At 35.8% G+C, this 60,948-nt stretch overlaps 11 protein-coding genes across 24 annotated transcripts; 8 read left to right on the forward strand and 3 right to left on the reverse strand.

Annotated features, from left to right (window-relative positions):
* On the forward strand, positions 480-5,184 carry LOC18606207 (nudix hydrolase 8). The gene is made up of 9 exons (XM_007039680.2): positions 480-1,040; positions 1,607-1,881; positions 2,266-2,331; positions 2,566-2,703; positions 3,727-3,804; positions 3,930-3,980; positions 4,125-4,159; positions 4,290-4,398; positions 4,629-5,184. The coding sequence occupies exons 1-9, from the start codon at positions 902-904 to the stop codon at positions 4,833-4,835; spliced, it is 1,098 nt and encodes a 365-aa protein (XP_007039742.2). The 5' UTR covers positions 480-901; the 3' UTR covers positions 4,836-5,184.
* On the forward strand, positions 8,872-11,947 carry LOC18606208 (deSI-like protein At4g17486). Its single transcript, XM_018118154.1, has 5 exons — positions 8,872-9,177; positions 9,636-9,845; positions 10,328-10,615; positions 10,948-11,028; positions 11,409-11,947. The coding sequence occupies exons 2-5, from the start codon at positions 9,692-9,694 to the stop codon at positions 11,552-11,554; spliced, it is 669 nt and encodes a 222-aa protein (XP_017973643.1). The 5' UTR covers positions 8,872-9,177; positions 9,636-9,691; the 3' UTR covers positions 11,555-11,947.
* Positions 12,023-14,713, forward strand: LOC18606209 (RING-H2 finger protein ATL22). 4 transcript variants are annotated; one of them, XM_018118153.1, is made up of 2 exons: positions 12,023-13,698; positions 13,926-14,127. In XM_018118153.1, exons 1-2 carry the CDS (start codon positions 13,074-13,076, stop codon positions 14,027-14,029), a joined length of 729 nt encoding a protein of 242 aa, XP_017973642.1. In that variant the 5' UTR covers positions 12,023-13,073; the 3' UTR covers positions 14,030-14,127. The 4 variants fall into 4 exon arrangements, with proteins under 4 accessions (XP_017973642.1, XP_007039745.2, XP_017973641.1 ...); XM_007039683.2 differs by lacking the exon at positions 13,926-14,127 and adding an exon at positions 14,134-14,422 and having other exon boundaries at positions 12,579-13,698; XM_018118152.1 differs by lacking the exon at positions 13,926-14,127 and adding an exon at positions 14,447-14,713 and having other exon boundaries at positions 12,582-13,698.
* LOC18606210 lies at positions 18,538-19,733 on the forward strand. Its single transcript, XM_018116725.1, has one exon. The coding sequence runs from the start codon at positions 18,576-18,578 to the stop codon at positions 19,434-19,436; it is 861 nt and encodes a 286-aa protein (XP_017972214.1). The 5' UTR covers positions 18,538-18,575; the 3' UTR covers positions 19,437-19,733.
* On the forward strand, positions 19,842-24,396 carry LOC18606211. Of its 2 annotated transcripts, none has more exons than XM_018116723.1 (4): positions 19,842-19,958; positions 20,164-21,254; positions 21,592-23,016; positions 23,231-24,396. In XM_018116723.1, exons 3-4 carry the CDS (start codon positions 21,610-21,612, stop codon positions 23,558-23,560), a joined length of 1,737 nt encoding a protein of 578 aa, XP_017972212.1. In that variant the 5' UTR covers positions 19,842-19,958; positions 20,164-21,254; positions 21,592-21,609; the 3' UTR covers positions 23,561-24,396. The 2 variants fall into 2 exon arrangements, with proteins under 2 accessions (XP_017972212.1, XP_017972213.1); XM_018116724.1 differs by having other exon boundaries at positions 19,843-19,958; positions 20,164-21,185.
* Positions 25,449-30,666, forward strand: LOC18606212 (palmitoyl-protein thioesterase 1). 2 transcript variants are annotated; one of them, XM_007039688.2, is made up of 12 exons: positions 25,449-25,813; positions 25,891-25,975; positions 26,053-26,104; positions 26,211-26,231; positions 26,326-26,379; positions 27,005-27,055; positions 27,469-27,531; positions 28,212-28,277; positions 28,415-28,453; positions 28,722-28,844; positions 28,985-29,077; positions 29,985-30,666. In XM_007039688.2, the coding sequence occupies exons 1-12, from the start codon at positions 25,720-25,722 to the stop codon at positions 30,336-30,338; spliced, it is 1,095 nt and encodes a 364-aa protein (XP_007039750.2). In that variant the 5' UTR covers positions 25,449-25,719; the 3' UTR covers positions 30,339-30,666. The 2 variants fall into 2 exon arrangements, with proteins under 2 accessions (XP_007039750.2, XP_017973255.1); XM_018117766.1 differs by lacking the exon at positions 26,326-26,379.
* LOC18606213 lies at positions 30,754-33,941 on the forward strand. The gene is made up of 3 exons (XM_007039690.2): positions 30,754-30,980; positions 31,390-32,751; positions 32,871-33,941. The coding sequence occupies exons 1-3, from the start codon at positions 30,846-30,848 to the stop codon at positions 33,210-33,212; spliced, it is 1,839 nt and encodes a 612-aa protein (XP_007039752.2). The 5' UTR covers positions 30,754-30,845; the 3' UTR covers positions 33,213-33,941.
* LOC18606214 (putative dual specificity protein phosphatase DSP8) lies at positions 33,822-36,863 on the reverse strand. 2 transcript variants are annotated; one of them, XM_007039691.2, is made up of 7 exons: positions 36,498-36,862; positions 36,115-36,344; positions 35,278-35,400; positions 34,958-35,051; positions 34,713-34,795; positions 34,544-34,633; positions 33,822-34,409 (listed from the first exon to the last, which is right to left on the reverse strand). In XM_007039691.2, the coding sequence occupies exons 2-7, from the start codon at positions 36,325-36,327 to the stop codon at positions 34,050-34,052; spliced, it is 963 nt and encodes a 320-aa protein (XP_007039753.1). In that variant the 5' UTR covers positions 36,328-36,344; positions 36,498-36,862; the 3' UTR covers positions 33,822-34,049. The 2 variants fall into 2 exon arrangements, with proteins under 2 accessions (XP_007039753.1, XP_007039756.1); XM_007039694.2 differs by having other exon boundaries at positions 36,115-36,863.
* On the reverse strand, positions 37,804-41,196 carry LOC18606215 (pentatricopeptide repeat-containing protein At5g47360). 8 transcript variants are annotated; one of them, XR_001927300.1, is made up of 4 exons: positions 39,380-40,878; positions 38,626-39,151; positions 38,419-38,483; positions 37,804-38,205 (listed from the first exon to the last, which is right to left on the reverse strand). XR_001927300.1 is itself a non-coding variant. In XM_018118556.1 (2 exons), the coding sequence occupies exons 1-2, from the start codon at positions 40,801-40,803 to the stop codon at positions 39,124-39,126; spliced, it is 1,452 nt and encodes a 483-aa protein (XP_017974045.1). In that variant the 5' UTR covers positions 40,804-40,878; the 3' UTR covers positions 38,512-39,123. The 8 variants fall into 8 exon arrangements, 1 of the variants encoding a protein (XP_017974045.1); XR_001927303.1 differs by lacking the exon at positions 38,419-38,483 and having other exon boundaries at positions 39,074-39,151; XR_001927299.1 differs by lacking the exon at positions 38,419-38,483.
* On the forward strand, positions 43,947-46,100 carry LOC18606216 (uncharacterized protein DDB_G0284459). The gene has a single exon (XM_007039699.2). The coding sequence runs from the start codon at positions 44,127-44,129 to the stop codon at positions 45,759-45,761; it is 1,635 nt and encodes a 544-aa protein (XP_007039761.2). The 5' UTR covers positions 43,947-44,126; the 3' UTR covers positions 45,762-46,100.
* Positions 50,322-52,566, reverse strand: LOC18606217 (homeobox-leucine zipper protein HAT4). Its single transcript, XM_007039700.2, has 4 exons — positions 52,194-52,566; positions 51,472-51,782; positions 51,142-51,221; positions 50,322-51,024 (listed from the first exon to the last, which is right to left on the reverse strand). The coding sequence occupies exons 1-4, from the start codon at positions 52,369-52,371 to the stop codon at positions 50,691-50,693; spliced, it is 903 nt and encodes a 300-aa protein (XP_007039762.2). The 5' UTR covers positions 52,372-52,566; the 3' UTR covers positions 50,322-50,690.

Consider the following 60,948-nt stretch of genomic DNA (forward strand, 5'->3'; position numbering starts at 1 on the left):
AATTTCCTTAGTCTTGATAAAGTAGAATTAGGACATGCTACTATTAAGTGCATAATTTCTTGTTAACTCTTTTTAGATAATTAAGCTGGAGAAATTAGAGATAAGCAAATTCGAATTCTATAATTTTTTTTCTTATTTTGCTTCAATTGATCATATTATGCTCCGGCCAATTCAATGGATCCCATCCTTTGGAATGTTGACATGGAAGAAGACATAAATCTAAACTTGACCTTATATGTGGTTTCCTAGTAAGAATATGCTTTGCTCGCCTCCAAGAAATTCAGCTCGTTGACTTTTAAGCGGCAGCCTTCCACGCTCCCCTAAGGCGTGTATGAACCAAAAAAAAAATCCCATTTTTTTTTTATTTCATTCCCACATAACAATTTTCAAGATTTAGTTATTTCCCTCGTTTTCTTCATTTTAGCTGTGAATGAATTGGAGATCTTTTTAAAGCAGCGTCTCTCCTTGCGTGTCATCATCACTCAACACCCATTTCACACCACAAATTCAGCAACACATCACTCTAATTAATTTCTTAATCTTTTCCTTAATTGGATAAAGGTTTATAGGCTTAGTCATTGCTTATATGGGTTGTCTCCACCGTTAAAACTTGTTCAAGGATTCTAATCCTCATGCTTCGTGTGTTTGGTTTCTCCCCTCATTGCATTTCCATAGTGTTTTAGTTTCTCATGCAATCTCTTTGGTCAATCCGTTCCCCCGGCCCAGCGTTAAATTCTATAACTCTTTCTTGTTTTCCGGAATCAAAACTATTCTGATAGGTACAATTATTTTGTTTTACATCTGGGGATATTTATATATTAAGCAGTTGATATTGTTAACCAGTGGGGTTGTGGTCAGTCGTCTAAACTGGAGTAGTTGGGAGTTTTAGATACTGTTGTAAATGGAGTGCAGCTTTTTTAGTTCCAAGTGTATGCCAATGTCCGAGATAGCATACATGGAAAGGACATATTCAAGCCAGTTTTTGAGTTTCAGGCCATTGGTTGATGTTAAGTCGACCCCGCAGTTCTGTTTTAGCAGAGGTAATTCTACGGCTTGAATCAGCTGGCAGTTTGTCAGTCAAGTGAATATTGTTGCTCCCTTGTTTCAGATTTCTGAGTTTTCTTTTTCTTTTCTTTTCTTTTCCTTTCTGCTTTCTGCAATAGTAGAACAGAGTTGTTTTGGTTCTGTCCATAAACATAAACTTCTGGATTAGTTGTCCTGTTTTAAGATTCTGATTCTGTTAGAAGTAGTTTTTTCATAGTCAAATGACGAAAGAAACCAAAAAATATGTGAAAACTAAGAAAGGCCCCAATGAATATGTTTAATCATCAAACAAGAGGCCATTCCTGGTGTTCTTGGTTCTTCATTAGTAGTTTCTGCATTTTCAGCCTTAAGCTTTTGCTGTCTAAATTTGTTTAAGCTAGTACGTATTACCAGATGAAATTTGAGCATCAACGATCTAACTAACCTACCAAATCAACTTTCTTTCCCAGGTCTAAAGAAAACCATCATCTTATCTCACTCTTTAATGTAAGATGCCATTGATTGGAAAGTTCTGGTTTTAACGATTTGTTTCCCTTTTTCTCCCCATCACACTTGTTTCCAGGTATATCTCCGAAGGCTTCTTATTCAAGTACCCCGAATAACACCTATTTGCCAAAGAAAGCTCTCAGTTCAGTTGAGCAAGAAAAACTTGGAGCAGGGAATTTACTATATCAGATTAATGGATCAAATTCAAGTTTGTTCACCAGGAATATGAGAATACTCGATGCCTTTGATGATGAGTATGGTGGAGTCATTGTTGATACAGAAAGATTACCGCCTAATCCAAATGTCTTTGCATCCATGCTTCGTTTCTCACTTTCTCACTGGAAGGCGAAGGTAATTAATTATCCCTGTCTATGATTTTTCAAATTCAGGTATGCATTTTGTTGATCATCTTAAAGAAAATTTGTTCGGTTTTAACTCATCTTAGTTAATTACAAATTTCTCGTCCATGAAACTGGTTTTTGCCTTTAACCATGGTCCCCTGTATATTCACATAGCAACTCTTCGATGGCATAACATAAGAGGAAATTTCTTGTTTATAACTAAAGTTACCATCGGCTTTGAAATTGATTTAGGATTTCACCTCGCTAACCACAAAAATTTGTTGTGCCCATAGCTCCACCAGAAAGGAAAAAAAAGGCTCATCGGGACAAATTTCAATTCTTCTATAGTTCATGACATTTGTGATTACTCTGATCTTATGTCATCAAACTGCAGGAAAAGAAGGGAATTTGGCTTAAGTTGCCAGCGGAAAAATCAGATCTTGTTCCAGTTGCTGTCAAGGTAATTCCAGATGCTAAAACCTGCACATGCTTTTCACTGGCTTCACTAAATTACTCCTTACTTTTCTTTCAAATTGAAAGTAGAATTGAAATCAATTTTCCAGGGTTTGGCAATTAGCAACTAGGTTGCATGAGTTCACAAAATGTTCAGGGAAGAAGGAAAAGTTCTTCCCTTCCATTCTTTTACATTCAGTTCACTCTTCAATGATCTCTGATATTAGCAACCCCGATGCAGGAAGGATTTGAATATCATCACGCAGAGAGAGGATATGTAATGTTAACTTATTGGCTACCTGAAGGACCCAGCATGCTTCCCGCTAATGCTTCACATCAAGTAGGGGTTGGAGGATTTGTCATCAATGACAAAAATGAGGTATGTGGGTTAGTTGAGGTTGAGTTGATATGAATGAGAAGAGAGAACCATGGTTGAGCTATCTATTTTAAAGTGGCAAGAATATGTATTTTATCCGATTCCGAGGTATTCCATATAATTCACATCTAGGACAATTTTCATGAGCTGCTTTAGTGCTGCTTCTTTAGTTTATTATAAAGATAATACTATCACAATAATAATAAGGTAAAATACCCTAATATCTCTAAATTGTAATCGAAATTCCAAACGAGTTTATTAATTTTTAAAATAGATACTCTATTCAAAAAATGAAAATACTGTTGACAGAAATTAAAAAAAATAAATTTTTTTTATTAATTTAAAAATTAAAAAAAAAGAAAGGAGCATCGATCGGTGCTCCTAATGGAGAGCAGCACCAGTGCTCCCCTTGGGGATCCCGAGCACTGGTGCTCCCTTAGGGAGTCCGATTGGGGCTCCCCAAGGGACCTCCGATGCTCCCCATCTTGAGAGGTTTTTTTTTTTTACTTAATAAAAAAATAAAATTATATATTAGTATTTTTAAAAATTAATTAAGAGTAAAATTATCTTTTTACCTTTATCACAGTAAGTTGATGAAAATACTAACATTTGATTAATGGCTAAACTTACGTATCTAACAAAAAATATTTTTTTAAGATAGGATGTTCATTTTGAAAACTAATGAACTTTCGTATAATTTTGATTAAAATTTAAAAAGTAAAACATTTTACCCTAATAATAATATTTCTCTTGTAGAAACTGATAATTGGACGTGGCAACTCATGGACTTAGCGATTTTGAGGCTGGAAGTTAGACCGATACTATGCTGATGTATTTAATGGCTTTGCACATCCTTTCCTTATAAAGAAAAAGCAGACCATATACAAAACCAATTTGGTTGAGTTTTTTATATTACTTTAATAACATGGACCTTCCATTTTCTTAAGTTACTTGTATAAAGTTTTACAAGCATTAAAAACCAATAACTTAAATTCTAATGCAAGTATTTGCAACGATCTATTACAGGTTCTTGTAGTACAAGAGAAATACTGTGCTCCAGCATTTGTTGAGCTTTGGAAAATACCAACCGGTTTCATTGCTGAGGTATATTATTGGGTTTGAATTGACCTAATGAAAGTTTTAGATCAAAGAAGAAAATACCAACCCCTTTTTTTTTTGTTATAAACGGCTGAATCTTTCAATTAATTAAGTTTTGTTTGGTATGATAGTCAGAGGAGATTTTTACTGGAGCTGTAAGAGAAGTCAAGGAAGAAACTGGGGTAAGTATATTTTGCTTGGTACATTGCCTCTAAGATGCTATTTCAATCGTGTTGTTATCAGTAACTTAATCTCAGTTCAGAGAGTTCAAATTTGTCTAATTGGGCTAACGTATTAATACTAGCTGCACTTGTTCCACATTGCAGATTGACACTGAGTTTGTGGAAGTAGTAGCATTCAGGTAACACAATGGAACTGACTTTGCAAATGTCACCACCTCTGTCCAAAGAATTTTTGTATAGCAAGTCCTACTTCATGCAGTAAATTTGTGATATTTTGATTACTGATACTTGCTTGTAACTCCATCCCAGGCATGTGCACAATGTGGCCTTTGAAAAGTCAGATTTGTTTTTCATCTGCATGCTAAAACCACTATCAACACAGATTATGGTTGATGATCATGAAATTCAAGCAGCCAAGGTAAGTACCAACTCAGATTATGATTTTCATCTTGCCTCTCTCTCCAGTTACTATTTTGGGGTGTAATATACTGATTCAAAAGACATCTTTCTTCTCTTTGAACCACTAAAGTCTTTCAACAGATGATGAAACAGATCAGTTTCTGTTTAATCTTCTTCCTCCTATATATTATTATCAAGAATAGTTGTTGGCTTACTAAATATTAATTTTGTCAATTGGCAATCGTGCAGTGGATGCCTTTAGTTCAGTTTGTGGAGCAACCACTGATTCAAGAAGATTGCATGTTCAAGAAAGTCATTGATATCTGCATTGCCCGCCTGGGAAAGCGCTATTGTGGATTGTCTGTACATCAATTGGCTTCTAGATTTGATGATAAAATATCTTCTCTGTACTATAATGTCGTTGACTCACAAGAGATCAACTGTATAGGCAACTGAACAATTCAAGATCACTGCACACTGCTCCTTTCTGCCCTTGTCATTGCCTTGTGGAAATGCGTTTCTTCTTTGCATTCAAAACAAGGGTAACAGTCCATGGAGCCTGTCTCTATATTGAGAAGTACTACCATTTTTGCGAAGAAGGCAGCTAATACGTAACCTGTAATTGCAAATATATTTTTAATGGAAATATGCCTTTGAATGTAAAAATATGGTTAGTTTAATTTTAGATGTGTGATAATCGCTCTTTTTCATTTTTTTTTTCATTGCTTAGATGTTCGTGTCTCTTTTGCTTGATAAAGCACAAACTTTTGGCAATTTTTAGAAGTTTGAAGATTCAGAATTGATCAAGCTGCTTTCCCCACCTTCATTTTCTTGTGATTTCTATGCCAAACTAACAGTAACTCAATGAGGTGATCCATTGCTATCAAGCCAGAAGTGAAGACTGTATCTTATCAGAGGACTGATTCTCTTCCTGTATTAGGCGAACTGATTAGTCTAAATCCATCTGTCAGAACTCTATTAAACGCTTTAACAAGTTTGTTAAAAAGGGATTCTCAGGAAATGAGTTGTCAAATATTCAGTTAGCTTACTCTGAATCCGATATAAATTAAACATGTTTAACATGTCTGGTCAATCAGTTTTTGCAATAACTCAACCCTTTTTTTTTTCCCTAAGAAATGAGAGATCATGATTAGGTATTGCATTGATCATCGAAGATTCCATCGAAATGTTTACATTTGTTATACCTTTCTCAGCCTTTTGGCTAAGATCTGGCATTGAACCAACCCCACGAACAGCTTGGCGATCAGTCAAAAAACCAGAAAAACTAAGGCCGGCTTAGCCTAGAATGCCCATCAGAGCCTGATTCAAGTGAAGAGGCAGAAGCAAGACAATGCCATGTGTGGTATGCTCATCCAATGTCTTTGAGTGTATAAGAAGGTCAGACATTGCAATCTGGTGGGTCATGGTTCATTACAGACAAAAGTGGGTGGTCCTGTCAAGTAAAACCGTAATGCTTTTCACATCAGATTTTGCATACTTCTTTGCTGGAAGCTGGACACTGTTCCAAACTAGATTTTGCATATTCAATCAAGTCAATGATATTTTCTTCCATGATTGTGGCTGTCGTGAGTTTCCTTCTTGCCCTGATGGACAAACCTTTACTATAATCCCTGTTGCTTTTCAGGATAAAATGCATGAGATTTTCATTCTTGTGTTCAAACCAAGGTGGCAATGGTTTTCACCTTAGCTCAACTGTCTCCTTTAGCCATCTTCTCTAAATTATTAAAGCTTGACAACCATACGCCCCTTTATAAAATTCCGTCAGCAGAAAGAGAAGGTTATTTGATTTTTGGAAAAGGACAAGGCTAAACAGAGAACGTTCGGACAAAATTAGTATACCTCATAGAATTTATTAGCAGATGTACGCCTTAAATAAATATGCTAGGTTAAATAACAAACTTATACAGGCATATATGATAAATGACAGAAATATTTTCTGTGATTTTAGGTACAATAAATTTGCCACCGGAAATTTTAAATTAATATTGTATTGAATTTTTTTTATTTAATATTGTCTGATTTTATTATATTATTAATATTGAAAACAATATCAAATTTTAAATTTTGAAAAACAAATTCATTCCGTCTTAAATCATAGAATATTTGTTTAATTATATATAATTATTTTCTATTTATAGAATTAGATATAGTTGGACGTAACTTGCTTAGACAATTAATATCTCTGCAAAATTCTTATATGTCTCAAATTTTCTAAGTTTATTGACGTGTGGATAGAGTGAGTAAATTGATGGATTAGGCGGTTTAGTCTACCATATTTAAAAACCAAATGGATCAATCATTTTTAAAACATAAACAAAAACTGATCAAATATAAAAGAAGATCAAACCAACCAAACATATGATTAGATTGGTTTGGTTGGTCCGGTTTTGGATCAATATATCAAAATTTTATCACTTTTTTTTATAAATTATAATATTAAAACTTATAAACTTCATCCATAATTATATATATATATGAAATTAATGATATGTCTTATGTGTTATAATGTTTTATATCAAATTTTATATAAATAATAACTAATTATAAATAATATGTTATAAAATCTAGGGTAATAGCTAATAAACTTATTCAATGTAATCATATAAATAAAGTTTATTATAAGTTATTGTAATACTTATATATAAATTAAATGTATGTATATATAATATATTATTTTATTATATATATAATTAATTATACAAATTATATGTTAAAATATTTTATATCAAAGTTTGTATAAATAATAACTAATTATAAACAATATGTTATAAAATCTAAGGTGATAACTAATAAAGTTATTAAGTGTAATCATATAACTAAAGTCTATTATGTATATATAATATATGACTTTATTATATATATATATATATATATATGAAATTAATGACATAATTTATATGTTATAATATTTTATATTAAAGTTTGTATAAATAATAACTAATTATAAATAATATATTATAAAATCTAATGCAATAACTAATAAAGTTATTAAATATAATCATATAAATAAAATTTATTATAAATTATAGTAATATTTATGCATAAATTAAATATATGTATATATAATATATTTATACAATTATACATATAACATTTTATATTACGAAACATTAGTAAAGTGTAATAATTATAACATATTAACATGTAGGATATTTACTATCATATATTATAATATTAACATATAAATTATCATTTAAAATATATAACTTATAATTTCATATTAATACAGATTTATAAATAAATAAATATAATTAATAGTAAATTGCTATCATTATGACTTGTATATGTACACATAATATTCTAATATATTTTAAGTATATTATTAATTAAGTTTACTATCAATTCTTCTTAATATATAAATAATATTTTATATATTAATAATATAAATATGTAAAAAACTAGTTTAGTTTTTAAAGTGGATTGGTCCAAAAATTTTAAAATCAAAAACCGATAAAAAAATTAATTGAACCAAACATTTTGAGCCAATTAATCCAATATATTAATTAAATCGAACTAATTTACTCAAATCATATTTAATTTGAGACGATAATTAATTTGAATTGATTTTACTCACCTTTAAATGTGGGTAACCATCACAAACGAAATTATGGAATGTTGGCCATTGGCCAAGTCTGGCCTAAATGGTCCTAAGAAAGGAATGGCACTAGGATGTGATTATAATGACCATTATTTATTATAGCCATTTTAAATTAGGAGAGCTGAAACAAGGGACCATTACTTTTGGTTGAAAAGTGGAAAATCATAATGATTTTCAAAAACAAAAAAAAAAATGATTTGAATAGTATGTATTTTTTTTTTATTTTTGAGTTTAGCATAATTCTTGAATTTGTTATAAAAAGTTTTCAATAATAATTAGTAGAAAATAAGGAAAAACTTAAATGAACATTTTTTTTGTATATAACATAGATGAATTTAAAATCTTTATAAACTCAAAAATATAAAATTTATTTTATTTTCCTTCTTTTCTTGGCCTACATGACTGCATTTGGGCAGTCATTCCATGTTCAGTCATTTGAGCAATCTATACAAATGCATGCACATTGACACCATACTCTAATATTATTTTTTTTAAAATAAATATCATGATTAAGAATCACAATAAATAAAATATTCTTATTGAAACTTTATTATTTATCTAAATACTCAAACTCTATGAAAACTCAATTAATATTTTAAAATTATTATCTAAATTTTATTGAAATTAAACAGATATTACTTACTAAATATCGGAATTATCATCTCCTATTACAACTTTTTCTCAAAGCAACTAATCTAAAATTTAGTCACTCCACAATCTTTTCAAAAGAAAAGAAAAATTAAATAAAGCTTCCTTTACACATTGACCCAATAAATAAATTGAATAAATAATTAAAATTTTGACTATAAGTTCTTATAACCTAAAAGAAAACAAAAAAGAGATCTAAAGGAAAATAAATGATTAATAGATTAGATTAAAGACAGGCAACGATTCTAAATTCTTAATCCCAACCGTTTATCCAATTTAGTATTGTAAGAGAGATTAATTGAATAAACTATGAAGTCCTGAATTCTGTACTACTTTTTATACCCAAACAAATTAAACTTGAACTTCACTTTTTTTTTGTGAAAAAGAGCTCCATGATTCATGTATCTTCTTTTTTCTCTTTCTGAAAAGAACAAAGAGAGTTGCTTGAATTACCTGAAATCTCCCTTTCTTTCTCTGATCTCTGCCCCAAAGCTGTTGCATTTAAGCTCTCTCTGAGTCTCCTCTTCATTGGTAAGCTACAAAGCTTTCAATTTTCTTTTTCCCTAAGATTTTTGTTGTTTATGCTTTCATTTCTTGTTCACCATTTGATTTTCTTGGATTTATTACCGTCTCTCACAATGTTTACTCGGAAAAGTTAGTTAATTTTTATATATGCTCTGTTGGGGTTTCCTGGGAAACCTAGAAAAGGGAAAGTTAATGCCTCTGGCTCTTAATTTTACACAATTTGGAAAGAAAAAAAGGAACCCAATACTTAAAAGCTTTTCGTTTCTTTTGCTTTATTTTCTTGGTAACCAAATTGTTGGGGACTTTTGCTTTCTGGGTTTATATGTTCCAGTTTCAACTGTTATGACATTATGGTAAGCAGTAGCTGTTCTGAAACTTTTGAATTATTTGTGTTATTTTGTATTAATTGAATTTTGACGTCTTGTTGATACAACCCATATATTTGTTTTCTTGGTCTGGTGCAGAGGATGAGGAGCTTCTAATATACATTGGAGATTGAAGGTTAGATTTTAAGGGTACAATGCGGTTGTTTCCTTCAAATTCGAGTGTGACAAAGGGGCAGAGTAATGGAGGAAGCAATCGCGCTTTGTTGTATCTCAATGTATATGATCTCACACCTATAAATGACTACCTTTACTGGTTTGGGCTTGGGATATTCCACTCTGGTATTGAAGGTATCATTTCTCCTTTATGTTGATTTGGGTGTTAGTTCTTGTTCTCATGCGTGAACTTTCTGGTCAGATGTGGATAATTTTGTCTTGAGTATCTAGTTGATTTAGTTGATTGGCATTGCTAGCTTTTTACCTTAAGCTTAGTTATTTGATGAATAGCCTTGGACATACAGACATGGCAGGATATGATGCAGTTCTTTTTAACAAAACTTTTAAAAGAAGATATTAAAAAAAAAAGGAAAATGAAAAAGAAAGGGATCTATTGGTTCATTAATGTCTCCAAGCAAGTTATGCAATTTAATTACTATTTACACTGATGGCATTATTTGATCTCAGTTTGCTAACTGTTTTATGAAGTTTGTCCATAGTCCCCGTCTTTTGATGATTTCTTATTTATTAAAAAATGTTAATCTTTGATTTCTCCCGCCTTACTATTTTCAAAATTTCTGTGAATTTTAACCTATTGTTCCATTTTTGATAATCAGTACATGATTTGGAGTATGGCTTTGGAGCACATGAGTATCCTACAAGTGGGGTTTTTGAAGTGGAACCAAGAAGTTGTCCTGGTTTTGTCTTCAGACGATCAGTATTATTGGGCAGCACTAACATGTCTCGTTCAGAATTTCGGGCATTTATGGAACAGCTTTCACAAAAATACCATGGAGACACGTATCATTTGATTGCTAAGAATTGCAACCATTTCACTGATGAAGTGTGCCTGCAGCTAACGGGAAAGCCTATTCCTGGATGGGTAAATAGGCTGGCTCGATTAGGTCAGAAAACTGTCTGCTTTCATGTTCATGTTATCCAAGAAGCTGTATTGTATTAATGGTTTCTAGTGGTGGTAGATTGCATATTCATATGGCATGCTTATAAAAGAATCTCTCATTGTTAGATATTGCATTAATGCTAGCTCCTGATTATTCTGGCCCAGAGGTTGGATGGTTCCAACCATTATATGAATGTCTATCATTTCTTCTTCATTTTATGTAGGGTTTTGAAGGATGGGATGAAATAGCTTCTAACACTTATAGGATATGTAACAGTGGATTGTGTAGTCCTTGCAATTCCCTTTATCTGATCAACCAGGTTTTTGATGTTTCAGGTTCATTTTGCAACTGTCTACTTCCAGAAAGCATTCAAGTTACTGCAGTTCGACATCTTCCTGATCATCCAACATATTCTGGTAAGCTTCTTCTGGCAACCATGTCTCAAAGGTTTGTCATGTTCTCTACAAGTTTCACCAAATGTGCTTATCAGTTTTACTGCTGCACTGAATGGATTTATAATTGTCTTGCAAATGGTTTAGAAGCTTGGTTGCTTCGATTGTGAATTCTGACACTGCATTTGCACATAGTTTTCTGGACCGTGAGAACAGTGGAGCTGTTCTGCTAACTTGGGCTGTGAATAACCATGTGTAAATTGCATTACATATGAGATAAATTGTCTGTCGAAAATCTAAAAGCAATTATTCTGTGTTGCTATGCTTGTTTATTGTTTAAGTTTTGTTAACTTTCTGATTACTATTGCCGTCAAGTTTTTTATCAAGATATTCTTCCAATGCAGATGATGAGATATTAGATTCTGCCGCAACATCATTAACAGCAGAGAGTGAGGAAGAGGATTCAGATCATCATCTGCTGACAACACCAAATAGTGATGTTGCATTTCTGAAAGAAAAGCCAGTGAGGCTTGCCAAAGAACTCCTATGATCTTTTCTCCAACTGTAATTGTTTCTTTTTGGGTTCGTTCTATTATTTGTTCTTCTAGCATATGGTCCCAAATGCATCAGAGAACATGTCAGAGCTCTTCAAGGTACAGTGATGATGCTGTTGACTTCATTTTTATTTTAAAATGTGTGCTCATGCCTCAACTTATTCCTTTACTACGGTGCTAAGATTTAGATCTGTTAAGAGTATAACCCTTGAAGTCGTGGGTTGTTACTAGATGCTATTAGATTTGAAAGAATTTCCATGTTTTTGTAATGTATCACTCTCCGAATGTTGTGCATCCTGGCCAAATATTCAGATTCTGTATTATTAGCTGTATTTCCTTTATCTCATTGTGAGAAAATAAATATATTCTGACTTATTTTGTTCATCGAACATAAAATTTCTATTTGGTTCTAGGTTTTATTGGAGGTGAAAGCTTGAATTTTGTGTTATTACTTGGATGGCTAGAAGGGTAATGAGTTCTCCAGTTGTGAACGCACGTAATCTGCATTGATTTGGATGAAATGGGTTATGCCCATATTTTAAAATTGACAGCAATGTATCAAGCTCAAGTTAGCTATCATCTCAGTTTAAGTGAAATTTTCTATAAACCAACACAGTGAATTTGAAAGTATACTTGCCGAGAAGCAAAGGTGACTTTGTTTTATATGAGGATCTGTTTTCTGCTTTGCATCTGCCTTCAGTGAGAACGTTAAAGAAGCCAGCCAGTTCCTCTTGTTGCTTTCTCCAGACTAGGTGTCAAAGTCTCCATCTGGGTAGGACTGTATAATGCTGGAACCGTAGGGAAAAAAAAGTGCCGTGCCGTATTGGTAAGGATGATTCCTCAAGTGTTGGAGAAGTCGTCACAAACATTCAGTGACGCAACTAACACGAAACAAAATGAACTTTATATGGGGAAAAGAGTTGTTAAGGGCGTTGACTTGAGCAGCTTTGGAAAGCGAGGCTGCTTCTGGACTCTTGATAGGGAGAATAAAAGCAAGTCCTAGCAGAAAAAGACCTGCACAGAGGTCCACAAAATTAAAAAGTAATGCTGCAATTTCCACAATCTAGAGGGATTTATAGACTTGATCATTGATCAGTTGGCCCCAAAATAAAAGTCTTTATTTTAATTCGTAACTTCTCCAAGGAAGTTTCCTGCCCGCTTAACAATCTTGACGGAAAAAGATGGCTAAAACTTGGAAGCAACCATTCAAGTCATGTCGAATGTCTTGCTTAATGTTTCCTAGCAAAGGGGGTAAGCGTAAAGAGAGAAGAGTGAAGAATCTTATTTAATTACTTAAGGGCCCGCTCAATCCTCATTGACTCGGTGGTCTTTCACGCTTCCGGTCCTTGTGCGTGCGTGCTGGACTCCTCCTTTACTTTGCCCTTTTTTAAACCATTTTAAGTTCTCATCTTTTCATATATATAACATAAAGAACTCAGAAGAAAACTAAGCCTAAGCTAAGCATTTACTAGCCTGGTCCTTCCGTCCACGTTTTTGGCATTATAGTGTAGTGCAATGGATACTTCCGTCTTCTTCATTCTCCTTTTTTCTTTAGTTCTTTCAAGTACAGCGGCTTTTGAGTCCAGCTGCCCACCTGCAAAATTTGGTCATGGTGCTTTCGATATCAGGTTCCCTTTCAGACTAAAAACCCATCAGCCCCAAAACTGTGGTGACCGAGGTTTTGATCTTTTTTGCAGAAACAACTCCACCATGATCCACTTCCCATCTTACGGTGACTTGGTTGTCAAATCCATTTCTTATGATACAAGGAAACTAAATCTCCTTGACCCCAAAAATTGTGTCCATGAAGTTTTTCTAAACCTCAATCTTTCCCTCACTCCATTTGATTACTACCATGTCTTGAGGAACTATACGTACTTCAATTGTTCAGCTTCGCTTGGGCCCTCTGTCACCCAAGTCCCATGTTTAAGTGGTCCTCAAAACCATGTTTATACTGTAGAATCTCCTGTTCCCATGCCAGATTCTTGCAGGACAATAAAAACTGTCGCAATTCCATTTGCATACAGTTCTTATCTTTCCGACAGCAGCTTCGGTCTCGGGCTAACTTGGGACTTGCCAGAACGTCAGTACTCCGGCTCCCAGTCTAAAACAGGATGGTTCCATTTAGCACCAAAAGAAGGTAACTTCTCATCAATTCTCTTTCTTAATGTGATACATAGATTGGCTATTTTAGCTTGTGTCTTCTTTGCTCGAATTCGGTGATCCTGATGCAACAAATTAAATGAAACAAGTACTAGATGAACAATCTGTTAGCCAGTCAGGAACTCCAGAAAAAAATTTCATGCATTGGAGTTCATGTATATATATATGTTTGTAGTAGCTTATAGGTTCATTGGTAATAAACAGATTTGTGCACCAGCAAACATGAACTTGATCAACTTCATGTTTCCACCCTTAATTCATCACTTCATCGTATCTTAGTGACTCCTCCTTTCAAGCGTTTACTTTAGCATTGATAGTTGCCTTTTCTTCTCAGTTCATAGGGCAGTAAGTTTTTGTTTATTTATTATTAATTTTTATTTCTCCATTGACGTTAGTACTATTGTTGAGGCAGATAGATCAGCAGCCGACACATGGCCAAATTGTGGAGACCTCTGCTGGCTCTTTCATTTTCCTTCTTTATTTTTTTGGCACAGTTGGTGATTGATATACTTTTATGAACTGTCTGTGCTGCTGGGTGCTTGACCACATGAATCTATCAACGCTACTTAACACCATGCAATTCTAAAATTTTATAATATCTGTGAACAGGTGCCACAAAAATAGCACCAGAAACTCTTATTGCTGATTGTTGACAACTGATGTTTACTGAATTTAATGGTTAATTCATATTATGGTTCAAATTTTTGCAGTCCCAATGATAGCAGGCATGGTTCTTTTAGCTGCTGCAATGCTGATAGGCATGAAGATCCTTTATAACCAGATACTGGTTTCACATGTAGACAAGGAAAATCAATTTGTAAAGAAGTTACTAGCATAAAATCTGCTAAAAATGATTAAAATGACCATGTAAATTGAGTATTCGGTGTTAATTATAGTTGCCAACAATGCTTTTTTTTTTTCTTTTTTCAGTGTAAAGGCTTTCTATCTTTCTTTTTCCCCAACTAGAGATACAAGTTGAGATATTTAGATAATTTTGTTCTGCCTCTATGGGTTGTGCTTTACATTTTTCTCAGGTTGGCTTTCCAGTGTATGTACCAAAAGAATATTGACCCAATAGCCAACAGACTCATATGCTGCTTTTCTTCCTTGTTTAAATGGGCTTAGATGGGTTTCAATCCTTGTCAACCCAATAACTTAATAAAAAATCCAAAGCCCAAAACGTTAGTCAAAGAAATTAAGAAACTCTTGCATTGCTATGCTCTTGGTTGACCTTTACACTTATAGCATGTTTGGTTGAGAGAATGGTTAAGTCATTCTCTTTTTATTCTCAAAAAATTTTGGTTTCTTTGTTTGGTTGAAAAATGGTCTAAGGAATAGCCATTCTTATGAAATGACTATTCTTCAAAATCCTTAAAAACCAAGGAATAGCTAATATCATCCTCTCCCATGGTATTAACTATTCCATAGTTAAGGAATAAATTAAAAAATTGATAAAGATAAAAATACCCTTTACAAGTTTAAAAAATTACAACTTCATTTGTATAAAATATTATTTTTCTCTCTCTCTTCTCTTTCTCTCACTTAATTCCAACTTTTAATAAAATATTAATATTAAATTATAAATAAAATATTAATATTTAAATTATCAATTATTAATAAATAAATTATAAATTATTCCTATTTAAAAAAAACAAACTAAAAATAAATAAAAATAATANTTTATTTAATTATTATTGCTCTAATATTTAATTCAAAGTCTCATTTCTTATATAATTATTATTCTTGCTGTATACGCACTTACGAAAGGTCTTAGTATTGTTTCCATCTCCTTTAAACGTAGGTGAGGTGACCTTCCATGCTTTATTATTATTAATTTTGTGAGCTTCCATGCTTTTATTCATCACGTGTGTTCCACTTATAACCTATGACTCCATTGCCAATTGTCACCTTTAGTAATCTCTCAAATGCCAAGCACCTAACCTTCAAGGACAAGCGGAAAGCCAATCTCCGGATTAGATTCCAAAGTCCCATAGCACAAGCAACTTACGCTACGGAAGAACCAAACCTCTTTTCTCTTTTACCCAATTAAAGACTGCAACTACCCTTTCATTTAACATAACACTGTAAAATATATTTGTTAAATTAAAAATAATATAATATTTAAATATTAATTATTAATATTTTAATTAATTTTTAGATTATTAATATTTAAAAAATCTAATAAAAATAAAATGTCATATAAATAATAAAGGGTGTTTTTGTCTTTTTATTTTCTATTCCTTTCTTATTCCAAAATTATTATTACCAACCAAATACTACAATAAGTTATAATAATTATTCATGTCCTATTCTCTTTGTCATACCAAACTAAGTAATAACTATTCTATTCTATTTCCACCTCATTTTATTCCCACATAATAACTACTCTATTCCATTCTTATCTATTCTGCCAACCAAACATACCATTAAGCTCTCCTCTGTCTCTCTCTCGCTCTCAGCAATCAGCATGCTTTGTTATTTCCTCTTTCGTAGCGGCATACGTGTCCAATTTGGATCGTAGAAACAAAGGGAAATGGAGATTGTTGATCATTTTCTCCATGGGCATCCTTGACGCTCACTGAGCAGGAGAAGGTCAATGATGAAGTTGTCTGTTCGGGATGTGGAAACTGCTTATCGGGTCCTGTCTATGGATGTAAAGACTGCAAGTTTTACATTCATAAATCCTGCTCTCAACATCCAGAAGAGATCCAAAATTTCTTGCGCTCGTGCCCTCTTGTACTCAAGATTTTACTCTATGTAAGTAATGCTTGTTTCAAAAGATGTTGCTCACCGGTATCCGTTAGCAGTTGTGGATCAGAAAGATTTGGAAGTTTGGTGCGGTATATGTGAGAAGCTGTGCTCTGACTATGCCTACGGTTGAGAGGAATGCAACTTTTTTTCTGATTTGTGCATGATGAACATTCCACGACAGATCAACGATCCTTCCACCCTTGCCCTCTCATTCTGCTCACAACTCCACATTACGTTTGTGTGGATTGTGATGAAGATGGCTCAGGCTTGGCGTCTCGGTACTGTTAGAATTTTGAGAAACTTGATATCATTAGTCATGGTGGTCTACTCTGATATCATTTGTCACGGTCCACGTTTCCAAAAGAAAAGGCTTATGTTTATATATCAAAAACTCATCTCATCGATCTGAGATCATAGACACGAAGCCCGAATCTTTAAATTTAGAAATTGAGAAATTAAAAGCAAGGTTGTAGAAACTTGAAGCAAAACTTAAGCGAATCTATCTGCACTAGATGAACTTGAGGCAGAAAATTTCCTGTGTACATATCAGTCAAAGCACAACACAAAGGAAAATAAGTATTCAACTAAAAAGCTTCAACTTCAGGAGGGCTGGCTTCCGATCAGTCTTGAGTCTATTATGACATATGCATCGAGTATATATCATGGTAAAGGCAGCCAAGGGTGTTTGGCATGTCTATATTATTATTTTGTAAAGATGCAGAAAAAATTCATGTTCAACCTTCTTAATTTCTAAGATTGTGAAATGAACTTCTTGAAGCACTTGGCAACCGCGTGGCCTTTAAACAAGAAAGAACAAATTGATCCTTCTTTACCCTCTGCGAATAATTATGATTTAGTAGATGATTTTCCAATAGCATTTTCAACTATTGCAGGGGGCCAAAGTCGTGCCATGATCATGCCTTATAAGATCATGACATAAGAGAAAATGAGTGACTTGATCATGCCAAAGGAGGTAATTCTTGGAATCTAATTTAATAGAGACAAGATTGATGATGTTTAGGAAAGAGAAAGAAGAAAAGGTGTTACTTGATGCCATGATAATTGGAAATGAGGAATCTGATTTAATCTATGGAATAAAGAAACAATGAAAAAAAGAAAGGTAGACGTGTTTAAAAAACTCTTAGAGAGGTTGAAAAGAATAAAAAGAAGTCGTAGCCTCACCTTCTGATAAAGTAAAAAGAAAGAACGTGTAGGTTACGTAACCACTAAGGTTCGGCTAGCATATATACTTATAACACCTATCCAAGATAGGAATGTCTATCCATATGTGAAAGAACATTTAACTAATTACTAAATTAACATATTACTCTATTAAAAAAATGATGCTTTGAAAATTATAATGGCAAATAAGGGTGAAAAATGGTGATTTAAGAAAAAAATAAAAAAAAAATTGATTTAAGCAAAGAGTACTAACATAGCAAACTAACGATTCTAATCTTGCAGGAAATATTGTGTTCTGCACACTGGGATTTTATTAATGGGGTATTGTAATGGAATTCTGGGGTTAACTTTGTGGCTGTTATGCCAGTTTTTGTTTTGATCTTTTAGAATATTCGTAGCACAAATCATGCTGGGGTTATGTCCCATATGATTTGACTGCAACTCTACCAAAAGGAGGATGTTTTTGTACACCTTTTATCAAGTAATGAGATCAATTCAAGGCCTTGAGAAAAAAAAACAAAACCTAACAACTCTAATCTTATTTCGTATTACAAATTCATTATGAATTTAAGATGCCGTTTTGCACCTTATCCAATTGGAGACGGCATCCCTTTCTTCCCCGACACCCCACACCCACTGTTTGATTTCCTCTTTAAAGAGGGCTTTGATTCTCTTTCTTTTAACTTGTAGAACTCAGTTTCTTCGTCTAGCATTCTGTCATTGACTTTTGTTTTTCTTCCATCTATACCAAAATTTTCAGAGCTTTGGAGGCTCGAATTTATTCTTTGTCTACTACTCTGTCTTGTTTTACTTTTACTTTGTTTGGGCATTTGCGGCCAAAAGGACAGCGCTTGGAGCCATCCTGTCCGCAAACGTAAGGATTTGGATTCATTGTTGTTGCAAAAACGCAATAAAAGAGAGATGGAAATTTTTAAAAAACACCTCCATAAACATCCCCTGTGGTTCATCGAGAAGGGAAACCAAAAGTTGTTCTGCACGTTATGTGGGGAACGCTTATCTGGCTCGGCATACGGTTGCAGCATGTGTAAGATTTTCATCCATGATCACTGTTCTAAGCTTCCACCCAGTATTGAAAATTTCTTGCACCCATGCCCTCTTGTCCTCAATATTGTATCGCATGATTACTTGCCCTGTGACTGTACTTTCTGTATGCAACCTATCGGCGCATATAGCTATCACTGCGAGGAATGTTATTTTGATATGCATGTTCAATGCGCCCTACAGCCCACCATGAAATCAGAAGGTGAGAAGCTTATTCAGCACTTCACTCACTGGCATCCTTTAAAGCTTATTCAGAACAAGGAAGAGGATCAAGTTTGTTGTTTCAAATGTCAAAAGGTGTGCTCTGGTTCTGCAACTGCTTATGGCTGCGAGAAATGCAAATTTTTCCTCCATGACTCTTGCATGATCAGCATTCCACGAAAGATCAATCATTTCCTCCACCCATGCCCTCTCATTTTGTGCACGAGTGGAATCTTTTACACGTGTGGGGGTTGTGAAGATAGCGGCTCATTCTTGACCTTCAGCTGCAGAAGGTGTCGCTTCGAACTAGATGTCAAATGCGCCGTACTTCCCACTGTCAAATCTGGAGGTGCCAAGCAGATTCAACATCCTAGTCACCAACATCCACTAGCACTCCTTGGAAAACATAAAGGGCCGTGGTGTTCGATGCAAAGCATGTGGGAAAATTTGTTCAGGTCTTACAAATACTTTTGGTTGTCGCAGATGCAAGGTTTTTTTCCACAAATCATGCGCTGTTGAATTATCAAAAGAGCTTGATCATCCCTTTCATCCCCACCCTCTCACTCCCTCATCCTATCCACAGAATGATTCTTGTGCGGCATGCGGATTGATTGTCAGGTCTCTGCCATTCTATCGCTGTAACGAGTGCAAATTTAGCCTTCATAAGGATTGTGCTAAGCTCAAACCCTCTTATAAGTACGGACCTCACCCGCACCTTCTCACTCTTATTGATAAAACGGATGGAATTTACTGCGACATATGTTATGAGAAAGCCAACAACTTCTGCCTTCGCTGTGTGGTATGTAGGTTTAGCATCCATCTCTACTGCCATCGCTCAGTACCAAAACAATAGAACATAAATGCCATATACATCCTTTAACCCTTACAGAATCTCCTTTTGAATTTGAATTGAATTCACCAGAAGACGAAGATGACGAATTCTATTGTGATGCTTGCGAGAAAAAAAGAGACAAAGAAAATCCAGTTTATTACTGTGTAAGCTGTAAATTTATTGTTGAAACTGGCTGTGTCATCTCCGCGGTAAGTTTACAATTTGATTTGCCACAATTTGTTCCTTTCATTGTTTTGAACTTTCATATAAATTCTTTGAACTTTCACACAAATTCTTTGAAGGAGGATTAGATGAATTACAAGTTCTAGTTGGCTTTGAAACTTTTGTTAACTATGCTATTTTCTTATAATTTTTAAGAAATCTTAATTACAATTTATATTTGGTTTTTTTCAGCTGTTACCATGCTTAAGCCGGAGCACCACCATTTCCATAGATAAAGATATTTCTAGAGGCGAGGCTGGGCTTGCAGAGCTAGACGAAATAATCGCAAAACTTAAAGAAAAGGCAGAGCCTCTAAAATTAGAATTAGAGAAATTGCGATCAAGTTTACAGGAAGTTGAAGACCAACTAGAGCTAATAACATGGGAACTAAATAAACTTGAGGAACATCGTTTCCTGTACAGTTACGAGCTTCAGCGAAAGAAAATACGGGCGGTACATGTCTCGGATGTACAAGTCCTCTCTCGACTATGGCCATTTTGCTCCAATCGCTCCGCCAGATAATTCAGTTATGTGATTCCTGAAACAACATTTATTACGGTCACTCAAGAACCATCTTTATTGTAATTATTATTTTTTTTATTTTTTTATTACTTGGGCCTTATCAGATATCAATTAGTTCTTTGGAACCTTCTTTTGTAGAGGCCCAATAGCCAGGAACCAGTCCAGCTAAGTAATTAAAACTTAGAATGATCAAAACATTAGGTTAAGCAATCTAAAAAAAGAGAAAGGAAAACAAAAAAAACAAAAACATTAAACAAAATAAAAAAATAAAAAGAAAAGAGAGCCAGCTGGGCATGGCTCAGTAGGGTCGAGTCTGAGGTGAGATCAGATATAAAAAGCTGACCTCATTCCAGATTAGGGTAATTTCAGAAAATTTGAAACAAAAAAAAATTTTAGGAAGAATTCAAAACCTTTAATAAAAAGTGAAAAAAGATAAAAGAATTGAAGATATGAGTGAAAAAAAGGGCAATCTACCAGCTAAAAATATACCCAACAAAAAACAAACACGAGGAAAAAAACAGAAAAACAAATAAAAATGAAAGCCAATGGTTTAGCTTTTTGGTTTTTGTTCTGTTAGTAGGGTTTTGAATATTTAGGAGTTTAGAAGGTGAGAAATCGAAGATAGGCACCGTTGAACAGAAAAGAAGGGCGGCGGGTTAAGGAGACGCTCCATCCATCCATCCAGGAAAAAGGTTGGATTGCTCCTTCCATCCCATTTCAGTTTTTCCAAGGAACAATAACTCTTGTTTTCGTTAATTTAGGTATGACTTTGATTCGAATTTCACCTTATCCATTTGTAAACGGCATCCCTTCCTTCCTGAACCCCAAAGATCCCCCAACCCACGCTTTCATTGCCTCTTTACAGAGGGCTTTGGTTCTCTTTCTTTTTAGCTTTTTATATTCTTCCATGTCTACCAAAATTTCCATTACATCTAAACGGTTGTGAATAGATTTTGATACCACAGATATCATTTTCAGGGCTTTGGAGGCTCAAAAATATTCTCTCTCTACTCTGTCTTGTTTTACTCTGCTTGGGCAATTTTCTGTCATCGTCTGATTAGCTAAAGGATTTGGATTTTGGATTCATTGTTGTTGCAGAAAAGCAGTAAAAGAGAGATGGATTTCATTAAACATTTTCTCCATAGACATCCTCTGTCGTTCATCGACAAGGGAAACGAAGAGCTTTGCTGCAGTCGATGTCTGAAATACTTATCTGGCCCGACGTATGGTTGCAGCAGGTGTAACTTTTTCATCCATGATCACTGTGCTGAGCTTCCACCCAAGATTGAACATTTCTTGCACCCATGCCCTCTTGTCCTCAAGGTTTTACCGCTTCCCCTTGTCTATAATTGTAATTTATGCATCGAACGTGGCGCTGGTTCTAGCTATCGCTGCGAGGAATGTAATTTTGATATGCATGTTGAATGCGCCCTAAAGCCCACCATGAAATCAGAGGGTGAGGAGCTTATCCAGCACTTCACTCACTGGCATCCTTTACAACTTGTTCTTGAGAAGAAAAAGGAAGAAGATCAAGTTTGTTGTTTCATATGTCAAAAGCTGTGCTCTGGTTCTGCAACTGCTTATGGCTGCAAGCAATGCGAATTTTTCCTCCATAACTCTTGCATGACCAGCATTCCACGAAAGATCAATCATTTCTTCCACCCATGCCCTCTCATTTTGCTCACAAGTCCATTCATTTACACGTGTGGGGGTTGTGATGAACGTGGCTCATTCTTGACATTCAGCTGCGGAAGGTGTTGTTTTCAACTAGACGTCAAATGCGCCTTACTTCCCACTGTAAAATCTGAAGATGCCAAGCAGATTCAACATTTTAGTCACCAGCATCCACTAGCACTCTGTGAAAGCATAAATGGCAGTGAAGTTCGATGCAGAGCGTGTGAGGAAATTTGTTCAGGTCCTACGTATACTTTTGGTTGTAGCAGATGCAGCTTCTTTTTTCACAGATCATGTGCTGTTGAATTACCACAACAGATCCATCATCCCTTTCATTCCAAACACCCTCTCACCCTCTCAGCCTTTCCACTCAAAAATTTTCAGTATTATTGTGCGGCATGCGGATTCGATGTCAGGTCTCTGCTAGCCTATCGCTGTGACAAGTGCGAATTTACCCTTGATAAGGACTGTGCGAAGCTCACACCCTCTTTTAAGTATGGACCTCACCCACACCTTCTCACTCTTATTGATAAAACAGATCGAATTAGCTGTGACATTTGTCGTAAGAAAGCCAACAACTTCTGCCTTCGATGTGTGGCATGTAGGTTTAGCATCCATCTCCACTGCCATCTCTCAGTACCAAAAACAATAAACCATAAATGCCACATACATCCTTTAACTCTCACAGATTCTCCTTTTGAATTTGAATTGAATTCACCTCAAGATGCACATAACATGGATGACGAGTTTTATTGTGACGTCTGTGAGGAAAAAAGAGACAAATTCAATCAAGTTTTTTATTGTGTAACATGCAAATTTATTGCTGAAACCCGCTGTGTCTTCTCTGTGGTAAGTATATATTTTTATTTGTTACAACTTGCTCCTTTCGTTGTCATGAACTTTCGCATAAATTCTTTGAATGAGGATCAGATGAATTACTAGTTATATAACTTAGAGGAAGTCTAAGACTGGCTTTGAAAATTTTATCAACCATGTCAATTTCTTATAATTTTAAAGATCAATTTTTGAAGTCTTAATTAATGAATATTTGGTTTTTTGTCAGCTGTTATCATTCTTAACTAATTCAGATGAGCAGAGTAGAATGAGCAGCAGAATCATTTCCACAGATGAAGAGAATTCTGAAATAGACCCCGTGCTTGCAAAGTTAGACGAAGAGATCGCAAAATGTAGAGAAAAGGCAAAGCCTTTCGAATTAGAAATTGAGTCCCTGAAAAGATTAATTCAGAAACTACAAGCAAGGTTACAGGAACTTGAAGCAAAACTAGAGCCAATAACATGGGGACTAGATAAACTTGAGGAAGATCGTTTCCTGTACATGTATGAGCTAAAACACAAGATGAAGGGGAAACATTCGATTGAAGCTTCACCTTGAGTCTATCTTGATCATGGCATTGTCAGGTGAACATTTCAAAAGAGAAGTAGTATTATGTTTGAAGATTGAAGTTAGAATATTGTAGCATCATTAAAGTTTTTCTACTGAATTTGACTTGCTGATGCCCAAATTTTCAGATGTTAATAGCAATAGTGATTTTGTTTACTGCTGGGAAGGTGTTTTAGGGCTGTTGACGATTTGAAATGTGTTATAGTGACGCTAACTTCAGGCAGAGGGCTATGGGGTCTTTGGTTTCTGACACTTGTCTGTTAAATGTACAAGTTCTTGAAAAAAAAAATTATGTTGGGGGACATGAGATGGCATTTTGTTTCATTTGCTGGGCAGGGCCACTTTGACCCTGTGTAAAAAGAGTATGATAGTTATGAGAGGATGCTGGAACTATAGGCTTTTCTAAGGAAGGTGGACTCTTTTGTGGATAAGTTTTTTCAATGAAATTTCTGAAAAAGTTGCTGATAAGTTGACTAAAGAAGAGGTTTATAGGTAGCAGGATCTTCTGCGGATTTATGGAACTGGTGAGGAAAACTCTAGCTTGTGAAGTATCGAATGTCTTGTAATCTATCACCGGGTGGCTGACTTTCTGCTCTTGAATTGATGATTTTTGTGCTACTTGATTGTCTGTTAAAGTTTTTTTGTGGTATTAAGGGTAGGAAGGGTCGGGTTCTATTTTGTTCTACTGCCAGGACTTGATGTGTTTGTGTATAGGCAGGATTGTGCATGTATCAGTCATGGAAAGTGTATAGTGTCAGATTTTTGTATAGTAGATTTTTCTTGGTAGATATGAGTAAGATTTGGAGAATATACCTGCTTTTTGTGCCCAGGTATAGCCCAAAAATCACTGGTTCTTTACTGATGTATTTTGAAGGGGATTATTCCACCCTTCTTTGCAATGAAACTACAATCTTTAAAAAAAAAAAATAGCAATAGTGGTAATGCGTATTTTAAATAAATCATAATAATGGTATTTGGAGTTCCTTGCGAGCTCCATCTTTGTATAAGACTGTAGTTTTTGATAAAATATACGTTGTTGTTCCTCCTCTCTCAACCCACAAGGGTATTTGCTTTCATTTGCCCTTCCTATTTTTTTATCTACACCTTTCTAACGAAATCTGGATGATGTCTGAAACGATTTCTTACACACCCACAGTTACTGCTAGGCTTGTCTCTGTTTTGTGCTCCCTTGGTTTGCGTCTATATTTGTCAAAACATCATGGTATAGGTCTCAATGGTTAGCCACCTTTCAGTAATCTGAGAGCACATTTGACTCTGTTTGTCAGCTAACCTATCTGAGGTATTCATGAGTAGCAACAAATATTCATGAGAAGATGTTTTTCTGATTTGGGAATTTAAGCACTTGGTTTTTTAGAACTTGGGTGATAAAATATGTAATAATCAAAACGGGTTCAGTGTTCCTTATTCAAAGTCGCAATTTTGTCACATATATACAAGGTGGGTTTGATGGCCAATGTAAGAAAGGAGAATGACCAATAAAGCTATCTCTATCCTTACTTTCATCCAACTCACGGAAAGCAAAGTTGGATGCTCCATCCATCCATCCATGAAATAGGTTGGATTACTCCGTCCATCCCATTTCAAGTTTTCCAACGAACGATAACTCTTGTTTTTGCTAATTAAGGGTGTGACTTTGATTCCAATTTCGTAGGATTCCTGACAGCTTGAACAATTTTTGAATGATCTGGTTTAGGAGCGTTGGGTCTGAATCTTATGTTTTCTTTTGGTGCACGTAGGAATCTAACTAGTCAACTAAAAAAGGGCAGATGGTGTAATAATAGTATGCCGTAATGATTGAATTAGCACTCCTCCGAAAGAGAAGGTAGGCTAGTTCACACCGGAACCAAGTCTGCAAGCTACGACAACAGAGGCAATCGTCATCATAACTCATATTGGCGAGTTCAAGAAGCAATCCTGGCAGTGTGCACTCCGACAAATAAATGCGTCCCATCTTATTCATGCCTCCGTGTATTTGGCCCCATTTTCACCAATCACAAGCCTCCAGGCACAGACCTTCTTCCAGCTTGCAACAAAGAACTCCATTCAAAAGTTTCTGGAACCTAAACCTATCCCAAGCCGAAATTTTTTAAAAGGAAAATATAAAATCCTCTCGGAAAAACAAAATTTTCATGGCTTTTCCCTCTAAATCCATCGCCTTTATTTCCTTTCTTATATTAACAATCACCGAAGTTTCTCATTCCATTCCCTTCATTGTTCTCCATGGTAATCCTTTTTCTTTTTCCTTTCCAATCACTCTGTTTCTATATCAAGCTTAAATTTTTCTGGGTTTTTCTTTTCAGGGATTGGAGATCAGTGTTCCAATCGTGGAGTCAAACAGTTCACTGAACTTCTCACCAACTTTTCTGGGTCTAAAGGATATTGCTTGTAAGCTTCGTCAACTCTCGTTCTTTTCCTTTCCTTTTTTTTACATGTTGACTTGATATTCCTTTTTAATCATGCAGAGAAATTGGAGATGGGACATGGGATTCCTGGTTTATGCCTCTGGAAGAACAGGTAAAACTTTTACGACATGGAAAGATCTCTTAAGTAACCTCATTTGGGATGAGACATTTATTGTTGTCTGGCTTCTTCTATGACGAACTTTGTTGCTTGTTTACAGACAGCTGTGGTTTGTGAGAAGGTGATAAAGCTTTCTGGGTAGATCTTGGTTTTCTTTTGTTGGTCTGGGTTTGGAGTTTGTTTTCCCTTTGACAACTTCAGTATCTTACCAACAGGTGAAGCATATGAAAGAACTGAGTAAGGGTTACAATATAGTTGGTCTGTCCCAGGTAATTTATATTTTAAAGTAACGAGAGAGCTTAAAATTTTTTACAAAGTGATGCAGTAAACTTCATGAAAAAATGATGTGTTGAACAAACGGAGTTAGTTTATCGTGCCATTCAAGTTTTTCCAATGAAATTAACTAATTGATGCATAAATACCTAACCAAAAAATTGTTTTAAATATTGAATCCATCATAAATAATGGGGTTTGGTGTTCCTTGAGAGTTCCATTTAAGACAATAGCTTTTGCTAAAATATACATTGCTGTGTCCTCCTTCCTCAAGCCACATGGGTCTTTGCTTTAATTTATGCTTCCTATTTTGTTTTCAACACCATTTTCATCCTGACATTTCTGATGTAAATTTTTCTTTTTTTATATTATATCATCACATTGAGAATAGAAACTAAGAGCTTACACGTCGATGCTCACACATTGCCCATTCAATTGATTTATCTCAAATTTGTGTCTATGTGTTTTTTCTTTTCTCCCATAATTTTTGATGTGTTAATTCTCGAACCTTTTCTTTGTGGTGCCTAGTAGAGAAATCATTGTTTGGTTATTTCTATAGTTTGATGCTGAGGCAACTTCCATATGTGGCTGTCATTCTCAATCTTTTACTTGGTTTGACAGGGCAACTTGATAGGTCGAGGTGTTGTAGAGTTTTGTGATGGTGGACCTCAGGTAAGAGCCAGCTGAACCCAAAACTTCTTGGTTTATCTTTTGCTCAAAAGATTAGCTAGTTGTTGCAGAATAAGATCAACTAAGTTTTGCAATGTATAAGGAGGTATGAGGAAAATGGAAAAGTTAACTTTTTGATCATGTATTTAATGAATTTCACCCCACCATTAGTCATTGGTCTCTGTTTTGTGCTGTCTTTATTTACATCTGTTTTTCCAAATCATCATGATTTCAATGGTCAGCCACATTAATCTGAAAGCACTTTTATCTCTGTTTGTTAGCTAACCTATCTTAATTATGCCCTTGATCATGTATTAAGTGCTGGGATGTACTCTATAGTCATGGACTCCGGAGTCTGGACTCAATGTTGAATATTCTAGGAATTCTATTTAATATGAATTGAATTTTCTTCACAGGTAAAGAATTTTATCTCTTTAGGAGGGCCTCATGCTGGTACTGCTTCTGTTCCTCTTTGTGGTGTAAGTACTATAAAGACTTTTTCATCTCCTCTCTGAAAGATTTCAGATTTAGAGATAAAAAATGAAATAGATTTGGCATGTATGAAGGCTGCTTGTAAGACCTTTATATGATTATAAGATGGCACCATTTTGGGTGAGAAACTAATACACTTCTAGTTCCATACCTGGGAAATTCTGCATGTCCAACACTGTCAATTCTAAACAACTGAGCATATCTTATGGAACTCCAGTTGAATATGGCAAACCATAAATTTTATTTATTGCATTCAAATTGAGTCTTGCACAGAGAGTTACAAGATTGAAGAGCTAATTATCAAGATTTGACATTAAATCAAGGGATAATAAGTATTTTGGGTCCTAACAGGTTCAAATCAAAAAAGCTGATTTGTTTGCCTGTGCGCAAAAGAACCAACTGCATATTTTCAATGCTTACACTCTAACTCTAGTTCAGAGGATTTCATATGTTATCTATGCATTAGGAAGCCATTGTGGCAATATCCAATGCGTTGTGATGTCATGGAGTGTATTTCTTAACATGAGCTAAATGTGTCATAGAATAATTTTACTGATAGAATTGATAAAATGACTCGGTAGATAATAGTTTTAGTCTAGTTTAAACTCCTTAAATCCTGTCAGGATCTGTAGTGTATGTTGTTAAAGTGATTCTTGTGCTATTGCAGTCTGGTTTTCTGTGCCTGATTGCTGACAAGCTTATCAAGTCAGAGATATACACCGACTATATCCAAGTATACATCTCTCTCTCCAAGGCTCATTAACTCATACAAATTTTTATTCATGCTTTTAAGGAACACTGTAACTTTAATCAATGTAAGAATACTTTCTTACTGTTACTAATTTCAGGTACATGATTGGCACTTTGCAGGCTCATTTGGCTCCGAGTGGTTATCTAAAATTACCAAACGTGAGTAGCATACACTACTACCTGGAAAATGAGATGGAATATATGGGTGGGGCGGGGGGAGGGGGGAGGAGGAGGGGTTTAGTACTGCATATTCTCTTGTTATTAACTGGTTGAAGTGGTTGTACAGCTATGACTCACCAAATTATACAGGAGTCAAATGCTTCGCAACCAAAAATCTTTTATATGCTTAGTAGTGTTTAGATCTTGTTTTTAAGAGGCTAAAATTTTAACAATCATGTCAAATTTCCATGTATCTTTTAATTTCCAGGATATAGTTCATTATTTGGAAAAATGTAGATTTCTTCCAAAGCTTAACAATGAACTCCCTGGTGAAAGGAATTCCACTTATAAGGAAAGGTTCACTCGCTTGCAAAACTTGGTGCTTATCATGGTAAGCTGAAAGAATGCCTCTTTAGCTTTTCCAACCTAGATTGGTCCCCTAGCTTCTTTTTTCTTTTTCAGTTTTTTTATTTAATTGTCTCGATACAGGCAAACTTTTCTGTTAATTTTGCTCATCTTCTACTCAAACAGTTTGAGCAGGACAATGTCTTGATACCAAGGGAAACCTCATGGTTCGGATACTACCCAAATGGGGCCTTCAAGCCCGTGATTCATCCTCAAGAGGTACAATACTTTCTCCTGAAAATGTTCATTTTCTTAAATTTTTATTGAAATTCTTTGTTCTTAAATATGAAAATAGCCTGCCTATCCCTGAAAGTTCATCTTGCTATATATGTTGTTGTAAAAAATAATTCATATCTAAGCTCATATTGTTTGTATGCCCTGCATATCTGTTCTCTTTCACATCTCCTATAAATTTAGAAAAAAAAATTCACATCTCCTACAACCATGACTGTCATTGCACTAACAAAGCTTGAATTCTCATTCTGGTGTGACACATTCTGATATGAGACTGATTGGTGTGGCTGTTAGGATATACATATTAGAAAAGCGAAAAGAGAGTGACAATTGAGCAAAAAAAAAAAGGAAAAGAGAATGACAATGGGGAAGAAGAAAGAATCCTTGTAGACATGGCTGAAAATAATGTGATGGCATAGTTTCTTTAGTTTCCTGACAAGCATTGCTGTTTAGAGTCTTTAAACCATTTCCAAAGCACAATTTTGAATTTGAAGGGAAGAAAACCGTTGGAAAGTTATTACATGTGCCAATGGATCTGATATCTTGCACTGAGTTTTGCTACATTTAGATTGCTCTGGGGCCTTGGATGCAAATCTTTGAAGACATTGCTGGCAATCATCCATCTTTGTTATCTAATTTCTCAAAGCTTCTTGTGATTCCTTAATCTGAAAGATAACTTACAGCAATTACTTGGTTCTAACGTGGAGAATATAAGGCTACCTCATACTATTTTATCTTGTTGATGTTTGAATTTGAAATTTTTTACCCAATATTCCTCAAGTCTAGCAGCAAATTGTGCCAAGATCAATGTTTTACATTCTGCTCATGCTTTTTCGACTTTAAGTGGGAGCTTGGTTTGCTTTACATGTCAACAATATCACTATCTATGCAGACAAAGCTTTACACAGAAGACTGGATTGGTTTAAAGACCTTAGATGATGCTGGAAGGGTCCACTACATTAGTGTCTCAGGAGGCCATCTTGGAATATCCAGGAAAGACATGAAAAAGCATGTTGTACCTTACTTGAAGGATCAAGCATCAATGGTGGAGAGCATTCAAAGTAGTTATGCCAAAGTGCAGGGATCTCATCACCAGATCAGGCAAAGCCGCAAGAGAAAACAAGAGGTCCCTTGGTTGCAGGACAAAGCATCATCTGAATTGATACTTAATGGATCATCATACTACCGGTGGCCCTCGTCAGTCCAGAGCTTTTTCAGGGAATTACTTGGACTTGCAAAAGATTAGCCATATCTTTATTTTTCATATAGAGTAATACTTGAATTGAATTATAGATTCAATAGAGGTCATCAAAGATCATCTACACATGGAATTCAAACCTCATAATCTTACTGGCTTGCCCTTAATGCCTACCACTGCAATTTTACCAAAAAATTCTGCCAACCTTTTCTCAACACAGGTTGGGCAAATGTACTATGATGGGAATCTGAACTTCATAATATGAATAGCCCTTGCAAGGATAAACCTGAATTATTAGCATCATTAGATGAAAATTATGTTTTCTACAAACCATTTGGTGTCTGCAATAAGCATAATACAAGGCATTTACTCTGAACCTGTTATTGTTATTCCAAATATTTCGTTGACATTTTGGTATCTCTGAGTAATTTAAGGGTCACACAGTCTTTTACATTGGTTGGCTGACCCTTTTCTGCCGTTTCTTTATTTAATTTCTAATAATAACGAAATTTCTTGCAAGTGGTTAGCTCAGTGTATCCTAAAACTTCAGCACAGATGCTGGTTCAATATTTGGCAGCTACTCTGAAGCAGCAATTAGATGCCTCTTCATTTTCTTTCCTCTCCAAAGTGGCATTATTGGTCATACGTCAATCGCCTAGCTTGGGATTCGATGCCATATGTAAGAAAAAGGTATGACCAACAAAGCAGTCCCTCTACATTTATTTTGCCTTGACGGGCAAGGTCCGACTTGACTTCCTGTTTGTCTCTTTACTTTGTCAAGTTCTCTTGAATTTATTTGAACAGAACCACTTAAAATGGGAAGATATTCAAAGAATAAAGTGAAAAAAAAAAAGATGAATGAAATTTGTCTTGTAAAGCAAGGAATCTAAGAATTCATGCCAACGATTGCACAAATATGGTAAAGCAAGCAAAGTAAGTCCTGGTATATCCTCTTAAAAAAGGAGAATGAACCTGCCCTAGGCTTTATTGTTTATTAATTATATAGGCTAGAGCAGACTTAAACCATATTTGCAAAAAGAGGCAAAGAGAGATGAATATTGAACATTTTCTCCATAAACATACTTTGTCCTTCATCCAGGACGGAAATGCACTAGCAGCTATCTGCGATGGGTGCGAGAAACCCATATCTGGCCCGTGCTATGGTTGCTGCACCTACTGCGAGTTCTACCTTCATTACGAGTGTGCTAGGCTTCCACGGCAGATTGAGCATTTCTTTCATCCACGCCCTCTTGTCCTCAAGCTTTACTACTACACATGTAATGCTTGCTTCATGCCGAGCTCTGGTTTCAGCTATAGCTGCGTCACGTGTCATTTCAATATGCATGTTGACTACGTCTCACGGCCCACCTTAAAATCTGAAAGCGAGGGGCTTATTCAGCATTTCACTCATTGGCATCCTTTAACACTTGTTGATCCAAAGAACAAGCAGGAAGAAGATCAAAAAGTTTGCTGTGCCATATGTGAAAAGCTCTGCTCCGATTCTGCCTATGGCTGCCAGCAATGCAGTTTTTTCCTCCATAACTCTTGCATGACCACCGTTCCAAGAAAGATCAATCATTTCTTCCATCGATGCCCTCTGATACTGCTCACCTATCCATCCTACGCCTGTGGGGGTTGCGAGAAAAGTCTCTCAGGCTTGACCTACAGCTGCGGGAAGTGTCGTTTCAAACTGGATGTTAAATGTGGTTTACTTCCCACTATAGAGTCCAAAGGTGCCGATATAATTCAACATTGCACCCATCCACATCCATTAGCACTCCTGGATCAAAACAAGGATATTGGCATTGAGGTTCGAGGTCGATGCAGAGCATGTGGAGAAGATTGCTTATATCCCAGTTTTCGCTGTAACAGATCATGCGACTTCTTTCTACACGCATCCTGCGCTGAATTACCACAAGAGATCCATCATCCCTTTCATCTCTGGCACCCTCTCAATCTCACATTTTTTTGGCAGCAGCAGCAGCATAATCGTTCTTGTTTTGCACGCAGCCAACGACACGACGCGTTTCTGCTGGCCTATTGCTGCTTCTGGTGTGATTTTACCCTTCATAAAGATTGTGCTCAGTTCACACCACCATTCAATTATGGAAATTACTTACACGCTCTCACTCTCTGTGACAAAAGGCCTTCCCCTTTCGACTGCAACGTTTGTGGCAAGAAAGCCAAAAAATTCTTCCTTCGATGTGCGGTGTGTGGGTTTAACATCCATCCCTACTGTCTACCTTCAGTACCAAAAACAATAAGACATAAATGCCATATAGATTATTTAACTCTTACCAAATCTCCTCTCGAATTCGAACTGAATTCGCCAGAAGTTGCAAACAATTCGGACGATAAATTTTACTGCGATGTTTGTGAGGAAAAGAGAGATAGAAGGGATCCAGTTTATCATTGTACAGAATGCAAATTTAGTGCTAAGGTTGGCTGTGTCATCTCTGAGGTAGGTTTACATTTCAATTCTGCAAACACTAAATCAAGGCCTGAATTTGATTTTCCAGAATTCAAGCAAAGTGTTTGCATTCCCTTTCTGAACTCAAAATCCTTCTGGTTTTTCTGTAGTTGATACCATCCTATATTACTCCTGGGGACCAGAATGCTGAGAGCAGCCAAGTCATTTCAATGGATGAAGAGAATTCTGCAACAAACCTCACACTTGAAACGCTAAATAACGTGATTGCAGAGCCCAGTGCAAAGCCAAAGCTTTTGATGGAAGAACGTGGGCCTTTAAAAGTAGAAATTGAGCCTTTAAAACTAAAACTTGGACAACTGGAAGCAAGGTTACAGGAAATTGAAGCAGAACTGAATCAAACAACAAAGAGACTAGATAACCTTGAGGTACACCGTTTCCTCTGCATGTACCAACCGAGGCACAGCATGAAGGAAAATTATGGATTCGACTAAAGCCTCGACTTCATGGGGGCTGGCTCCAGAGCAGTCTTACAGTCTATCATGACATATGTATCAAGTGTAATGATAAATACTGGCAAAGGTGTTCGCCATGTCAAAAACCTGTCTTATTTTAATTGAATTGTAGATTGAATAGAGATCATCTAAACAAACAGAAATCCAATGCTCGATGTCTCCCTCTGTGATATTTGACAAACACTTTCTCCCTCCCCTTAAGCTTGAACACAAAGGTAGGAATCTATCAGAATTCCGATGGAAACCTGAACGGCATAGTTGGTATCTCACTGACTGATACTTACCCTTCTGTAAGAAGCTTAAATTACTAATTGATGAAGGAGGCAATATTAATAATTGATGACCATCCTTCACGTTTGCTTCTGCGTAATTACAACAGTATAATTAACTAAACGGTAATCATTTATATTACAGTTCGAGACTCCTTATTCTTGGCACTGACGTTTTCGATAATTTAACAACATATGGCAAGATAACCACTCTTTGCCAGTAGCACGCAGATGAGACATGGTCCAGCAACTTAATAACTACATTGCACTCATGAGGCGTAGGTTGATCCCAAACCCAAACACAATCAGCCATCTGTCAGGTCACAAACATTACTTCCATAGACCATGAGAATATATACACTTGATGCTTAAGCAGTTAGGCTTTTTCTTTTGTTTGATTCATAAGATATAACAACTCGATTTACAAGGGTAGACGAAACATAGTTTCGCTTGGGCCTAAAGAAACATTATTCGCATTTTATGTACGAGAAAGGATAAACAGAGAAGACAGACACCTACAGCATCTTGCGTGCTGTAACTGCAGTTTTCAGTAGACATGGATGTCTACACTAATACCTCTCAGACAGCTGCTCTCTCTACCAAGTTCCTGGGCTGAAATCTTTTGGTGTGCTTGGCAGCGTAGCCACAAGCATGAGATTCTTGCCAGTGCCGCCTGACCAGCAACCCTAACTCGATATACCACACTTAAATCTGCCCACACGGCACCTGATTCAAGACTTTGTTCATATCCATCAAGATCTGCTTTTGTTACCACTACTACAGAACCATCATCAAAAGCCACAAGGTCTTGTGAAGGTGCTGTGTCTGAAGTTCTTAAAATTAAATCTGCCACATGGCTGTGCAGACCAACCTTCTTCACTTGAAGATAGTAGAACTCCTGAACAGCCTGCGATTGTAATAAAGAAAGAGATAAATCAAATCCATTGTTTCAAAAAATACAGTTTTCTATTAAAATGCATAGAAGTATGAATTCATTATTGCTGAACTTAATTGCAGAATGTAAGACCGAAGACATTATACCTGCCATTGGGAAGAAGCTAAAAGCACCCTTGGTCTAATTGACCTCACATAATCATACGCCGCAACAGGTGTCATCTGCTTATAGTGTACCTATGTGAAACCAAAACTCACATCAATGAAGCAAGAACCAATAAGTAATATGATCTAAGCTTCTTTATACGGCACTAACCAGGTAACATAAAACAATGGTTGTGCTGCGGCCACGACCAGCTTTACAGTGAACGTACGTAGTTTGCCCACATGATGCATTTCCTTGAAAAATAAAAAAGATGAAAATAAGGGCACATTTCTACCAAGGAATATTTAATACAAAAGAATGGAGAACCATTTGAACAATGTCTCTTTTCTTTTAAGAAAAAGGTCATGGGCAGATAAGTTTAACCAAAATAACCAACCCCCTCAAAGAACACTTACGATGAATGAAATCAATAGCTTGGCATATTGATGTCAATGATGGTGCAAAGCAGTAGTCTCTTGTAGGGATCACCAAATGGTCAATGCCATGATTCTACCGACAAAATTGTAGAAAGCAAATTAACAACTTTAGTAACAATCAAAGGATCCAAGGTACTTGAATGTTAAATGCAAAAATATTAACAACATAATTAAAAGGAAATTTTAAGTTTGTAAAATCACAAAATTGGGAAAAAGAAAAAATATTTGCAGAACAAAGATAAAAAGTCTTGCAAAGTACAAAAAAATGTACACCATAAATACTAGAACAGAATGCTCACTCGATAAAGAGATGTTGGAACCAAAGTCTCATAAGGTTCATTTAGTGTAATCACTCCACGAACACCAATCTCCTTTAGCCTTGGAACATCAGTAGGGAACGGAACAGCACCTAACAGTATAAACTGTAAAAAGAACATATTAGAACTAGTCAAACAAATGTGCAACATAAGAAGAGTAAATTACAAGATAGATTCTACACAAATATGACTCTCAGAGCTTTCATGAAAATGAATCCGCCAATTGAATGAACAAAAAAGATAAGATAGGTTAAAAAGCAAAGACTATCAGGAGAGAGTGAGTGTGACATCATGCACTCTGCAAAGTTATATCCATCCACAATATGAGGAAAATAAAGACTTTTACTTCAAAATTGATGGAAATTTAGAACACAAAAATAGCAACATTAGCCAGATTAATTAAAAACCATATACTACTTTCTCTTGTAAATGAGAATCTAATTTATCAATGCCAGCAAGCATAAACATCAATCAAGGCAATACCCCACAATGTGACCATAAAAGAAACCCATGAGCATTTAACAAATTGCAGAATGATCTGAGCAATAGTATGTATAAACATGCATTTGCCCACGTATTCAGAACAATATTATCCAACACCAATATAGCTAATAACCTGAACAACCTAGACACAAATATTATCATCTGAAACAAGCAAGCTAAATTAAACAAGCACTTGACCAAAACAGACAAAAATAAACACATAAAATTCAATTAAAACCATATAACAAAACAAGAAAGCATCCACATAACCTCGAAACACTCATCACCAACAATACCAATTACTTAAGATGCACAGCATGTACGAGTAATCTGTACCTCATCAACTCTATCCCACCACCGGAACTCAGCCTGAATCTTGTTCCTAACAACATTGTAAAGCAAGGTAGGGTAAAACAGTGCACGAGCTCCCGCACCTATCAACACCCTTTTCGCATCCCATTCCACAACATTTCTTTCGATACCCAAAACCCCACTATTTCCACAACAACTCTTATTTGCTTCTTCTACTTCTCCAGCTTTCTCCATCATTTCCCCTCCTTTCAATTCTTCAATATGCATATCCCAACGGTTCAACACAAATAAAACAAATATGGACAAAATTAAAAACCCTAATTACCCAATTTACACAATTTGATAAAGGCAGAAAAAGAAAGCTCAAAAAATAATCGAAATGTTTACATTCCTCTTCAAACACAAACCCTAAAGCTTGGAATTCGAACGGGAAACGGAGCAACAGATGAGATTGATAGCAATTGATTTGGGAATCACGGGTTGTTGATTTCCCAATGAAAGCAACACCAAATTTCGAAGGATGAGGGTCGATCGGACGGCGGGAACAAGCCGGAGACGATGTGGCGTGACAAGACGACGATTGAATTATGGAAATCGGGGATCGGGAACTAAATTGTTATGTTTTGGAAACCCTTAACCCTAGAAAAAAAAAGTTTCAATTTTGTAAGAAAATTCATGAAGAGAGAGGATAGCCTGGGTTCCACTCCTCCGCTTTTTGCTCTAACAAACTTTGAAACCAAAGAGTAACAAGGGGGTGAAATTTATTTTTGGGTGAGGAGGGGAGAGATAGAGTGACGGTAATGATATGGAGGGAATTTATGACAAGTGTGTAGAGAGATGACACGTGTTGAACTGAGTTTGGAGGTTAGGTGTGAGGAGGATTGCCGACAAATATGACAACAATTACTAATCAACGTATAATCCACCTAAAAGAGGAATATCACAATCTTAACTACCTTAAAAAGAAAAAGAAATCGTAATTTTCTTTAGAAATTGTTACTAATTGTTTGATTTTTCCAATAAGGAAGAAAAAAAATTTGACATTTTATCTTTCAATGAAAATGATAGTATACTACTACATGACTTTCAAGCAAAACATAAAAGGTTGGTGTGAAATTCATAATACTTGCATTTTTTTTTATTACTTTGCTTGTTGATATACAAGTAGTATTATGAAATTGACATAATATTTCAAAAGATTTTTTAACTATTTAAAGTAATTTAAACTTTTGATTGAATCATTATATTTTTATTTTTTATTAAATATATGTTTATAATTAACAATTGATTCTTGTCAATTTCACTTGATGGCGACATGCTAACTGACGTAATAAATGACAATACAAAAAAATAAGGTATTTATATACACATTTAAGTGTCAGAAAAACAAATTTATTTACACTTTTTTAAAAAAAAAATAAAGATTTACATATTTAAATTTGAATGACAAATTTGCATACCTAAATTAATTGAAAGCATTCGAGTCCTAAACTTAATTAAGTATTGATGTCGAGTTTTTAATGGATTATGTCTCAACCGCCCGTTGATTCACAGCCAAGAGCTGAAAGCAAAATTGGGAGGTGGCAAAGTTGGGGTACCACTAACCTTTTAAATACTGTTATCCAATTCGTACCAAAAAGAGAACAACGACAAGAACTTGGAATTAAAGCATTATAATAATGAAAAGGGTACGTGGAATTTAGCCTGTTTAAGTAAAGGACAAGAACTAATGAACTGTGCATTCATGTGAGAGCAAGATGTCAGCTCTGCCAACAGAAAACATTGATCGTTTCAGCATCTCTACGAACCAAAAATGCTAAGAGCTTGATAACAAGTTTGCTAACTGAGTACAACAAAAAGACAATGAGAGGTGGACGCTCTCCGTTTATCGAGGAATATGTATTCTCTGAGGATTTGTCAAGAAGAAAACACAACACCAGGTCTTGACGCATTGCATATTTCCAAATGAATGAATCAGTTGGGGAACATGAGCAATTTGTTCCTTCTTTCCTGGGATTACTCATGATGCCTACTTACATAGATTTGGCAAACCCTGGATTTCTTTTCTCTTCTTTTCTCTCCCCAGGATGAACAAAGCTCATGAATCACTCAATACTGCAGGTAGGAACAATGATTTCAGTTCTTTTCTCTCCATCTACAGAGAGAGAGAGAGGGAGAGACAGAAAGGCAGACAGCATCATAAAGTCAAATAAAATAAGAAACAGAGACATTCATATAAAACAGGAAAAAGGAGAGGGGAATAAAAGCCTTATCAACAACATTTCAGTAGTTGTTGATACAGCGATTAAGCATCAGGGCATCCCTTACACATGATGTTTGTGTAATACTTCAGATTCGTCGGATTAAAATAAGTTATCAAAACCTTCAGCAATCTGTATTAACAATAGAGATACCACATACAAATATAGACTAAACAATGGATTCAATTATCTTTGTCCAAATTCTCTGATCTCAATCACTGTTCCATACTAAGTAGTAAGAAATGTACATATAGCAGGGCAAAATTAAACTTACGAAATACTAAAACGACTTGCAATAAGTTCTGAAGAAGAAAACTTTGTTTCAGATTGCATTATCCACTCCACAGTTATGATGCTTTGGCCTTTACACGGCAACAATTGCCGTTTTACCATGCAATAACTCATTTTCTTTCCCTAACAAATTTGAAAAGACAATATGGACTAAACAGCTTCTTTATCAGATGGCTTTATAAAATCCTTCAGCAATCTGACATGCATCTACGCCTTTCCTTTGCAAGGTAGCGTCCTAATACAAATTGCTTCAGCCTTCAGGATACACAAGTTAGGCTGATCAACAGGAGAAAGATTAATAGTGTAAATTGTGATCTTAACCCCTACGAAGTTCACAAGAAGAGGCTTTTAATTACGCAAGATAATATTTGAAATGAAAAATAAGCACACATAATTGAAAAAAAAAAAAGAGCATCCTATAATCCACTTACAACATGACATAAATCGGAAAAACAACAACTTGACTTAGCTGTATTCTCATTCAGACCAGGATCATCCTGAATAAAATCCTGCAATTCCATTAAAAAATACCATCATTAACTTCCAAGGTGCTTACTGTATTGAGGATTATAAGAATCCTTGGTTGTGTCTTTGTATGGTTACAGTAAAAGCAAATGCTAAAAATCTTATTCCAGATGTTTTCCCTCTTTAATTAAATTTCTAATTTATCAAACAGAAACTTTTTAGTAGAAAAGAAGGCCCTCCAAGGCATATAAACAATTGTTTGATAATATCACCTTCCTATCCTACCAAGCTCAGTAACTAGCTGCTTATCTCCACAGTTTTTCAGATGTTCAATAATTTTGTCAACATAAGGAGCTTTCAAGCGAATTCTTTTTTCAAGCATCGACCTAGCAAGCTTTGCAGCTTCAACCGAATGGCTTTGCCGACAAAGGCCAACCAAAAGAATAGAATAGATATCAGCGTCAATGGAAGACAAGTATCGCATCCGCTCAATTTCTTCATATAAGTAAAAACCATCAAGCACCCGTCCCTCTTGACAGATCTCCCTAATCATGATACTACATGCAATGCTATCAGGTTTAGCCCCAGTTGCTAACATCTTCCTAAAGAGCTTCTCTGCCTCATCAAGTCTTTTAATCCTTATCAAAGACACCACAAGAGAACTATAGCAATCACCATCCGAAACGCCACCCCCAGGAACAACTTTATCAATCAACTTATAAGCTTCTTCAACATGTCCCTCGGCACAGAGCCTCTTGATCAAAGTACTAACTGTTACACGATTAGGAGCACACCCACAAGTTCCCATTCTATCCAAAACCCTCAATGCCTTTGTTGTCTGACCCTTCTCACAAAAACTTTGAATCACAGATGTATATGTGATAACATTTGGACTACAACCGTCACCTTCTTTCTCCATCTCCCCCAACAATTCCAATGCCTTTTCCACACTCCCATATCTACAAATCCCCTCGAGAAGAGCAGAATACACCACCGCATTTGGAAAACACCCATGCTCCCTCATAACCTGAAACAACCCACAAGCATCCTCTAATCTACCAGCACTGCAAAACCCCTTGATCATAGCCAAATACGTGATCATATCAGGATAAAGATCAATCAAGCCCATCTCTTTCATCAATTTATCAGCCATATCCATATCCCCTTTCTCACAAATCAACCTAATAACCATATTATAAGTAGTGGTATCAGGTCGTAAATTAAATTCAGGCATTTTCCTCAATACCAACAAAGCCTCATCAGTAATCCTAGCTTCTCTACACAAATTCAAAACAACCTTAAACATTTTAACGTTAACCAAGCACTTTTCCACCTTGTAAGCTTCAATAACATCCAAAACAAGAAACGGGTTTTGCTTAATTTTCAAAAATTCACAAGCTTTGCTATACATATAAGAGCTATGTCTATAATTTGATTGAAGACCTGCCCATATAAAAAACCTCAGACCCATTTGAGATTTATCAAAGGAGCATCTTTCTAGCACTTCACAGACACAATTCGAGTCCAGTTTAGAATTGACTAAAGCTAGGGTCTTCTCTATGTTGCTCTGTTTTTTCTGTAAATGAGTGAAGAATTTGTCTGCAGAAGAGGCTGTGCTAAATAGAAAAGTGAAAATCTTGTTTGGTTTTGAGGAAATTGAGATTGAAATGAAGCGGGAGAGTGAAAGAATCGGCATGGGTTGGGGTAGGAATTTAGGGGCTTTGAAAGTTTAACTGTTGGTTAAACCCTAATCCTAGAAAAAAACAAATGGGGGAAATCTTACCCGAGAGATGGATGGCTGAGTTTTGGCGAGAATAAGGATGTACTGAGTTGTTCGATCACGGCCGAGTACCACACGATCAACTCATTTATTATCACCATGAGTATATATCCATAGTAAAAAATGAGAAGGATCATTGCTCAACATCTCTATAACTCAACTCACTTTGTCTTTATCCATTTATGTTAATAGGATAAATAAAGGAAGTGAATTAAGCAATAATTTTACCAGTGTTATATCAATATCTTGCTCAAAACATTAAATTGACAATACTTAAAAACATTTATTAAGGTGTTATTTTGGAGGAAAATGATTGTTTGTTTTGATGATGAACTGAGCCCAAGGCTCAAGCTAGAAAAGAAAACCACAGTCCCATACTTCAGTTGAACAAAAATGCTTTGGCATATTCTAGGAAGAGGGACATCTAGACAAGCTTAAATAATTAGGACAAAATGTATAGTCTAACATTGGACAATCTTACCAGATTAGTGGCCCAAACACTTAAGAGGTAGAAGCCTAACAAAAGTGCCAACCCCAAACAGAGAGTGGTAAATTTGTGTGTCAAAAAGGCAGAGAGAATCAGATGCATTGTGACTTATTTCACTTTCGGCCACAAATTGGAGAAAAGAAGGATACCTTATCAGCCTTGGTCACTTAATGAGGATTATCATCCCTTAATTCTTCTTGCTTAAAGTTGCCTGTTATTTAACATGCATGGGCAGCTCCCTTCACATGGCTGTTGGGGGTTCAAATCCTTTAAAAGCATGTGGGAAGGATGACTCAACCGTGGCATGGCATGTAACTTTGTTTATATTGAAAAGGCTTAGAGTCTGCTAGTTTCTTTTCACAGAAGCATCGTCTGCTTATTGATAGCAAACGTGTTTGATGTTGATTTTGAACAGCTATCAAAATTCCTTCTGAACTTCTCTTTTGCTAAACTATACCTTTGTAGTTGTATGGACTTGATGAACTGAAAACGCAACTGCCAACTAAGATCTTCCAATTCCCTTCAAATCTTTGAAGGACAGGTACAGTGTCGCGAATTAATTTTTATCAGTGCATGTAACCAGAAAGTAAACAATATTATCAATTTAGAGGAACCAGAATATTCCAAGAACCACGCCCACATTTCCACCATTAACATCCCCATCAAACAGAACCAGCTGTTTTTATTACAAAGCACACTGAATCCCACTAATCATAACTTAGCTTCTCCCTTCATCTGCTCAGCCAAAAATGTTGACAGAATAATAAATAGCAAGAAAGCTAAATGGAAAGCAAAGAAACGACAAAATGGTTGAACCAGTTCTTAGCTTCACAATGGGAATATATTGTTGTTTAGAGTTGTTCTGTTATTAGGACAAAATCATTGGTCAATCTACGTCGGACATCTCTCTTTTCTTTTCCTTATTTTTTGAAATAAAAATGGAAGAGGACAAGAAATGCTTGAAAATTCTATCCAAATATGAAATATCAGCATGATGAGCCTTTACCAGCTAAAGAACCTAAAATGGGGCAAGATCGAATATATCAAGGGGAAGAATATATTATAAAATAGTATGAAACCCGAAACTTTCTTGGTCAATATATTAAATCCTGCACAGTAAGATTGTTCCAATCTTCCAAATATGCTGATGAAGTGATGATGAAGAAATGACTAGGTATAGGGGAAGACCACCAGCTTCTTCTTCTTTCTTGTTCACTCTTTCAATTAATTAATAAATTAAGAATGTAAGTTGATATTAAGTTAAAGTATATCCAAGTCACTGCGTGGCCCTTAAGAGCATCTAAATATCAGGTCCAGACATAGGAATAGAATGAAGAAATGCAGAATGTAAGAATGGAGTGAGTAGACAGACTAAGAAAAGCATTCCCCTCTCCTAAATTGCAAACACTGTCCCTTCTAATTCTAGAGTTTTTTTTTCTTTATGGCCTCCACAGAAAAAAGCTAGCGTACGCAGTCCAAAAGAAGAATCCTGGCCTGGCCATCTAGACGCAACCCATTTGCCCCTCGCTCTATCCCTAATTCCCATAATATCCCCACCCAGATTCTTTTCTCTTTGTTTTTGTCCCCCTAATTTTGCATATTCTGAAAAACATGGCTGAGTCCTTTCTTTTCTCAGCTTATTTTTTTTTTCTGGGAAAAAACATATATAGTTCAGTCATGGAAAGTTGTCAATCAGAATATGGGGTTGAAGGTAACCTTTCACTAGAATATATAGCTTGAAGAAACTTAATGAATTTTATTGTTGATGGGTGTGATTTAGGTTGCACCAGCTCTTAGCTCTTACTGGACCACTGGACCATACGTTTTTTTTTTTTCCAGCTTTTACCTAATGCTGATATAAAGTGAGAAAAGGAATGGATGGATTTTATCGAATAATGCAAATGTTTTAGATTGAGCAAAGTCTGATCTCTAACCATTTGAGATAGCTTTTCCACCTAGATTCATCTCCTTTTTTTTCTGAACCATGAGTCACCAAGCAAAATCTTCACCTCAGCAACCAAATTCATCCTTAGCTTCTAACTTTTTGCCTCACATTTCAGAAATGCAGGTTCTGCCTCCAAACTGTCACAAACAAAAAGTTTTAAATGATAAGGACTTGATTATTTGATGATGGTACTAAGCTCAAACTAAGTTCCTGGCTTTTAGACTTGTTAAAGGAGCATGACGTGTCTAGCATCTTTTACAATTTAAGTATTTAACCATGGAAAGACTCAGTGCAAAAATTTGAATAACAGGATCACTGAACATGACTGTAAGATCTTAATTTTCTCACTCTTAGTTGTTCATCATTTCAGCCCAAATCCATCAACTCAACCACCTTTACCTAATAAGCACAGAAGAAAAATGGAGAAAAGAAAAGCATCGGATGAAAATTGAGTCCAGAGAAGGCTTTATCCTCAGGCTAATATATCAGATAAAATAAAAGAAAAGCAGTAGCAGAGAGAAAGGGTAATGAGGCTATACATGTCATTTGCTAAAAGAACCGTTAAAAATTTGAAAGCAAACCAAAGCTTAGCTTTAAATATGCTCACTTCTCCCACCATTCCTCCTCTCTTCCACTCTCTTTCTCTGCCTTTCCTCATTCTCCACTTTTCCTTAACCCCGAAGTCTTCTTTTCATCTCCTCCTTCATCTCCATATTCTTTGGCACAAACAAAGCTTACCAAGAAAACAAGAAAAAACCCCCTCTCCTCTTCTTTTTTTTTTTTTTGTTTTTGGATCTATCTTCTTCAATGGCAGATACAGACTCCTACACCAAACGGCAGCAGCTAGTAAAAGCGCAAAACCAAGCAAACCCGAGTAAGTACTATAAACATTTCCTGAACAAAGCTCTCGTAGTCATAATATTTTTGGTTATAATCCCAGTTTTTCCCTCACAAGCACCTGAATTCATCAACCAAACTCTACTAAACAGAAGCTGGGAGCTTCTGCACCTTTTATTCGTTGGGATAGCCGTTTCTTACGGGCTTTTTAGCAGGCGAAACGATGAAATAGAGAAAGAAAACAACAATAACCAATCTAAGTTTGATAATGTACAATCTTTCGTGTCTAGATTCCTTCAGGTGTCATCTGTTTTCGATGATGAAGCTGAAAATTTACCCGGGTCTGACGAAAGCAAGGTCCAGACTTGGAGTAACCAATACTATAGGAATGAACCTCCTGTTGTTGTAGCAAAAGAACATGCTGTTCTTGATGAACAGAGAAGTTCTAGCTCTAGAATCTCCGAAAAGCCTTTGCTTTTGCCTGTTAGGAGCTTGAAATCGCGTGTTTTGGACGCGAATAATCTTGAGACAAGTAGGGAAAATAGTTCAAATTCTAGCTCTCTCAGTAGGTCTGATTCTAGTTTTAGTTCCAAAAGGTTTTCAAATAAAGGTACAAATGGGGCATTGGGAGGCTTGGATCAAGATGCTTTGGAGAAGAAGTTGAATGAGAATAATGTTGTTCTCCCTTCACCAATTCCTTGGCGCTCAAGATCTGGAAGAATGGAAGTGAAAGATGATATTGAATCTGAATTCAATAGGCTTGAATCTCGGTCCTTTAGGTCACAAACTAATCGTTTGTCTCGATCCAGTTCCCTGTCTTCTTCACCAAAGTTGTCCCCTTCACCGCCTCTATCTTCGCCAAAGAAGTTATCTCCTTCTCCTCCTTTGTCAATGGAAGCACAAGCCAAGAGTGCAGAGGATGTGGTGAGGAAAAAGAGCATTTACAGGTCTCCACCCCCACCACCACCACCACCTCCACCCCCACCAATAATTCACAAATCGTCATCACTGAAACCAAGTTCTACCTTGATTGATGATGAGGTTTCCTTTGATAAGGATTTGCCTTGGAACTATGCAAGCGAAGACTCGGATGGAGACACATTAATGGGGACACAAAGGGACTATGTTGATGGTTTGTCCAAGGGAAAGTCACTTAAGATGATTCGGCCAAGTGATTCGCTTAGGGGAACAAGGAAAGATGGTGAAATTGAGAACGGGATCAATGGCAAGACAGTGAGGTTTGATCAAACATCATTCAGGACGGAGAAGCTGAACCGTGAAAGTGTCAGTTTTATGCCAAAGCCAACTTTCATGGAATTCCCGCGGGAGCAGAAACATGAATTTGTTGAAAAGTTGGTAATGGAAACCACTGATGATGAGTCAGAAAGCGAGAATGAGGAAGTTGGTGATACTTCCTTTCTTTCAAGCTTCGAAAGAAGTCCAAACATTGAGGAAGCTAGTCCGAGCAGTGGTATAGATGGAGGTTCTGATGTAGATAAGAAGGCGGATGAGTTCATAGCCAAAGTAAGAGAGCAGATCAGGCTTCAGAGGATTGACTCTATTAAGAGATCGAGTGGCCAGATGAAGAGGAACTCTCCAAGGTAAAGTTAAAGAGACATCAAGCCTTAAATATTTCACGGGATGAATTTGTATTCGGTTTTTCAACCTTTTTTTTTCTTCCTTTTGTTCTGCTTCTAGCTTTACTGAAGGCCTTTTTGAAAATAAGGTCATGGCATACATAGATAGTCTGGGGTTTCTTTCATGTAACCAGCTACTGCATTGGAGAATTGTTTCTGTTCTCAAACTTGTCGGTTATTGCATCTCCTGCATTGTTGTAATTGAATTGGAAAAATAGTCTTTTTCCAATGCATTTGACCTAGTGTGAATTCAGATTTTCAGCTGCTCAACAAGCTGATGATCAAAGAACATACAGCTATCTCAATATGTCACGCGTCCACTGAAATTTTGTCATGACAATAGACTATGGATTGTTGCTCCAGAAAAGAAAATTGATTAAGAAAAAAGGCCAATTAAGAGTAAAGAATATATGTTGATTGGTGTCTTTGTTCAGTTTTAAATGCCCATACTTGATACTTTTCAACTTGTTATCCTTGAAACCTTGAGAAAGCAATTAGAAGAAGGGTGCTAAAGAGTCAAGCTGTTTCTATTATACTCCAGTTCATAAATCTGCTGTTCTTCTCCCAATTCCCATCTACTCTAATAGCAGACCCTAAACCTCAGCCTTATTAAAGCCAAAAATTATTGGTATACTGAGAAGTTAACTCATTTACGGCTAGCTTCTCTTTGCATGGAAAAATTGTGACAACAATTCATATTCAGAAGCTGTCATGTTCTGAGTTGCATGGTTTACTTCATCTAACCGGAAGCAGTTTACAACAACTCTGTTTGAAATCTGCTAATCAACACATGAGCTTCATCAGAGTGGAAAGCAAGTTTAGGCTAATTTTATATAATTAACTTCGAGAAGAGATGAAAATGGAAAAAACCGAAACTGCTGGATGATGCACAACAACCAGTATTGAGTTCCAATCTATGTGCAGTTGGTAAGTGTTTTTTTTTTTTTCCCTCTCCCTTTCCCTCATATTACGAAACTTGTTCTCGAGTCAAAAGCAAAGCATATATTCTTTCCAAGTTCAAGCAAAGAATGCTAAGCTTGTAATTTGGATATCATTACAGTTTACATAACACCGTTTGTAATGCTAACAAGATCAGCTTTAAATAAGCGCGAATCGATCTTTGTCTAGTTAGTCACTTCACAACCTCATTTTCCCGTTGTTAATTGCCCATAAAAGCATCACTATCTCTGCCAAATACGAAATTTAGTGCACCACCAAAGAGAAACAGTCTTGGAATATTGAAGACCATATATGTTCCTGTACCTATTCCTGTAGCCAACAGCTCAGAGTGAAAGCTCGATCTGAAATTCTCTTCGATGCCGCCTCATGCTGAACAGTACTGCCAAAAACAGAGCTGAGAAGGTTGCTGCAAATTCGAATCGGCCCACTTTTAATGTGGGTTTTTAAGGCTTGATGCAAAATTGACCCAAATGCATTTTAGTGAATAACACTCTTGCTTTAGTGGGCTTCCCTTCTTGATGAGCCCTGTCAAAACCTAAAATGTCCTCAAAGGACCACAGCCCACCCACCCTATTCATCGTTGGGTGGGGAATGGGGAGGTGGTCAGGGTTCAAACTCGCCACCTCCCTTGTACCTAAAATACCCAACAGTTCTAGCAAATGGGAAATATGGATAGCACAAGCTCTTCTCTAGAGAGCAATTTTTGTTGAAATCAAAGTGCTTGATAGAGAATGAAAATTTTGGAGGACAGGCTCTTGTGAAAATGAATAATCAGTTCTTTACTTCCTGCAACACAATGTGTTTGCTTCCAACTTTTCCATAGCCTCTTGTGCCCACAAAAATTTTCTTTTCTTGAACGACAGTGTCTATACAAATTCCTGGAGTCATAAATGTTATTCTATGGCATATTCTAAAGTAATAGTCTCAACAGACTGGTTACAGAAAATTCCTACAACTTGGGGCATTCACATTCCGAGGGCAATTTACATATCTGTTTGATTCAAGGAGAGAATCAAAACGATCTCAAATTGTGATAACTCTTAGGACCACACTGAGACATAATCTAGTGCCCTGTGCCCTAGATTTCGGATTCAAGGTCCACTAAGGACCTGTTCTAAGCAATAGGAATGTGTCTGCGAGCCCACAATCTAGTCAGGGAGTAGAATATGTGATAGATAATCGAGTCCATGTATTCAGGGTTAAACTTTTTACTTGACAAGGAAGACACTGGGTTTAAGTTATTGCAGTGAGGGCAGTGAGATTTTCCCTCTGGTCACTTAGACAGGAAAAAGAACAACACAATGCTGCAGTACGTGAAGATATTTTAAGACAATCCACTGTATCTACAGGACCAGGGAATTAATTGCTGATACCTAACAGATTTTGTTGTGTTGGCCATAATCAGAAGAATATATGGTTCGAATGCTCCTGAACTTCTTATGAAAGGCATGGCATGTCCCTCACATTTATTATCCAAGATTCGCTTTTCCCCAGGTCTCGTGACAAGATGCTAAAGAAGTCTTTGTAACGCCTCCAATTTAACGGGCAATAATTTGTACGAATATATATATAAATTTAAATTTAATAAGAAAATGTTTTTTGGTAAATAAAACCGTAAGACAATCTAAGTCAAAACGGAAAATTACTCATAAATTGGATGAGAGTCTCCATAGTTAATATCAAAATAATTATCAGCCAAATATGTGAGAGTTAAGTGCGATACTGCATATGCATGATTGGAGTTACCTCTTGAACTCCTGTCAGCCACATGATGTGTTGCGCTTTGACAAGGACGTCAAGACATTAATGGAAGAAAATTATAATATTCCCAATCTCACTTTGAAAATTTGTGAAGATCTACTATAATATATATATATAAAAGCTTATACTTATAAGGTGATTTTTATAAATAAAATCGTAGAACTCTTTTGATCAAAGCAAATAATACTTTCTTCACAATTGATATTTAGACCAAGTTCCATTACTAGGAATATGAAAGTTAAGTGTTACATGAGGCAAAGTGTTAGATCGTGTTTAAAGTAGAGAATAAGCCATTTCTAAAACCCCACATCACTTGGTATGATCTTGGTTCGATTTTGTGTGTAATGTGTTACGCGTGATGCGCATATCAAGACCTTAGTGGGTGGAGATTATAATGTGTTCAATCCCACATTAAGATTTGTGAGAATTTGCTTTGGCATATAAGTAGAGTTTTTGAATTTCTACTTGTCAAAACCATGAGAGTTTTCGAATCAAAGCAAACAATATTTCATAGGTTGGACATAAATCTTTATAACCACAATGAAGCCACCTATTGAACTTGTAAGAGTTATATCTGTGATAATCCTATATCATGAGATGTGTTGGAGTTGATGAAGATGTTAAGATTTTAAGGAAATAAAAATATGGTAAAATTGTGACCCATTTAATCTCGTATTGAAAATTTATGAAAATACTTTATAATATAAATGTAAAATTATACTTATACTTGTAAGGAAATTTTTTTTAATACAATCATAAAACTTTTTGGATCATTATAGACAATATCTCATAAATAGGTTACAAATGTATAAAATTATGAGGCATTTCATATCAAAACAGACATTATCTCATAAATTGGGTGCGATGTCCATAAATCCCATTTAAATGATGGGTTTCTCCACAGTAGAAAGCAAGTTGAACGTGTTATACTGCTAATCCACAGCTTCCTGCCCAACAGGGAAATAAACATTGGAGGCTACGGGTGACCCTGTCAATAAGCAAATCCTACATTGTTTACCTGATTATTTATGGAAAGAAAAAGAAAAACAAAAACACAGCAGGGTGAAATTCCGATTGAGCTATGTAACATGGGAGTGAGGACAGGTAGAATAAGAAGTGGGTAGCCTGTCAATTATTAAAAAGTTATATTGTTCTTTTGTGGTGCTCTTTACAGGATCAAATATAGATAAGCTGATTCATAGACGCACAGCTCTATATCTGATAAGAATTTTCAAGTCTGCTGACCCAAACAGATGAAGAAGAACAAAAGCATGGTGCTTGTCATTTCAAAACCTTTTCTACCGAATACAAGAGTTTGTTTGGAAGGTGATCGTGACTTTCTCTTTTATTATTATAATTTTTTTTATCGTAAAGTTTTCGGGTGATTGCAACACAAGATAAGGGATTGAATCATGCCCATATTTGCAAAGGATTGAAACTAAAATAGTATCCCTTAAATAAGCCAATGAAAAGTGCATCTCCACCATTTGCACTGTTCTTCCCTCATCCCACACCTCGAGGAATTTACCCAAATCACGAAAACAAAAGACATACACTAGAAGCTACGTTCTAGATTTTGGGTTCATCATACTTTATTAGACAAAGTGGCTTTAAGACATGATTAAAGAATATTAAGTATTCGTCAAACACTACGTTCAAATGCTTGGCAAAGACCCCGGAAATTAGGACCAATGTTCACAATTAAAATACAAACCCTTGCTCAAAACGGGGGTTTAATTGTCCCCACACAATCCCCAAACCTCCAAATTGTAAAAGGAAAATTACAAAAAGAGAGATTCCTTGTAACTTGAATTGGAACTTGGAGCACAAGCGTTTGCTTTTAAGCTTTGGTCAAATTTAATAATTAGACATTTGCACTTTACACCCAAAGTTCTCTTCCCCACCACTCAAAATGAAGGAGGAAGATGTAATTAGCATCACTAATTAACACCAAAATTAAGCTAATTAAATATGTCAACCTTGGGGGCGAAAAAAAGGGATTAGATGGGCCCAATAATACAAAACATGAAGACCCACCAGAATCACATTGTAACCACCATATCTTAGACCTAAAACATTTGAACATGGAAATCGGTACGCTATTACACTGTTCTCCGTACGCAAGCATGATTCTTTTTCCATTTGACCAAACCGCCCTTGTGGATCGGGTTTTAATTTACGATCGAGGACGAAGAGCATCGAGCGGTCCATGAGGGATGGGAGCAGCTGGGGCCCAGGGGTTGATTGGGATGGGCCTGTGGTGGGTTTGGCCCAGCTGATGGGACCGTGGATCGACGGTGGATGATGCGTTGGGTGGGACCGCCACCCTCTCACATGATGGGCACATGGTGAGGGTGGTAGGTGGGGTCATTTGCATGTAGAATTGCGGGGAAAGTTTCAGTGCTCTCAGCTCCTGAACTTCCTTCTGCAACCGCCTGTTCTCCTCCGTCAGATTCTCACAGCATCTCTTTAGGAATTCACAGTCCACCTCAGTTTGCTTCAGCTTGGTCCTGCAAAAAGAATTCCAGTCCCATACTCAGTAAATAGTGTTACTTCAAAAGGACATAACAGTCACTTGAATAAATTTCTAACATTGCCCCTTAAAAAAATGGTAGCAAATCTCTTACCTTGCCCTTCTGTTTTGGAACCACACTTCTACTTGTCTGGGTCGCAATCCCAGCTGCTTAGCCAAAGCCAACTTCTGCTTCTGCAAAGATAATAATAGCCATACGTTTATGAGCATAGATACCAAAATACCCTCCAAGTATTATCTGTTTGGTTACTAAGAAAATAGTAACTGACGTCTAGAGCCTTTTCTTATCTTACACCGTCAAACAAGTCAAACTCAACGATCCATAAGGCTAAATTTTTCCCTTTTTAGTTTTCCAAAGGGTTTTTTTTTTTCTTAGCAGCCAAACAGTAATTTTTATCTGAAAGATTCTGTTCAAATTACTTACTGGGTTGAGAGTGTTGTGTTCTTTGAAGCTTTCTTCAAGAATAGCAGACTGATCTTTAGAAAGCCTAAGCTTTTTTCTTGAGGTGTCACCATCTTCTTCATCACTGATGCCACGAGAACATGCTCTTTCAATCTCATGCTCATCTCCATTACCTTCTCTTTCGCTCCTTTTTCCACTTACACTCGATATCGTGCTGTTAGGAGATGAAACTCCAGCTTCTTCTTCACAATCGACCGCTGATGGCAATCTGTTCACGTCGATTCCTCTAAGAAATGATCTTGTCTCGGCCCGGCAAGATTCTGAGATAGGATCTGCATGCAAGGACCATACTTGTCAGATAAAAAGGCTGGGTATTTTGTCTAAATACAGAGGGGAAAAAAACTGGTTTTTGAGGCTGAGATCTGGAGAAAAGTAGCAGATTTAGAGGCTTTTGCATGTGAACATGAGAAAAGTGCAAGTGAAAACGATTGTCAAAAAAGCTACTTCAAACATGAAAAAAGTAACAAAGAAAGTAATAATTTTTTTAATTGGGTTGAATTTAAAAGGGAAAAAAATGATACTAAAGCATTAGAAAAAAAAAAAAGGAAAAGAAATTGATTCGTTTAAGCTTCCGTTTGGTTCTCGGGAAACCAAGGGAAAAGGAAAAAGGATGGAAAAAATAAAACGAGATCTGAAAGCTGATGTCCATGCAAAGACAAAAGAAGTGCCCGCAAGAAACATACCTGATGGAGTAGAGGCATCGTTCCATGATGGCCTTTGAAGCGTTAAACCAGAAGGAGAAGAGCAAGAATTAGCAGAGGATGGAACCAGAGAAGGCCTTAGATTCAGCTGTAAAGAGTGGTGATTCTGAGGGAAGCTCAGGCTCAGACTCAAACCCAGATCTTCTTTTCCCACCATCATTATTGTTTTCTCCTCCCTTTTTTTTTTTTTCTTCTTTTCTGCTCTTGCCAAACACAGCTTTTTCTTGTATAGTAGCTTAGATTCTCTTTGGTGTGAACAAGGGTGAGAGAAAGAGGGAGTGTGAGAAGGAAAAGATTTGGGTTTTGGAGTTTTAAGAGAGAGAAAGAGTTGAAAGCTGATGGGTATGTAAGAGGGGGGAATAGGGATTATATAGAAAGCAGAGAATAGGAGAGAGTGGTGTGTAAGTTCAATCATGACTCGTTGTCAGGAGGCCAATTATCTCAATCATGGCTTTTGCTCCCCAAAATAATACCTAACTCTGCTCCTTTGTCTTCTCCCTCTCTCTCTCTCTCTCTCTCTCTCTCTTCTTCTTCNTGCTCCCCAAAATAATACCTAACTCTGCTCCTTTGTCTTCTCCCTCTCTCTCTCTCTCTCTCTCTCTCTCTTTTACTTTTCACCCTCACTATGGTTAAATGGCAAAACTTCTTCCATCTCCTGTTTCTACACTTTCCTTGTTGTTTACTGCCACTTTGCTGCTGCTTCCTAGCAAAAATATAACTGAAATTTTGATTGCATCGGAGTTTACCATAAAGAAAAAACTTAAATGTGCTATTGACGAAGTTCCCTTTTTAGTTTATAAATCAGTCAAACATAATTATAGTTACAAACTCTCAAAATTAACTGCATTTTATTATCTACCATTTATACTTTGACACATCAAAAAATAACAGCAATGGTGCAAAAATGTAGGAGGAAATTAATTGTTAATATTATTTGTTCTTAGCTAGCAATTGAGTAAATTAAGCAAATGAGAAAGACACAACACAAGGATTGCTTGGTAGAGGAAGGGATGAGTGCTTACCTAATGTACAACCAAACTTGGATTAACTTCCATCGCATGCAACATTCCAATTGGGGTGGCATTTAGCACGCTTTGGTGAGCAGTTAAAATTTGTGATCATCAAGGCATGATTCACAACTTTGACTCTTAAAATTATTAAATTTAGGATATTTAAAAACCATGCTTTTGACGGCATGATAATCAAACACAAATTTTGTCTCAAGTCAAATAAAAAAAACCCATTTTATAAAAAATAAAAAATAAAATATGAATAAAAAACATACGCAACCTATGTTTTTATTTATTTATTCATTTGTGTTTTTTGATAGCAACCGACGTTTTTTTCCTTCAATCATACATTTAGGTTGCGATTCAAAAATGTCATTAACAAAAGATTTGTCAAACTCAGATTGCTGGGATATCATGATTGTCCATCAAAATTGAAAAGGAAATTCCGTGGGGGTATCAATTTTAAGGTTAGTTACCAATCAAAGAAACCAAAAATAGTTAAAAAATGAATGAGAAAAATAATAATATTGGAAAAGGAATGTTGAAAAAAGTATAACTCTAAATGCTATAATTAATGCAGAATGGTTTTGCCAGCCCCAAACCAACCTAAAATTAATGCAACCAGATTGCTCTCATTATTTGTCTCCGAATCCCAACCAGAAAAGACCAGGAAACCCCGAATATCATGAATCTTGTGCATTCAAGCCTGTGGGCCACAACCCCCACCTGAACACCTCACTCTCCATGCCCTTCCTGCCTCTCATCCAACGGCCTTGATCCTACCTCACATCATAGTCAACAATCCCTGATCAAACCCATTTGTGGGGCCATGTTATCTTGTGCTGTATATAATTGGGAACCAATGCCACTGATGCTTTGGACAACCATCAAATCATGAGTGGATGGTGATGATTGGAACCAGACAGATAAACTTTTTTTTTTCTTTCGTCAATTTTTAAATTTATTCTTTCTTTTCATTTTTAGAATACTTAATACTTCTTCTTTTATATTTTAAATTCAATTTTTATTTTTATAACATAAATTACACACAAAAAATCCTTTTTTTTTAAGATGTGTGAAATAAATCAATAGAAAACATGAGTGTGGGACCCAAACCCAACCTCTTTATCTTTTGAAAAATCTCACCTCTCCCATGCGCTTACCACGAGGGGGGAAGGGGGGGTTACTAAGACAAAGGCGTCGCTTTCTTAACCTTTCTATTAAAACAAAAACGCTTTCATTCCTTTTTCCAAATGTTGTCTGATGCGCACCCGGAGCGTAGCTTCACGCTCGATTAACGAACGGTCTGGATTGATCTCATCGCTGAAGATGAGGCGTGATCGTGACGGATGGAAAAGTGCGTCGGAGGAGCCCTAGCAGGAGAAAGTGGTCCTTGACAATTGTGTATGTAACTTGTCATGCGGCTTGGTGGCTGTGATCTCATCGGCTCCGTCATGATCAACGTGAGACCAATTATTGAGTCTCCTGATTTATGAACGAAAAATAGGCATTTTTACAATTAATAGCAAATCACAACGTACAACCTTACTATATCATTAAAATCAAAAGAAAATGTGTCTTAATTTGATTTAAATATACTAGGTCTTGCACACCCACAATGTGGACGAAAGAAATAAATAATATTACTATTTGAAAAGAATAAAAGTTCTATTTCCAAACAAAAAAAAACTTATTTAATAGTAGAAAGTTCTTTTAAAAATGCATGTAAAATAAAAAATGGCATGTGTATTTTATAAAAAGGCAATGATATGACGTGAAATTTTAATAACTTTTTTTATTTTTTATTAATTTATTAACTAAGTTGATGCTCCATCATAACTCTATCACCAACTTATTTACTAATTTTAAGAATAGTATAAATTAAATAGCATGAATTTAAACTTATCGTTTGTTACATCATTATTTTTCATAATACTTAAACTTCATTTTAAAATTTATTTTCTCAATCTTGTTGCAAAAAAACAAGATATTTCTAGATTAGATGTTGATCAACATACAATATAATCCATATTTAAATTTAGGTTATGCACCTTGTTTTGTTTAATAATGTTAAAGAACAAGTATAAGATACTATAAAAATGTATATTAAAACTTTTAACAAAAAAAAAATGTTAAATACCCAAATAAACCCCTGAACTATGTAAAAAAAATTAATTCAATCCCTATCCTTTTATTGCATTCAAATAAGTCATTAAATTTATATTTTGAGTCAAACAAGCTCATCTTCTTAACTATTGATTAACTTTTATTAATCAATGATACACGTATTATTTTTATACCATGTCATCTGCCACATGACAAATAACGTGACATTAAATATTATTAATTAGGATTTGTGTACTTACTTTTTTACTAATTTACTCAATATTAATCAAAAATATTTAATATCACATTATTTACCAAGTAATAGATGATAGATATAAAAGTGTCACATGTACCGTTAACTAATAGAAGTTAGTCAATGCTTAGGGAGAGAGATTTATTTAATCTAAAATAAAAATTAAAGAGCTTATTTGAATGTAATAAAAGATAAAATAAATTTATTTTTTTGCATAGTTCAATAGCTTATTACGAAATTTAAAAAAAAAACTTAAATAATATTTACATATTTTAAAAAGAGGTGAATTTACACTTAATTATCCTATGGAAGCGATGAATTCTCAATGTTAAACTAAGAGGCTGGTTATGAGTGAAAAAGAAACGAAAACAGAGAGAGAGGGTTGTATAATTAATGGCATTAATTGAAATTTGGCTGATATTAGAAAGACTTTGGCTCATTGGTTGAGTGAATGTGACCAAGTCAAGATTGAGTGAGAAGCCAAAGGAAAAGAAAGGTGAGGTATGTGTGTGGGGGGAGAGAGAGAGAGAAAGAGAAAGGGGACAAGGGAGAGTGGAGTTCACGTGGGGAGAGGGGGTGCGAGAAATGAGGGGAAAGGGAAGCGTGGAAGAGAAAACCTCTCTTAACTCACGTGGACCAACATGTCTTGCCTGGGGACACGTGCTCCGTGGTCCCCATCCATCCTTTTCCCCTTCTACCCACACGGTCGTGCGTGTCACTTTGTCCCTTCACACCCCGACAACTCTCTTCCTCACAATCATTTGAGACTCCCCCTACCTTCCACCCACTCTTCCCCCTTGCCCCGTGCACTCCACCTTCCCCACATTCGCCACTTAACCCCGTAGCTTGAACTCCACGCTCCATGACTCGGGCTTGGGATTCCCCCACTGTGAACCGTTAATTTTGAGCCTATCTGTTTCTCAATTGGCCGATCTCTATCTCCAGGTTTTCATGCAACTTGGTCCCTAGCCAGCAGTATCGCAGGGCAGCCGATGATATATAATAAAATTACACGAATACCCTTACTTTCGAAATGACCAAAAAGTCCTCATATAGATGAGCTAATCATTAGGGCTTATTAATTTTGAAATAACATGCTTTAATCATTATTGTTGTTTGTGGGGTAGACTAATAATTTCCTTTTGCAAAATTTTTGCCGTCCAAAACGTATTTTTTTGTTAGTTAAATATCTTTATCTCCCCACGCTTGCGTCAAGAAGGGAAAAAGGCTTCATCATGGGTTGAACGGGGGCAGGTGATCTAAATAATTGGTTAGGAATGTGTCATTCAATGGCTTGGGTCCCCTACCCTTTCTCAACTTGACCATCCAGTTTACTTTTTGGAATAGTACTTGCTAGAGCATCAATCATATCCACCTTTTGACAAGCATATAATGGAACTGCTTTTTAAAGCTAGGCAGATAAATGCTTACTAGGAAGAAAGGATTTTGAAAATCAGAGTTGTAATAAAATTATGGGTAAATGTTTCATACAGAATTAAAGAGAAAGAATATGCTAAACTTCTTTTAAAGATCAAGTAGAAAAAAATAAACTTGTCTAATTTTGCCACTTCAAAAACGTGATAACTAACTAGCATGAAATTCAACAATGATGACAGATACTGAAAATTGCTACAATTATTATGAATTGGGGTTGTGTTAATATTGCGTGGGAAAAAAAAAGGTAGTTGGACTAAATCTCATAAGGACCAAAAATTATGCCCATAATCAAAGTGTTATGATGAAAAGAAACTCCATGGTTGAATTGTAAAATGGGCCATCATTTGTTTTTGACTTTCATTGCTTTTCGCTAAGACAAATTAACCAGCACTTTCTAGGGAAGAGGAGAATCATGTCAATTGATGTCTATGCAATCAATAGCAAAAATTTTGCTTTCCAACAGGAGGAAGAAAGAAAACAAAAAAAAAAAAACTCACTCACCCGAGCCTTCCGTTTCAATTAGAAGCACATGACACTTTATTTTATTCATGTACATGTTTCACCAAGAGACTTAATAATTATCAGTACTAACAGTTTGGGCTTTCTCCATTCTAGCTTAGCTATAGCCCTAGCCTAGACTGAGTGCCTAGATCCTTCCTTTGCCTATGTGTTTATGCCACAAATGAGTTGTTTTTGTTCCAACTTGCACGTACACTTGTTCTATTTTGGAAGAGATATTCGTTAAACACCCTTGCATATATAATTACTTTCATTAATTCTAAGTGATAATACCATGTAAAGAAAAAAGTTGTTACCGTCGACTATAAGGGATAAATTATCTACTACTAAAATATTAATTATTGTTTTATTTCACGAGGGTTGACATATATATTAAAGGACCAAAACATCTAGATTATCTTTGTTGAATATTGGTAATTTGTTTTTGGTGATGGTGATATTATGTGAGATATCAATATTAAAAAAAGGGATGAAAATGAAAATTGGGAAAAGGATCAACGTTAAATATGGTAAGCCTTCAAATCATAACTAAAAGAGATTCCCTTAATACAATCAATTATTAGCGTGAATTGGGAAAAGCATCCGTGACCTTCCCGGAACTAATGACTGAGAGCACTGTTTTAAGGAAACTATCATTGGTTTTATTTGGCCCCCAAAGACAACTGAACAACGACACCCCCTCCCCCCGCGAACACACACATACACACAAAAAATCCAAATCTAGTACCCTGGAGAACACCCCACGCGCCACGACATCGCACGATCGAAACCCTCCATCAGATCCATCATATGCATCGACGGCCGAGAAAAGAGTGTGTGAGGGGGGTTGTCTGGGTTAAGTTGTGATTAATGAAAAGTGGGACATAGGAAGGAAGATAAAGGGGGGCCCCGACAAGATGTCGGGTGATGATTGAAGGTGTCCCCACGGGAGTGCGTGAAAGCTGTCCCCACGTGTCCCCTATTACTAAGGACCCTCCAATAATGGATCTCCTGTGCACTACCCGACAATACCCATCGTTGGGGGGGGGGCTCTTTCTTTTTTTTCTTTTTTCATTAATTTTTTGGGATAAGGACCCTCTTCTTCGCACTCTTCGGTCCTCTTCTGTTCTCCTTCGTTTGATCTTGCCCGTACGAGGCTCATTCCACCATGTGACATGCACGTGAAATTGGTCCCTCTTTGCCTTCTTCCTAACCCTCATTCATTTTCACATTTTAAATTCATTTTCTTTCCCTGTTTTACTAATAATTGGCTTTTCCTTTCTCACTCGATCGCATGAACATGCATTGTTTTTTACTATGATACGTGGACAAGCATAGTATACTCGTACAGGTTGAATTACATATTTGATAGGCAATATTTGTTTCTTACATATTTTAAGCAAAAGATATATGTATATATCATTTAAATTAAATGTTAAACTATTATACGTATTTATGGCTAATTCTGTATAATCTTGTATTTTCTTTGCCTTATAGGTGATTGTTTAACCTTGTAGAATGAGATTTCTTCTATCTTATACAATCTCAATCAATCCATGTTAACTAATCACAAGTATGAGAAGTCATGGCAAGTTGTGTTCCTTCTAATTGGTTTGCTTTTTTAGATTTGTATTTTTTCTACTAATTGACCAATGAAAAAGGGAACCGCAACAGGTTCTCTCTCTTCCATTTTCATGACCATGAAAAACAACTAATTAAAGTGAAAATGAACGACTCTGGATGGATATCACACTATGACAATGTATAAATTTGTTTTAATATGTGAAAGAATTGACAAACTCATACATGTGAAAATCTTTTGGAATGGATAGTGAAATATCCAAAAATCCAAGTCATTTTCCACATACGTGAATACCCTCCAATTGGTGCAAGTAATCGAAGACACCCAAACCATCCATAAATGGTATTTTCATTATCCAACAATCTTATCAACGGGGGACCCTGGCAAGAGTCTTTCAATCTCCCATGTGAATCTCACGTGAACAAGACCCCCACTCTCCCCCCCTAAAAGGTTGTTGCTCTCAATCAAGTTGAGTTGAGATCACACAGTTAATTACAATGTTGTCCCTGTCCTTCGTTTTTTTAATACATCAATCCAATGTTTAATTGTTCAATGATTTGGTTTTGTGTGATTACGTGGTTGGAATTTTTCAGCTGTCTTATTCAATGGGTCCCCCACTTTAGTACAACTCTCTTGATTAGACTTTTCACTTGGCTTAGTCATGTCCTCATCATATAGAATCTCAATCTTTTCGGTTGTTTGATCTTTTGTTACCAACTAGTCCCCCATGGTCATTTATCAAGATTTAAGTGCAAAGGCAAGGCCCTCGTTCCTTCGGGGGGTTTGTCAACCTTTGCTCTAAAAAAGAAGATCATTTTCATTTTCTTCCATAATAAATGTTGCATTTATTTTTATTTTGAAATTTTTGATATAAAATCTCTACTAGGATCATTGCATTGCCTAATTTAAAGTGATGCAAGTTGAAAAGATATATGAAGATTCGTGGGACAAAGACCAAAAAAAAGGATTGGTTTATATTGAACACTATTTATGATCAAATGAGTTCAGTTTAATGTATTGTCAGTATCTAATTTATATACTATCATTTAATTATAAAATATCACTTTATCGATATATAAAAAAATAAAAAAATTTCAAAATATATATTTTTAAATTTTTAAAATTTATTTATTAATAAAGTGACAACATTTGATTTGTTAATAATATATAAAATCTATAAACCGACAATTCATCAAATATATAAATAATTTTGTTGTTTAATGTTAATGGTACGGATAATTAACTTATGTTTTTTTCTCTATATAATTTTCATAATGTTTTTTTATAGAGTTTATGTAGGAAATTTAAACATAAAACTTCAAATATTAACTAGGAATATTGTTGACCCGAGCTAGCTAGCAAGCATGATGTTTGTCTCGAACAAACTTTCACAAAATTATTATTTCTAAGCTTAACTACCTGCCATTAGGGCTTGATCTTACTTAACATTACAGGAGATGGGTTGGATTATCTGGTCAAACCTTAAACTCAGGAATCAAACCCTAATTCATGGCACATTGTTTTTGATCTCCCCTCCCGTGCAAGTGGGTTCAAATAATAATATTTCTTTCCTAACTAAAGTTGCAAACGAATCTAATAATCTTCTCAATAAATTAATTGTTATTTAGTTATATATAATCATCATTGTTGTCAAAACCTTTATAGCTAGCTAGAGATCTCATTTTCTCTTGTACTTCCATTTTCCATTTAACTCCAAATTCTGATCATCGACTACCCATTAATTAATATACAATTATGGAGATGATGGTAGTTTTTAAAGCTTAAACAAAAATTTTTCTGCAAAAGGTCTTTTTTTTTTTAACTACTATTAAAGGGGGGAAACAAACGCTT

The sequence above is a fragment of the Theobroma cacao genome, chromosome 3 (assembly GCF_000208745.1).
Source record: "Theobroma cacao cultivar B97-61/B2 chromosome 3, Criollo_cocoa_genome_V2, whole genome shotgun sequence".
In the NCBI taxonomy this organism is placed as follows: Eukaryota; Viridiplantae; Streptophyta; class Magnoliopsida; order Malvales; family Malvaceae; genus Theobroma; species Theobroma cacao.

Excerpts from the sequence above, each read along its gene's own strand:
- LOC18606212 (XM_007039688.2), top strand. The coding sequence starts at position 25,720 with ATGGCTTTTCCCTCTAAATCCATCGCCTTTATTTCCTTTCTTATATTA. Across the intron at positions 25,976-26,052 it reads GGGTCTAAAGGATATTGCTT|AGAAATTGGAGATGGGACAT; the intron begins GTAAGCTTCGTC and ends TTAATCATGCAG. Across the intron at positions 28,278-28,414 it reads TATACACCGACTATATCCAA|GCTCATTTGGCTCCGAGTGG; the intron begins GTATACATCTCT and ends GGCACTTTGCAG.
- LOC18606214 (XM_007039694.2), bottom strand. The coding sequence starts at position 36,357 with ATGCATATTGAAGAATTGAAAGGAGGGGAAATGATGGAGAAAGCTGGA. Across the intron at positions 35,052-35,277 it reads TTCCAACATCTCTTTATCGA|AATCATGGCATTGACCATTT; the intron begins GTGAGCATTCTG and ends TTTTGTCGGTAG. Across the intron at positions 34,410-34,543 it reads TAGCTTCTTCCCAATGGCAG|GCTGTTCAGGAGTTCTACTA; the intron begins GTATAATGTCTT and ends TTACAATCGCAG.
- LOC18606215 (XM_018118556.1), bottom strand. The coding sequence starts at position 40,803 with ATGCCGATTCTTTCACTCTCCCGCTTCATTTCAATCTCAATTTCCTCA. Across the intron at positions 39,152-39,379 it reads GAGCTTGGTAGGATAGGAAG|GATTTTATTCAGGATGATCC; the intron begins GTGATATTATCA and ends ATGGAATTGCAG.
- LOC18606209 (XM_018118151.1), top strand. The coding sequence starts at position 13,074 with ATGGATACTTCCGTCTTCTTCATTCTCCTTTTTTCTTTAGTTCTTTCA. Across the intron at positions 13,699-14,431 it reads CCATTTAGCACCAAAAGAAG|TCCCAATGATAGCAGGCATG; the intron begins GTAACTTCTCAT and ends AAATTTTTGCAG.
- LOC18606207 (XM_007039680.2), top strand. The coding sequence starts at position 902 with ATGGAGTGCAGCTTTTTTAGTTCCAAGTGTATGCCAATGTCCGAGATA. Across the intron at positions 3,981-4,124 it reads AAGTCAAGGAAGAAACTGGG|ATTGACACTGAGTTTGTGGA; the intron begins GTAAGTATATTT and ends TCCACATTGCAG. Across the intron at positions 4,399-4,628 it reads ATGAAATTCAAGCAGCCAAG|TGGATGCCTTTAGTTCAGTT; the intron begins GTAAGTACCAAC and ends GCAATCGTGCAG.
- LOC18606208 (XM_018118154.1), top strand. The coding sequence starts at position 9,692 with ATGCGGTTGTTTCCTTCAAATTCGAGTGTGACAAAGGGGCAGAGTAAT. Across the intron at positions 10,616-10,947 it reads AAATAGGCTGGCTCGATTAG|GTTCATTTTGCAACTGTCTA; the intron begins GTCAGAAAACTG and ends TTGATGTTTCAG. Across the intron at positions 11,029-11,408 it reads TGATCATCCAACATATTCTG|ATGATGAGATATTAGATTCT; the intron begins GTAAGCTTCTTC and ends CTTCCAATGCAG.
- LOC18606217 (XM_007039700.2), bottom strand. The coding sequence starts at position 52,371 with ATGATGGTGGGAAAAGAAGATCTGGGTTTGAGTCTGAGCCTGAGCTTC. Across the intron at positions 51,222-51,471 it reads AACACAACACTCTCAACCCA|AAGCAGAAGTTGGCTTTGGC; the intron begins GTAAGTAATTTG and ends TTATCTTTGCAG. Across the intron at positions 51,025-51,141 it reads TTCCAAAACAGAAGGGCAAG|GACCAAGCTGAAGCAAACTG; the intron begins GTAAGAGATTTG and ends TTCTTTTTGCAG.
- LOC18606213 (XM_007039690.2), top strand. The coding sequence starts at position 30,846 with ATGCTGGTTCAATATTTGGCAGCTACTCTGAAGCAGCAATTAGATGCC. Across the intron at positions 30,981-31,389 it reads ATGCCATATGTAAGAAAAAG|GACGGAAATGCACTAGCAGC; the intron begins GTATGACCAACA and ends TCCTTCATCCAG. Across the intron at positions 32,752-32,870 it reads TTGGCTGTGTCATCTCTGAG|TTGATACCATCCTATATTAC; the intron begins GTAGGTTTACAT and ends GTTTTTCTGTAG.
- LOC18606216 (XM_007039699.2), top strand. The coding sequence starts at position 44,127 with ATGGCAGATACAGACTCCTACACCAAACGGCAGCAGCTAGTAAAAGCG.
- LOC18606211 (XM_018116723.1), top strand. The coding sequence starts at position 21,610 with ATGGATTTCATTAAACATTTTCTCCATAGACATCCTCTGTCGTTCATC. Across the intron at positions 23,017-23,230 it reads CCCGCTGTGTCTTCTCTGTG|CTGTTATCATTCTTAACTAA; the intron begins GTAAGTATATAT and ends GTTTTTTGTCAG.
- LOC18606210 (XM_018116725.1), top strand. The coding sequence starts at position 18,576 with ATGGAAATTTTTAAAAAACACCTCCATAAACATCCCCTGTGGTTCATC.